This window comes from Oncorhynchus kisutch, linkage group LG6, assembly GCF_002021735.2.
Source record: "Oncorhynchus kisutch isolate 150728-3 linkage group LG6, Okis_V2, whole genome shotgun sequence".
In the NCBI taxonomy this organism is placed as follows: domain Eukaryota; kingdom Metazoa; phylum Chordata; class Actinopteri; order Salmoniformes; family Salmonidae; genus Oncorhynchus; species Oncorhynchus kisutch.
The window spans coordinates 41547315-41619403 of record NC_034179.2 but is presented as its reverse complement, the minus strand read 5'-3'; the positions used below and the strand labels follow the sequence as shown (position 1 = coordinate 41619403).

The following is a 72089-nucleotide window of genomic DNA, read 5'->3' as shown; positions in this document are numbered from 1 at the left end:
TGTTCCATTTATTAACGTGGCCAGTGATTTCAAGACTATTTATATAGGCAGCAGCCTCTACGTGCTAGTGATGGCTATTTAACAGTCTGATGGCCTTGATATAGAAGATGTTTTTCAGTCTCTCTGTCCCAGCTTTGATGTACCTGTTCTGAATGATATCGTGGTGAACAGGCAGTGGCTCGTTTGGTTGTTGTCCTTGATGATATTTTTGGCCTTCCTGTGACATTGGGTGGGGTAGGTGTCGAGGGCAGGTAGTTTACCTCCGGTGATGTGTTGAGCAGACCGCACCACCCTCTGGAGAGCCCTGCATTTGCGGGCGGTGCAGTTGAAGGAACCAAGCGGTGATACAGCCCGACAGGATGCTTTTGATTGTGCATCTGTAAAAGGTTGTGAGGATTTTAGGTGACAAGCCAAATTTCTTCAGCCTGCTGAGGTTGAAGAGGTGCTATTGTGCTTTCTTCACCAAAGTGTCTGTGTGAGTGGACCATTTCAGGTTGTCAGTGATGTGTACGCCGAGGAACTTGAAGCTTTCCACCTTCTCCACTGCAGTCCCGTCGATGTGGATAGGGGGGTTCCCCCTCTGCTGTTTCATGAAGTCCACAATCATCTCCTTTGTTTTGTTGATGTTAAGTGAGAGGTTATTTTCCTTGCACTCCCAGAGCACTCAGTCCCCTCCCTGTAGGCTGTCTTGTAAATGTTGGTAATGAAGCCTACTACTGCTGTGTCATCTGCAAACTTGATGATTGAGTTAGAAGTCTGCTTGGCCACGCAGTCATGGGTGAACGGGAAGTACAAGAGGGGACTGAGCACGCACCCTTGTGGGGCTCTAGTGTTGAGGATCAGCGATGTGGAGGTGTTGTATCCTACGTTCACCACCTGGGGCGGCCCATCAGGAAGTCCAGGACTCAGTTGCACAGGGCGCGGTTCAGTCCCAGGGCCTCGAGTTTAATGATGTGCTTGGATTGTACCATGTTGTTGAATGCTGAGCTATAGTCAATGAAAAGCATTCTTACATGTGTATTCCTCTTGTCTAGATGGGATAGGGCAGTGTGATGGCAATTGCATCGTCTGTGGATCTATTGGGGCGGTTAGCAAATTGAAGTGGGTCTAGGGTGACAGTTAAGGTAGAGGTGATATGATCCTTAACCAAGTGGTAAGCCTACCATTTGTAAAACTCCAAAAAACAACTCGGCACAGAAACAAAAAATAATTTGGCTCGTGCTTACTGGGGTGTAGCCCACCATGTCGGCCCAAATGGAATTTTATGAATGCCCATCCATGTGGTAGGCCCACCGTTTGTAAAACAGGCCATAGCAATTGGCTTGATTAGTCCTGATTCCTGTGACGAATCAATTTGGCTATTTTAAACTCTGAATAACAGCAGCCCAACTTTATCAGCAGTTATCGTGATGTGCAATGTGTTTACACAGCGAGAAATGCAGAAGTTTTTTATTTTTCAGCTTGTCAGAAATTGGATACAAACTTGAAACCACTGATCATGACAATGGGGGGAAACTGCTGGACAATAGTTGATTGTCCATTCCATATTGTCCATTTTCCTTTGACATGTCCTGTTTTTAGGATATGTTGTTTGTTAACATGACAGCTAATTATTGTATTTGATTGAGCGCCGTTTAGGTTAGGCTATTTGATCGGAGAAACCTGCATGATGTAAAAAAGTGTCCGTCTCATTTTCATACATCCAGCCTGTAGGCTACAGAAAAGGCCACATACTCTTTTTACCATATCCTATATCTGCTACATGGGTTATGTTAGACAATATTTTTGATGGAACTTTGGTGGAGCGCTGCAGAGATACGTCTCCCCAACAGCACCCTGGCCATATATATTAATTTGGCCATGTAAAAAAATATTTGAACGTGCATATCAAGATCTGACGTAATGGTAGGCTTTTTGGGGCTTTACATTAGAGATTAAAAAAATGTTCATGTTTCTAGGTTGAATTTCAAGCATTTATGAATGAAGAGCTGCTTGGGAGTCAAAATTGTGATTATTTTACGTGAACGCTGCCAAATTAAGCAATAGTGTGCAATGCAGCATGCAATTTGGGGCGTTCCTGCATGTGGGCATTAATACATCTGCAGGAACGCCCCCCTTCGAGCATCCCATTTGTTCCTGCATGAACGACCCCCCTCGAGTACGACATCTTCATGTTTGTGTGACACTTTTGAATGTGGGTCAAAAGGGGGAAAAAGTATTATCTGAGTATTACGGTGTCGCTCCAGCCTCCCGCCTGCAGTACTAGTGGGGGCGACCGGTAGACAGTGTCCTTTGCTCCCGCCGGCTGATCACCTGCCATCACCATCTTTAACAGAACTGCGGGGAAAGAGTGCCCAACTGGCGGAGGCAAAGGACACTGTCTAACGGTCGCCCCCTCTAGCAATGCAGGCGGGAGAGACACCGTGTGCTAACTAACTAACTCTGAAATCCTCTTTGATTGATTTGACTTAACCAATACTCCTCATCGTTTTAATGCTTCTGGTATTTTTGGAAATGACATAAGTGATCACTGTGCTATTGCCTGTGTGAGAGATGGTAAAATTCCTAAGAAATCTCCTCGTGTTATTACGAAAAGAAACTGGAAGCAGTTTGATATTCAAGGTTTTTTACATGATGTATCTAGCATTGAATGGAATAGAATGGAATTAATCTCTGATGTTGAACTAGCCTTTTCTTACTTCCACAACGCATTCCAGAATGTATGCAATAGGCATGCCCCTTTTAAAAAATGCAGGATTAAGGGCAGAGAGAACCCTTGGTTTACTAAGCGACTTACAAAAATCATAAGGGAACGAAATGCTATGTGGGCTAAAGGAAGAGGGACTGGTGTGGCAGATGATTGGATGGCTTTTAAACGTCTTCGAAATATGGGTGTGGCTATGATCCGTAAATTGAAAGCAGACCACTACCTGAAATTTACTTCACGTAATTTAAATAATCCATCCAAATCTTGGTAAGTAGTGAAAGGTTTGGAGTGCAAAAAAGATACACAGCTTTCCAAACAATTGTTGGTAGACACACAGATTGAGAGAACCATTCTGAAAGCCTTGAATCAGCATTTTTTAGATGCAGGCAGTTTATTTGAAAAGGTCAAAGGGATAATTGAGCCCTCTGTGAATTTACCTGACACCCCTGTGCACTCCTTCACCAGGTGAAAAGGTTCTCCTTTTCATCCTTCTCTGTTTCAGAAGTGTGTAAAGCCCTGAAAGAAATTGATTTTTAAAAATCCCCTGGCCCTGATGAACTAGACCCCCGCCTCCTACACCTAGCTGCAGACATCATTGCTCCCCCCTTAACATGTATTTTTTACCTCATGCTTGATGTTAAGGAAATCCCCAAGTTATGGAAATCTGCTTTTGTACTGCCTCTCCTGAAAGGTGGAGATCCTTCGCTACTTGACAACTATTGACCCATATCAAAATTGTCTGTACTGTCAAAGGTACTGGAGTCCTTAGTTAGTCAGCAGCTAAAGGTCTACTTCCAAGAAAACAACATCTTAAATGGAATGCAATCAGGTTTTAGGTCTGGCCACAGCACTGTTTCAGGAACTTTGAAGGTTTTAAATTACATCTACTGTGCTCTTTATAAGAAGTTACATTGTGTGTCTGTTTTTATTGATTTGTCGAAGGCTTTTGACACCGTGGACCATGCTGTGTTAGTGCAAAGGTTAAAATGTTGTGGAATTACTGGTCATGCTCTAGGTTGGTTTATAAATTACCTATCAAATCGTACACAATGTGTACCTCCACAGAGGTGTGCTCAGGTGTTCCGCAAGGTTCTATTTTGGACCCACTGTTGTTCATTTTGTATATCAACAACATTGGGGATCTTATTGAAACAGAGGAAGTTCATTTTTATGCAGATGATACTGTTCTTTATTCAAGTGGTAGTAGTTTATCTTTAGCTTTTGAAAATGCCCAAAGAGCATTTAACATCATACAACATAATTTGTATGATTTTAAAGCTGGTTCTAAATTCGGCTAAAACAAAATGCATGGTATTTTCAAATGCCAGGCATGTTACAAATCATGTCATTGCTACATTGGCTGGACATACTATAGAGCAAGTGTACAAATATTTGGGTGTGTGGGTTGATAAGCTGAGCTTCACTGTGCATGTAGAGAACTTGATAAGAAAGCTCAAGCTGAAAATATAATTTTATTACCGGCATAAGGCTTGTTTTTCTTTTGAGGCCAGGAAGGAGCTAGTACGGTATACATTACTGTCGGTTTTAGAGATGTTATATATATGCAGGCCTCAGCCACTACCCTGAGAGCACTTGATTCAGTGTATCATGCAGCCCTCAGACATTTCTGATTTGTAATGAACCTAACACATTGTGATCTCTACAGCGCTGTTGGCTGGTCATCATTGATCTTACGTAGGCTTAAACACTGGTATACACTGATTTAAAAGGCCATATTGGGTAAAATGCCATTTTATCTCTGTTCTCTTTTAGTCAGGTCAGTAAATAAATATAAATTATGGTCCCATTCTGATTTGCTTCTAACAGTACTAAAAATTAGAACAGGTCATGGTAGAAATAGTTTGTGACTTAGTTCCGTGGTCCTGGAATTCTCTCCTGAACATTTTAAAATGTGATGATCTAGTTTCGTTGGGAGTTTAAACACTTGATCGATGTATATATCATAGAAGAGTGTAATTGTTTTTAGGCCAGCTGTTTTTAGTCAAGACGTTTGTGTTTTTAATGTCAAATGTTTGTTGTACTGTATGTGTGTTTGTAGTTTTGTTTTAATGTTGTGTTAGTGTATGGAAGATGTTTTGTCTGAAACTTTGTTCCCTCTGCTGCTATTGGACCAGGTCTCTCTTGGAAAAGAGATGTTATTGTCACGATCGTTGGAAGCATACTCGGACCAACGTGCAGTGTGATCTGGGTTCCACATCTTTTTTATTTAAAGTAAGTGAACCACACAACAAAACAATAAAGAATAAACAAAACGTGACGACAATGGAGTGCTAACAAGCAATATCCCACAAACACAGGTGGAAAAAAATGCTACTTAAATATGATCCCCAATTAGAGACAACGATTACCAGCTACTTTTATTTGGGAATCATACAAAATCACCAACATAGAAAAACAACACTAGAACCCCAATTAGAAATAATAAACTAGACTAATGGCGGATTTGGTGGTGGCTCTGGTTCGGGCCGAAGAACCCGCTCATCCCTCGGATCCAGACATGAACACTGTGCCTGGACTGGACCTAGAAAGGCTCCTGCCATGGAGCTGGACTGGACATCGGTGCAGAGGAAGACTCCTGCCATGGAGCTGGACTGGACATCGGTGCAGAGGAAGACTCCTGCCATGGAGCGGGACTGGACGCCGTGTCTGGACTGAGCATCTGCGCAGAGGAGGGCTCCTGTGCCTGGAGCTGGACTGGACGCTGTACTCGGACTGGGCATCAGCGCAGAGGAAGGTTCCTGCCCTGGAGCTGAAGGTTCCAGACCGTGGACTGTCGCTGGAAGCTCTGGACTGGAGAGGTGCACTGGAGGCCTAGTGCGTGGAGCCGGCACAGGACGTAACGGACTGGGGAGGCGCACTGGAGGCCTGATGCGTGGAGCCGGAACAGGTGGTGACATGGACTTCAGGGCGAGTGCGTGGAGCACTCGCGTACCGGACTGGGGAGGCGCACTGGAGGCCTGGTGCGTGGAGCTGGCACAGGACGTACTGGGCTGTGGAGGCGTACTGGAGACTACGTGCGTAGAGCTGGCACAGGACGTACTGGGCTGTGGAGGCGTACTGGAGACTACGTGCGTAGAGCTGGCACAGATGGTGCCGGGCTGAGAAGGCGCTTTTCAACGTGCCTGCACTGCAGTATACTTCTTTCCACAACCTCTCATTAACTTTTTCTATCGACTCCCACACAGGCTCTGGCTCACTCCCCGGTTCCGCTGACCACCCCCCAACAAAAAAAAACTTTGGGGCTTTTTCTGTGGCCGCTAACACCGGCTTTGTCGCTGTCCTCCCTTCTCTCCTTGCGTCTCCCGCCAAGGAAGGCAATCCTGTCCTGCCAGAATTTCCTCCCAAGTCCAGGATCCCTTCCCATCCAGAATCTCCTCCCAAGTCCATGTTACCCTCTGCTCCTGAGCACGCTGCTTGGTCCTGTTGTGGTGGGATATTCTGTCAACTAGACTAACCCCCCTGGTCACGCCCTGACCTACTCCACCATAGAAAATAAGGACTCTCTATGTTCAGGACGTGACGGTTATCTCAATGAGAAAAAACATGTATAAATAAAGGTACAATTAAAAAAATATCTTGCACATGATGTCGCTCCCGCCTGCTGTGTACTCGAGAAAACTGTGCTTGACCGGCAGGGGAACAAGGACACTGTCTACCGGACGACCCGCTAGTACTGCAGGCAGGAGGCTGGAAGCTACACCATGTGTTAACTAGCTAGATTGCACATGTTGCCCCCGCCAGCTGTGTACCGGAGAAAACTGTGCCCCACAGGCAGGGGCAAGAAAACTCTACCCAGTGTGTACTAGCTATAGCAATCTACCATTGTTATCCCCACTTCTTTTGTGGAATTTCATGTCAGTTGGCATCCAACGTTATGGTGCATTACCACCATCTACTGTAGTTGAGCACTTTTTTATCCTTTATTCAACTAGGTAAGTCAGTTAAGAACAAATTCTTATTTACAATGACAGCCCAACGGGGAACATTGGGTTAACTGCCTTGTTCAGGGGAAGAACGACAGATTTTTACCTTGTCAGCTCGGGGATTTAGATCCAGCAATCTTTCGGTTACTGGCCCAACATTCTAACCACTAGGCTACCTGACACCCCTCTTGCCTAGGTACTGGAGTCATAGCTTAAAATGGACCAATATAAGTATAAAGAGGGGTTCCTGCAGATGCAGTATTGCCCACATGCAGGAATGCCCCGAATTGCAGGCTGCGGCTGCATCGTTCTCAAAAGATGTGGCTCACTGAAAACACTCGGAATGCCCATTTACTAGTGCCTTCATTAGTGTAAGCAATTTATTAACAGAAAGCGGTCAAATCAGACTTTTCAAAATGTCCACCTTTGTGCTACACATCCAATAAATGGAGTGATGTGATTGGTCAATGAGTTACAAACACTTGACCAATTAGAATCAATGTTCAACAAATTAATTTGGTCATTATGTTGAGAGATTGCTGGGCAAAGTACATATTTGACATCCTTTAGTCTTTCATTACCTTGATTGTTGTTAGTTGGTCATTTAAATGAGCTTCATAGCTCAGTGGTTATATTTCAGATTTGTAAACAAGCAAATGTTCTAATTTTGGTAATGAATCCATGAGCAAAACATGTATCATGTCATTTTGGTATAAAATACTTCAGTAATATTACCAAAATCCAGGAGTGGAAAGAGTACTAAAATAATATTATTCAAGTAGAAGTACTGTTACTTTAATGACATTTTACTCAAGTACAACTACTGGTGTAAGAACTGCTCAAGTAAAATGTAGCAAATTTAAAAAGTACTCAGTAAAAGAAATTGAGTTTTAAAAGAAAAATATTTACCTTGATATTTAGCCAATTTCGCTAAGGTTACCTGAATGTTGTTACACATGATCTTTACCATGCGTTACATTTAAAAAGGAAGAGAGAAAATGAATGTACAGTAGGAACTAAGTTCATTTATTTTATGAGTTGCAACAAGGCACATTTGTATGTTTTTTATTTATTTTTTATTTTACCTTTATTTAACCAGGTAGGCAAGTTGAGAACAAGTTCTCATTTACAATTGCGACCTGGCCAAGATAAAGCAAAGCAGTTCGACAGATAAAACGACACAGAGTTACACATGGAGTAAAAACAAACATACAGTCAATAATGCAGTATAAACAAGTCTATATACAATGTGAGCAAATGAGGTGAGAAGGGAGGTAAAGGCAAAAAAGGCCATGATGGCAAAGTAAATACAATATAGCAAGTAAAATACTGGAATGGTAGTTTTGCAATGGAAGAATGTGCAAAGTAGAAATAAAAAATAATGGGGTGCAAAGGAGCAAAATAAATAAATTAATAAAAATTAAATACAGTTGGGAAAGAGGTAGTTGTTTGGGCTAAATTATAGGTGGGCTATGTACAGGTGCAGTAATCTGTGAGCTGCTCTGACAGTTGGTGCTTAAAGCTAGTGAGGGAGATAAGTGTTTCCAGTTTCAGAGATTTTTGTAGTTCGTTCCAGTCATTGGCAGCAGAGAACTGGAAGGAGAGGCGGCCAAAGAAAGAATTGGTTTTGGGGGTGACTAGAGAGATATACCTGCTGGAGCGTGTGCTACAGGTGGGAGATGCTATGGTGACCAGCGAGCTGAGATAAGGGGGGACTTTACCTAGCAGGGTCTTGTAGATGACATGGAGCCAGTGGGTTTGGCGACGAGTATGAAGCGAGGGCCAGCCAACGAGAGCGTACAGGTCGCAATGGTGGGTAGTATATGGGGCTTTGGTGATAAAACGGATTGCACTGTGATAGACTGCATCCAATTTGTTGAGTAGGGTATTGGAGGCTATTTTGTAAATGACATCGCCAAAGTCGAGGATTGGTAGGATGGTCAGTTTTACAAGGGTATGTTTGGCGCATGAGTGAAGGATGCTTTGTTGCGAAATAGGAAGCCAATTCTAGATTTAACTTTGGATTGGAGATGTTTGATATGGGTCTGGAAGGAGAGTTTACAGTCTAACCAGACACCTAAGTATTTGTAGTTGTCCACGTATTCTAAGTCAGAGCCGTCCAGAGTAGTGATGTTGGACAGGCGGGTAGGTGCAGGTAGCGATCGGTTGAAGAGCATGCATTTAGTTTTACTTGTATTTAAGAGCAATTGGAGGCCACGGAAGGAGAGTTGTATGGCATTGAAGCTTGCCTGGAGGGTTGTTAACACAGTGTCCAAAGAAGGGCCGGAAGTATACAGAATGGTGTCGTCTGCGTAGAGGTGGATCAGGGACTCACCAGCAGCAAGAGCGACCTCATTGATGTATACAGAGAAGAGAGTCGGTCCAAGAATTGAACCCTGTGGCACCCCCATAGAGACTGCCAGAGGTCCGGACAGCAGACCCTCCGATTTGACACACTGAACTCTATCAGAGAAGTAGTTGGTGAACCAGGCGAGGCAATCATTTGAGAAACCAAGGCTGTCGAGTCTGCCGATGAGGATATGGTGATTGACAGAGTCGAAAGCCTTGGCCAGATCAATGAATACGGCTGCACAGTAATGTTTCTTATCGATGGCGGTTAAGATATCGTAAAAATATGTAAAATAATAAAGGATATGTCCAAAAATATATTGAGGGATATTTTTTTTTTTACAATCAAATCTCATTTATTTATGTAAATGAAACTTTAGGGTAAAGGGTACAGACACCCTTTTTGTGATTTCACATGTTTTTGAGAAATTTACCCCAAACAGCAAATCACCTTCTCATCCTCATTGTGTAGTATGGGAGCCCTGAAAAAACATTAACAAAAGGCTCCAAAAACACCCAAACACGTCCTTTTTAAAATGGCAATGCTCTCAGTATAGTGAAGCAGTTCTTTATATGTTGTACACATGAAATTGTGTCATTCTGAACTTAATCCGCAAAGTTAAATTCCATTTTGTTTCCGACTGGAGAGATCATTTTGGCCATGTAGTGTATGTGGACACCTGCCCATGGAACGTCTCATTCTAAAATCATGTACATTAATATGGAGTTGGTCCCCCATTGCTGCAATAACAGCCTCCACTCTTCTGGGAAGGCTTTCCACTAGCTGTTGGAACATTTGCTGTGGGGACTTGCTTCCATTCAGCCACGAGCATTAGTGAGGTCGGGCACTGATGTTGGACGATTAGGCCTAGCTCGCAGTCGGCGTTCCAATTCATCCCAAAGGTGTTTGATGGGGTTGAGGTCATGGCTCTGTGCAGGCCAGTCAAGTTCTTCCACACCGATCTCGACGAACCATTTCTGTATGGACCTTGCTTGTGCACAGGGGATTTGTCACGCTACATCAGGAAAGGACCTTCCTCAAACTGTTGCCACAAAGTTGGAAGCATAGAATCATCTAGAATGTCATTGTATGTTGTACCATTACGATTTCCCTTCACTGGAACTAAGGGGCATAGCCCAAACCATGAAAAACAACCATCCACCAAACTTTACAGTTGGCACTATGTATTGGGGCAGGTAGCGTTCTCCTGGCATCTGCCAAACCCAGATTGGTCCGTTGGATTGCCAGATGGTGAAGCGTCATTCATCACTCCAGAAAACACGTTTCCACTGTTTCAGAGTCCAATGGCGGCGAGCTTTATACCACTCCAGCCGACACTTGGCATTGTGCATGGTGACCTTAGGCTTGTGTGAGGCTGCTTGGCTACGGAAACCCATTTCATGAAGCTCCCAACGAACAGTTCTTGTGCTGACATTGCTTCCGGAGGCAGTTTGGAACTCTGTTTTGAGTGTTGCAACCGAGGACAGACATTTTTTACACTCTACATGCTAGATGACAGCAGTGTATCTGCAAAGTTTTAGACTGATCCAATGAACCATTGCATTTATGTTCAAAATGTTGTGTCAAGACTGTAGGAATGTGCTTAATTTGTTTTTATTAATAACTTTTCATGCTCAAAATTGTGCACTCTCCTCATTAGCCTATGTTAGCTCAACCGTCCCGTGGAAGGGAAACCAATCCCAAAGAAGTTAAAGAGAAAGGCTTTCTTACAGGGGGAAAAACTGAAATTAATATATAATGAACTAAATTTAAATTTAAAAAACTTGCAACAATTTCAAAGATTTTACTGAGTTACAGTTCATATAAGGAAATCAGTTAATTGAAATAAATAAATGAGGCCCTAATCTATTGATTTCACATGACTGGGCAGTGGCAGGGCCGCGAAAGGCAACCACTCTTCGCATCGCGGCAATAGGGTTAAGTGCAAAGTGGCTCATTAGCAAGGATCGCTACAATATACTTTCCTGCATTGAAGGTTTGCTTGAATATTAGCAGGGTTCATAGTCATGTTTACAGTTAATAACTTATAAGTACAGTTGTTTTAAAGTAACATTCCGTCTCAGGGTATTAAAGTGTCACCTCTTTTTTCCCCACTTCGAAAGGTATGTCCGAAATTGGTAGACAGTTCCTAAAAAAACACATTTACATTACAGAGCAGCGCACAAGTATTAAATCCACATTTTCGATGCTACTTCACCTCCCTAAATCAAAATCAAGCATGGATGCCAATGTGTTCCTCCAGGCAGTGTTAGATTTCTTTCATCTTGGAAGTGCCTTTGGCTATAGGATTGTTTGGTGCTGTTCATTGATTTTCTGCCACTGCTTGATGCTTGGCTGTTTGGTTTGTCACTGTGGTTTTTGCTCTACTGCTATGTACATTTGCCTGTTGGGTCCCCTTGTCTGTCTGTGGAGTTTGTGTTGATTTTAATTCTTGTCTGCAGCAAACCTGTGCTGCAACTTTGCATGGTTTCTTGGAATGGCTACGATCCTAATGCTTAACCCATATTGTCTACCTTAGGTAGGGGCTTGTCATTTCAGGAAAGGGCCAGCCCTTTACTATGGCAGTTGTCTTAGTGTGTTTTGCTCTGACTTGGAACTGCCTTTGGCGTATCTGCCAGTGTGCTGCCTTGTAGCTCTGGAGTGTTGTGTGCTGAGATGTTGTCAATGTCAGAAGCAAGAAATTAAAAGCATTAGTTTGGTTCCGGCAGGTGTACAATTTTGTATTTGCTCCTTTCCCTATTAGTGCCGTGAACAATGTTCATTTTTTTTTTGTCTACTGGTTTTCAGATCCAATTGCCATCGCAGTAAAGGTTTGTTTGTATACAGTAGTTGTCACATCCATCTGAGGGGATGTCAGAGGTAGCCTTTCCGCCATAATCCACCGGAATGCAGAGACTGTCCCTTGGGAGCCACACAGAGCATGTTTCCAGGACATGTCCAGGTAGGCTGTAGCAGGCATGGAATGCCAACTCATGTTGTATGCATTTTAATCATAAAAGGCTGGAGTACACATATTTTGAGTGAGCTTTCATACAAGGTTCCAAAAAAATACATTTTATGTATCCTGTACTATGTATTCTACTCCATAGGCCCATCCCCCATGACCAGCCAAGCGACGAAGCAAGACCCCAGGACCAACCGTGTGACATCCTGAAGCAAGGCCCCAAAGACCAGCAGTGCGACATCCTGAACCCTGAAGGTCACTGGAGCAACCCATTTGAAAGATCATCCAGTCTGTCCTGAAGTTGTCAGGGGCCTCATTTCTTATTGTTGTATACGCATGAAATATGTCCCAAAATGTGAGTGCGCCAGTTCATGCAAAAGTTTGCTTTTATAAAAACTGAACTTGACCTGAGAATGTGCTTCTCCTCCCGCAAACTTTAGACCATGTGTTTGCAGTTTCTAGTGGTTGAAGTATTGCTTGGTAAGAAGGCAAAAGTAGCCTTGTCCTTGTGCAAATTGGGAATCTATGATGATAAAAATGTAATAAACAGGTAGCTAAATATAATAAGATGCAATCATTGGCCATTAGTGAAAATGTTACGGTTTTCTTCTGTCGAAGGAGAGGAGGACCAAAATGCAGCGTGGTTATTTATAAACATCTTTAATAAAGATGAAAATACAAACAATATACAAAAACACAAGAACCGTGAAAAACCGAAACAGCCCTATCTGGTGCAACAAACACAGAAACAGGAACAATCACCCACGAAACACTCAGAATATGGCTGCCTAAATATGGTTCCCAATCAGAGACAACGATAAACACCTGCCTCTGATTGAGAACCCCTCTAGGCAACCATAGACTTACCTGGACTACTATACTAAACCACAATCCCATAACCTACAAAAAAAACCTAGACAAAACACATCACAATAAATACCCATGTCACACCCTGGCCTGACCAAAATAATAAAGAAAAATACTAAGGCCACGGCGTGACAGAAAAGAGTGAAAATCGATGTATTTTATCTGGGCTTAGCTAAAGACACGACAACAGTCAGCTCAGCTATTCCCATTGAGACTGTCTGTGCCTCAATCTAGGTTGGGCAAAACTAAACATGGCGTTGTTCGCAATCTCCTCCATTCCCGTCATTATTGAAATAGATTGTGATATCTCACATCTCAAAATAGGGCTACTTAATGTTAGATCCCTCTCTTCCAAGGGAGTTATAGTCAATGAACTAATCACTGATCATAATATTGATGTGATTGGCCTAACTGGGGTGGTAGGTAGCCTAGTGGTTAGAACATTGGGCCAGTAACCAAAACGTTGCTAGATTGAATCCCCAAGCTGACAAGGAAAAAATATGTCCTTCTGCCCCTGAACAAGGCAGTTAACCCACTGTTCCTAGGCTGTCATTGTAAATAAGAATTTGTTCTTAATTGACTTGCCTAGTTAAATACATTTTTTAAAATTAGGCCTCTCCTGGTTACACTAGTTACCATATCCCCCATGCATCCCGCAAAGGCAGAGATGTTGCTAACCTTTACGATAGCAAATTTAATTTACAAAAACAAATCTGACTTGTTTTTTGTCTTTTGAGCTTCTATTCATGAAATCTATGCAGTCTACTCAATCACTTTTTATAGCTACTGTTTACAGGCCTCCTGGATCGTATACACAGCGTTCCTCACTGAGTTCCCTAATTTCCTATCGGGCCTTGTAGTCATGGCAGATAATATTCAAATTTTTGGTGACTTTAATATTCAGTCCACAAACCCACTCCAAAAGGCTTTCGGAGCCATCATCGACTCAGTGGGTTTTGTCCAACATGTCTCTGGACCTATTCACTGCCACAGTCATACCCTGGACCTAGTTTTGTCCCATGGAATAAATATTGTGGATCTAAATGTTTTTCCTCATAATCCTGAACTATCGAACCACCATCTTATTACGTTTGCAATCGCAACAAATAATCTCCTTAGACCCCAACCAAGGATCATTAAAAGCATTCTATAAATTGGACAACCCAAAGATTCCTAGATGCCCTTCCAGACTCCCTCTACCTACCCAAGGACGTTGGAGTACAAAAATCTGTTGACCACCTAACTGAGGAACTACAGTTAGGTGGTCAATACCCTAGATGCAGTCACACTTAGGGCTGTTACGGTGACCATAGTCATGAAAGAAGTCAAATTCCACATGACCGTTTAGTCATGGTAATTAGGCATCTCCAAGGTGCTAACTGACTGGTACTCAGCACTTTATTGCCCCTCTCATCACTTTGACATCAATGCAAATGTCTTTGAAAATCTAATGAAACACTGAGTGCCCACGAGTTCATGTTGGGCAACATTTCTATAGGCTATGCAATTGTGGGAGAAAACAAGAGTGATGGCTGCTAATAAAAAGAGGAGCTTTCTAAAGGCTAGGCCTACTATATTTATTTCTCAACTTTCTTAATATCAAGCACATTGCTTATATTTACAACAGGAGTATAGCCTACCTGGCTGGCATGAAAATAAACCACGGGGAAAAGCATCCTCCATTCGCTATTTAAGTGCATAGATGATATGTATTTATTTTTTCGCGCTGCCCCTGTTTCGATACAGGTGCATGATAAGGATCCAGGCTAAATCATAACAAATGTCACACATATATTATAAAGTGTATATATAAAGACCAGATTAAATCAAGAATAGTCTGATTGACAATATTAGCCTATCACTTGTGAATTATATATTATCACTTGTGAATGAAGCCCAGCATAAGAAACAATGCCTTTTTTTGCAACTTGTTCGAATCATAGTTGCACACCTTATGTAGCCTAGCCCATAGGCCAATATGTTTTAGGTTTTAGTAACTAAAGTGGCCAAATAACTTCTTAAAATTAAGCACAGTTTTATCTCAATCTCTTCAGTCAAAGACTGACAGTTGTTGGATATATTGTTGTCTCTACCTTCTCGCCCGTCATGCTGTTGTCTGTGCCCAATAATGTTTGTACCATGTTTTGTGCTGCTACTATGTTGTGTTGCTACCATGTTGTTATGTTGTGTTGCTACCATGCTATGCTGTCATGTGTTGCTGCCTTGCTATGTTGTTGTTGTCCTAGGTCTCTCTTTGTGTAGTGTTTTTTTGTCCTATATTTTATTTTAAATGTTTAATCCCAGCCCCCGTCCCCACAGGAGGCCTTTTGCCTTTTGGTAGGCTGTGTCATTGTAAATAAGAATTTGGTCTTAACTGACATGTCTAGTTAAATAAAGGTTAAATAAAATAAGAAAAACATTAGGCTCTACACCCCTTGTAAAGCAGATTATCTGGCATATATAATCAGCACGTGAGTTAAAAATTTGGGGGAACATTTTCACCATAACAATGCACCTTTATAATAAAAGCATTACATGCATAATTGCATTTGGGGGTCACTTTTAATTATGGTGTTTCCAGCTAATGGAACATTCACACTTATAGCCTACTACCATGTGCACATTGCTGCGCTTATAATGTGATGAAATAGCCTAATAGTTTATCAACATTTTAAGCTAAACGTTATGATTTGTTGCGTCAGCCACAGTGCAAAAAATGTTTTTGGATGCTAGCGGTTGTATTAATTTGGGATCTATCGCATCCCACAACTGTCCCAGACTGTTTGGAATATTTTTTGTTGTTGCACAGAATATAATAGGTCAGCTTGTGTACTATGGGGGATAGTAGATTGACATAGGCTAGTGCTTTTGCTGTTCGTTAGGCCTACTCATCTTGTTGACTGACGAAAAGTAAATAGTTCATTCAATATCTTCAATATGCACCTCTGAATTAGATAAGGACGCGCTCAGTTGTGTCCCCAATGTGTCTGTCTTAACTTGTAGCCTGTGAGAAAGACCCGATCATGTGAATGAGATCTTGTGAGATGCTTTATGTTGTGCAGCACACAGCAAAAGCCATGGCTTTTCTTCGGGTGCATTTCGGCCGCAAAGAGGATGCTGCAGTGAAATTCGAGACATTATCAAGTGCTTGTCATTTGTGAATAAGAGACTACTGGAGTGTGTACAGCATGCTCAAAAAAAAAAGCATAGCTCATGCCTTTTCAAGCAACTTTTCTCCAAATCATCATTAGAGTTGCATCATGCAGCCTTACAATGTATTAAAAATCAAAACGTATAGCCTTACGTTTGTAAAACAATTATATGAATACCTCTAAATTAAGCATATAGGAGTACCTATTTCTTCATTAACCGCTCAACACAGAATAGCCGCTGTAACGGTTCTCTTGTGGTGAAGGAGAGTCAGACCAAAATGCAGCGTGTAGATTGCGATCCATGTTTAATGAACAAACGTAAAACACGAATCAATTATAAACACTACAAAACAAAGACCGTAACGAAAACCAAAACAGCCTATACTAGTGTAAACTAACACATGAACAAGGACACTACGGACAATCACCCACGACACACTCAAAGAATATGGCTGCCTAAATATGGTTCCCAATCAGAGACAACGATAAACACCTGCCTCTGATTGAGAACCACTTCAGACAGCCATAGACTTAACTAGAACACCCCACTAAGCTACAATCCCAATACATACACACCACGTACAAAAACCCATGCCACACCCTGGCCTGACCAAATAAATGAAGATAAACACAAAATACTTCGACCAGGGCGTGACAGCCGCATGTTCGCACTGCCTCAAATCATTTGTAGAAAATATTTATATTTTGTTCAATTGTATTCTTCATACTAGCAAATCTCGACTGCTAAATGAACGAGTGTAGCCCACATCCATTTGGCATAGCCACATCGGGACCTAACATAAGGACAACTCAGAGTATGCTATTCTTTTCTTCTAAAATAGACAACATTTTCTTCATTAGACCTGTCTAAAATAAATAATGGATTTATTGTGAAGCTGTAGGCTATATTACATGTATTTATTAGACTTTATAAAATGTAGATGTTCCAAAGGTCTGCATCAGTGGCTTGTAGGCTATGTCTGGAAGACAGGAGATGCTAAATGTGTATATCTTAATTAACAGTCAATTACCTTGAGACCCACAGTTTTTCTTTGACAATCACTGGCTGACGAAATTTCGTGACCTCCACAGCCCTATTCACACCCCTAAAAACAAAAAACATTTGTCACAAGAAACTAGCACCCTGGTATACAGAAAATACCCGAGCTCTTAAGCAAGCTTCCAGAAAATTGGAACGGAAATGGCGTTCCTCTACGGTGTCAGAGGAAGGCCCTAAAAATGGTCAAAGACCCCAGCCACCACAGTCATAGACTCTTCTCTCTACTACCGCATGACAAACTGAACACCACTCTCCATATTTTCAAGCATAGTGGTGGCTGCATCATGTTATGGGTAATCATTGTAATCATTACGGACTGGGGAGTTTTTCAGGATACAAAATAATTGGAATGGAGCTAAGAACAGGCAAAATCCTAGAGGAAGACCTGGCTCAGTCTGCTTTTCACCAGACACTGGGAGTTGAATTCACCTTTCAGTCGGAGAATAACCTAAAACACAAGGCCAAATCTACACTGGAGTTGCTTACCAAGAAGACAGTGAATGTTCCTGAGAGGCAGAGTTACAGTTTTGACTTAAATCTACTTGAAAATATATGGCAAGACCTGAAAATTGTGTTTTAGCAATGATCAACAACCAATTTGACAGAGCATGAAGAATTTTGAAAAGAGTAATGGGCAAATGCTGCACAATCCAGGTGCGGAAAGGTCTTTGAGGCTTAAGTCGTCCGCATGCTTCCCAGCTGAAACAGTTCGGTAGAGTTTGTGCATACTGTACAGTATATTATGATGACGTGATGTGATGTTCTTGATTTTGTGATGTTTTTGATCGTTTTGGACTTCGGTAAGTTTTTATGTCTGTTCAGGCACATGACATTTTTTCTGGAGGCAAGCCGAAGTTCGGAGCCAAAGTCTATGCCCCTTTGTTGATGATTGGTCAACAGTAGGGATTCTTCAATAAGGTTTTTGTTGTCAATCAATGAGGGACGGCTGACTCATTTTCATGCACATTTTTTAATTGAAATATACTGCACCAAACATCTTAGATATAAAATTGCATGACTAAGAGCTCTTCGGAAAAAAAGTAATAATGACAGATTTCTTGAGTTAGCTTAGATTAATTCTGACTATTTTGAGGAAGTGTATACTGGCTATGGTGTCTCAAAATGGAGAAACAGTACTATTGGCACCTTTTTTCTTGTTTTTCAAGCGAAGGTCTTTTAAGGGTGTGTGTGAGCACACTCATTCCATTTGGCTAGCTGAGTTCGGCTAGGCGCCAGCCAAACCGTAGCATGCTGACACCTTTACCCAGAAAGACTCACAGCCTTAATTGCTGCCAATTACGGTTAACACTTCTATAAAAACTTGTTTTCGCTCTGTCGTCATGGGGTATTGTGTGTAGATGGAAGAGAGAAGAAAAAGGAATTGAATCCATTTTGAATTCAGGTTGTAACACAACAAAATGTGGAATAAGTCAAAGGGTATGAATACTCTCTGAAGGCACTGTATCTTATTGCTGTATGAGCAAGTTAGCCAGCATGTTCTAAATGTAATGGTAGCATTAGCTCCCTGCTAATGCACAGTTTCCATGATAGAATCAACAGACATCAACATCATTGAGCTATGCACATCTTATGTGCTGTCCTTTGATCATTGTTGCAGGTACTTGCACATACTGTATGTTGTCATGTTTCTATCAATGTTATTATTGTTATTTTAACCACAGTCAGATATTGACATGTAAGTGAATAAACTGTTACATAAGCTAGCTAGTCAGCTAACAGGCAAAATGTAGCTGACAGTATTTGCTCAGCTAGCATAAAAACAAGTGCATAAAATGCTGTACAATGATGAAAAATATGACAAAAACATTGACAACTTCATCAGGAAACATAAGGAAACAAATACTGTACTCACAGTTCTTGCATTCATGCACAGTGAGGGATAAAATAGTTGAATAATATTAGAAAAAGTGAGATTCTCAGCACAGCCACATGTGGTGAGCTGAATTTAGGAGTTCTTCTTTTATTTATTTATTTATTTATTTTACCTTTATTTAACCAGGTAGGCAAGTTGAGAACAAGTTCTCATTTACAATTGCGACCTGGCCAAGATAAAGCAAAGCAGTTCGACAGATAAAACGACACAGAGTTACACATGGAGTAAAAACAAACATACAGTCAATAATGCAGTATAAACAAGTCTATATACAATGTGAGCAAATGAGGTGAGAAGGGAGGTAAAGGCAAAAAAGGCCATGATGGCAAAGTAAATACAATATAGCAAGTAAAATACTGGAATGGTAGTTTTGCAATGGAAGAATGTGCAAAGTAGAAATAAAAAAATAATGGGGTGCAAAGGAGCAAAATAAATAAATAAATTAAAATTAAATACAGTTGGGAAAGAGGTAGTTGTTTGGGCTAAATTATAGGGCTAAATTTTATGATATCATGGTGGTCCACAAACACATTTTTAAAGTGCAATCCATTAAACGTTATCAATACCATGCTGAAACAACCCACCTTTAGGATTATTCAGCATGTCAACAACCATTTTGACAGTAACATCTGTTGCCACCAATAACTATTTTGCCTTATCCACTATAACCTTCAATCTGGCATTTCTGCTTTCCACAACCCGAGTCGTGTTGATAACATTACCAATGAATGCTATGAAGTTAACCTCATTCACTATCAAACCAACAGATGTGTCCTTTGACACAGCACATTCATGATCGCAAAATTTCTGAACAGGTCTCAAAACCATGCCAGGACCAACAGATGCACCAGCCCTGACAGTAGATCCACTTTGTACAAGAACAGCCATGGTAGCTCCATCAGTCCGCACTCTAGTTCCACCAATCTGTTTTACAGCCTCTGCATATGATACATCATGACTGATTCTATATTTCTGAGCTTCTCTTGTTTCTCTCTGCACCTGGCATCCACCAAATGTTTCCCCCCACAATTACAATAGCTAACCTTCACATTGCTCCCACATTCACCAGAATCATGTTCCCCTCCACACTTGGCACATGTTTTCTTTCCTTTACACTGATCAGCTACATGTCCCATTATTTGACCTTCAAAACATAATGGGGAGGGGACACATTTTTCTGACATTGAAACTAAGGAATCCTATCTGTACTTTTCCAAGCAAAACCTTCTCAAACCTCAGCAGCACTGATAAGCTTTCACTTCTTTGACCCTCTTTTCTACTGATCAACCTTTTGGCCTCAATTACTCTGCCTCCCTTCACATTAAAAAATATATATAATCTATGGATAAAGATATTGGGTCCCCAGTGATAACTCCCCTCAACCTACCATAACCACCAGGGTCATGGCTTTTAATCTTATTCCCATTTAAGCTTTTCCATTTGCAGAATCTTCCCTTGCTGATCCTGTCTACCAGCAATCTACATTTTCCAACGTACCAGGCTTGTTTGACTTCACCTATCTCTTTCTCTACAGCATTGTTTAGTCGGGATAGGGTGTAAATGAGGCCCTGTGGTCTCATCAAACACCATCACCCCTTTCCACTCGGACACATTATTACTCTTTCTTCCTACCTTGGCCCTGTTTATGCTTTCTTTACTAGACTCAACTGCTTTCAGTATCATGATCTCTCTTCTTCCTATGTCTTTCCACTACTAATGAACTTGGGCATTAGGCCGAAGATTATGAATATACCGACAAGATACTTTTCTCTTCGCCCTAACAATGGGAGTCATTGTCCACAAAGCGGCATGGCAGGCTGTCTAGCACCCGCCTATCCTTGCTTTGGATTGGTGGATACATCTCATTATTTTAATACTTTTTTGAATATTCAATTAGGGTTGTTGACATCAATGGCCTGTATTCAATGGAGAGAGACACTATGCTACTCGCCTCATGCCATGAATATGCATAGCCATCTCGAGACAACTCCAATATAGTTTTTTTTCTCAAAGTTGCAGTGATGTCACATGTCCTACTTATATCAGTACACTCGTAGCAACCTAAGCATTACAACACTTTGATTCAATCAAATAAACCTCACCAAATAAACCATTTACTGTTTTGTTGACCAAATTCGACACTCATTGACCTCCATACAAAAACTGCTTGCTTGGTGGGCAGAAAAACGGTAAAAACACGCTACCTGCTGGAGGGAGACAGATTTTCCACTGAGTTGTGCCTCTCTCTACGTCTTCCTCTCTGGTTAGGCTAATAAACACTGCCAGCTCATGCTGGATGTGAAGTCATCAGTCACTCTTAAAGGGAAAGGCTTTCTTACAGGTGAATAAAACATAAATCAATATATACTGAACAAAAATAAAAACGCAACATGCAACTCAGTTACAGTTCGTATAAGGAAATTTGTCAACTGAAATATATTCATTAGGCCCTAATCTATGTATTTCACATGACGGGGCAGGGGCGCAGCCATTGGTGGGCCTGGGCGAGTATATGCCCACCCACTGGGGAGTCAGGCCCAGCCAATCAGAATTAGTTTTTCCCCACAAAAGGGCTTTATTACAGACTCAGTTTCATCAGCTGTCTGGGTGGCTGGTCTCAGACAATCCCGCAGGTGAAGAAGGAGGTCCTGGGCTGGCGTGGTTATACAGATCTGCAGTTGTGAGACCGGTTGCATTTTAGAGTGGTCTTTTATTGTCCCCGGCACAAGGTGCACCTGTGTAACGATCATGCTGTTTAATCAGTTGTTTAAACAGGTGGATGGGTTATCTTGGCAAAGGAGAAATTCTCACTAACAGCGATGTAAACAAATTTGTGCACAAAATTGGAGAGAAATAAGCTTTTTGTGTGTATGAAACATTTCTGGGAATTTTTTTCTAAACAGCTCATGAAACACTTTACATGTTGCATTTATATATATTTTTCAGTATAGAACTGTTGTTGAAAATGTTGTAATTAATGTTGTTGTATTGTGCTGTAACTAATGACAACAAACTATAATTTAATGGGTTCAAGATTGGGGTGACAAAATCCTACAGTACTTATAAAAAATCTATAGGATCCAATCGGATTACTTTTAGGATTCTGAATGTGTTGGATTGCGAGAATCATATAGAGTCCAATATGATAAAATTCTGATACAGGTTACACAAAAGCCTATATTTTTATTTTATTTTGAACCTTTATTTGACTAGGCAAGAATATTTTTTTTACCATTTTATTTATTTGAACCTTTATTTAACTATTCAAGTCAGTTAATTAAGAAGAAATTCTTATTTACAATGACGGCCTACCAGGGAACAATGGGTTAACTGCCTTGTTCAGCGGCAGAACTACATATTTTTACTTTGTCAGCTCGGGGATTCTATCTAGCAACCCTTTAAGGTTACTGGCCCAACGCTCGAACCACTAGGCTACCTGCCGCCCCATCATTTACAATGATGACCTACACCGGCCAAACCCGGTCAATGCTGGGACAATTGTGCGCCGACCTATAGAACTTCGAGAACCCTACAGGATCCAGTATGATTACTTTTTTTTAAAAATCCAATGGGAAAAAACTTATCCTATTGGAAAAAAATCACTAATAATCATATAGGAATTTTGTAGAGGGAATACACCCAAATGTTGCATATTGCGTCTTTCGTAGCTTGTCTCAGAGGGTGAGAGTAATATGTGGACTATTACTTTATGCACACTATTACTTTATGCATACTTTATGCCACGCTATATGAAACAGCTGTTTTGATAGTTTGGCGCCGAAGTTAATTCATTTAGTAATGCCGATGTTTCATAACTGTGTATATAGTCATGTCTCTTTAAATTCACCTCTAAAAATTCGTCGCGCCATGATCACATCAGGCAGTTGTCCAATCAAACGAAAGATGTAGCCCTTTCGTGACAAGGAAGTATCTTTCCATTGGATATGTGTGCAATTACGTAGTTGTTTCTTTAAACAGGGAGTTGCAGATTGGTTACCCGAATACCTATAGTTTGATGACATTGTTCGCCTTATCAAGTGGCTTGGTAAAGTGGACAACTGCGTCAGGTATGTAACGAACATTTACAAATCAGCGATATAGTTGTGCGTTTATATGCGTTGTGGGACATTACATTGGGATATGCCATGGGCGCATATATGCATGATGTAGAATGGGGATTAATGGCAGTTAAGTCATTATTAATTTTTTGGTAGATATAGCTTCAATGTGTGAGCACATATTACACGAATCTCACTTATCTGAAACATGTTCACGTATTATGAGGTGATATGTTTTGAATTGATTGTCTATCTATAAAGTAATGCACACAATGCAATTCGCTTTTTTTTTTGAGGCCAAATATGGTAGTGTGCTAAATGGGTACATGGGGCCTTTATTTGATACACTTGTAAAAGTAGGTAGAGTAATTAATTAACACTAATGCATTCTATTGGATTGAGATGTCAAACCTACTTGGGAATGTATTTGTAATTATTTCGCCACTACGGCCTATTTATTGCCCTACCTCCCTAATCTTACTTCATTTGCACACACTATATATATATTTTTTTCTATTGTGTTATTGACTGTACATTTGTTTATTCCATGTGTTACTCTGTGTTGTTGCTTGTGTTGCAATGCTTTGCTTTATCTTGGCCAGGTCGCAGTTGTAAATGAGAACTTGTTCTCAACTGGCCTACCTGGTTAAATAAAGGTGAAATAAAAAATGACTAGCTTGTACCCAAATAAGAATTCCCATTCCTGGAAAACCTTTGGTAGTGCCGGGACACTGAAAAGATTGCCTAGTGAAACACTACAGTAGTTTACCCCAGGGTATTCTCAAATGTCACTGCTTTAAAAAGCACTATCAGTAGCATTCCCCCAAATACACCTACAGTACTAGGCCCGCCTCCCATTTATCATACTGTTATTTACTGTACGTTATCTGAGTTCTAGTAACACATAGGGCTGGGCGATATGGCCAAAATATCATATCATGTGTGGTATTTTCACATTTTTGACGGTGTGACGTATTTGACGGTATTTTATGTTTTTGATTAATGAAAGTTCCAAATTTTCTTTATGAGTAGTGCGTGACCCTAGGGTGGCAACACATATATTCTAAATGATTCCATTCGGATTGTTTTATACTTGGGGTGGCAGGTAGCCTAGTGGTTAACCCACTGCATTGGGCCTGTAACCGAAAGGTTGCTGGATCGAATCCCCAAACTGACAAGGTAAAAATCTGTCGTTCTGCCCCCTGAACAAGGCAGTTAACCCATTTTTCCCCGGTAGACCGTCACTGTGAATAAGAATTTGTTCTTAACTGACTTGCCTAGTTAAATGAAGGTAAAATAAAATACTGTTCAATTCAGCTTCAATCTGCATTTCCTGCACTCATTTGAGATCATTTCCACACTGCAACGTTATGGGCAAAAATACTAGCCCATATTTTTAACCAAATGTTGCAATTGCAATTTAGATCAAACCACTTGGGTGAACTTTTGGAATCATGGAAATAGAATGTTTATTATAATTTATTAGCATTATTGTTGTTTGACGTGACAACGAATGTAAATTCCATGGATGAGTTATTGTGACAGGGTAGGAACCAAAGTGATGTTCCGTGTAAATCTTTATTCATATAGCCTACATATTCATGCTTCGCCTATTCCTCTGATTTAGAAGATATAGTTGCACAAACAACATGCTGATTTAGGCCTCCACCAGCTAGCTACGTTTGCTCTGACTCCGTACTTTTATTAGCTAGCCAGCTAACTAGCGATTAGTATTAGTGGTTAAGACGATTTAGCTTAACTAGCTAAGCAAATACAAACTAGCTGTTTACAGATGTAATATTGTAATTATAGAACGCTAGTGGATATATATTAAGATCAAATTGGAAACAACATTGTTGTCATCAACATTGTTGCATGTGCTGCATTGACTATGCAGACTGAACGAAAGTGTCTCGTGGTCAAGCAACAACAAATGCGCTCCTTGAGTGACGGGGTGGGACTAGGTCTGTGTGGAAAGCGGCGCGGAGAGGGATGACTCAAGTAGCGGAGTAAACTATAGATATGAACGTTACACATTTATCACATTTAACAAACTAAACATTAAAATACCATTATAGAAGGTAAAGTAAAAACCCAAACCGGTCCGTGCATCAATACCAGTGTATATAGTAAAATACAGTATACCCCCCAGCCCTAGTAAACCACTACTGTATATTTATGATGAAAATATGATTGATATTGCCTATAGATCTAACATTGACTAGTTGACTACCCACCCTGTCCATAAGCCATGTCCAGTTTACATGTGATGTCACTCTCAAGAAGTCAATTCTGCCCACAAATCATTTATGACATTGTCTGCTACAGCTGCGAATTCATCACTTCTCAAAACCTGAGCCTTCTCTGAGTCTGAGCCTTCTCTGAGTCTGAGCCTTCTCTGAGTCTGAGCCTTCTCTGAGTCTGAGCCTTTTCTGTGGTTTTGAGAAGTGAGAAATTATTTGTCACTTGTGATATGTGGGTAGGATAGGCTACTTGAGAGGAGGAGTCTACAAGGCTATGCTCAAAGCCATTACTTTTCAACTTGGCAGATTCAGACATGGATCTTGTGCTGAATGTCGCCGACCACTATGTCCTCACCCCCTACGTGTACCCGTCGTCGTGGCCTGAAGACGGGGCGCTGCGCCAAATCATCAGCCTGTTGGTAGTCACCAACCTGGGAGCGGCAGTCCTCTACCTGGGCCTGGGGTGGCTGAGCTACCACTTCATCTTTGACCACAACCTCATGAAACATCCACAGTTTTTAAAGGTATGTCCTTCTTTATATTACTCAATACTTGTAGCCTGGTCCCAGATCTTGTTAAACGTCACAACACCTGTAGGACTTGGCAAGAGCACACAAAAAGATCTGGGACCAGGCCACAATATAGTTGTATGCAGTTGAACTGCGACAAACTATATACACTGCTCAAAAAAATAAAGGGAACACTTAAACAACACAATGTAACTCCAAGTCAATCACACTTCTGTGAAATCAAACTGTCCACTTAGGAAGCAACACCGATTGACAATACATTTCACATACTGTTGTGCAAATGGAATAGACAACAGGTGGAAATTATAGGCAATTAGCAAGACACCCCCAATAAAGGAGTGGTTCTGCAGGTGGTAACCACAGACCACTTCTCAGTTCCTATGCTTCCTGGCTGATGTTTTGGTCACTTTTGAATGCTGGCGGTGCTTTCACTCTAGTGCTAGCATGAGAAGGAGTCTACAACCCACACAAGTGGCTCAGGTAGTGCAGCTCATCCAGGATGGCACATCAATGCGAGCTGTGGCAAGAAGGTTTGCTGTGTCTGTCAGCGTAGTGTCCAGAGCATGGAGGCGCTACCAGGAGACAGGCCAGTACATCAGGAGACGTGGAGGAGGCCGTAGGAGGGCAACAACCCAGCAGCAGGGCCGCTACCTCCGCCTTTGTGCAAGGAGGAGCAGGAGGAGCACTGCCAGAGCCCTGCAAAATGACCTCCAGCAGGCCAAAAATGTGCATGGTTCTGCTCAAACGGTCAGAAACAGACTCCATGAGGGTGGTATGAGGGCCCGACGTCCACAGGTGGGGGTTGTGCTTACAGCCCAACACCGTGCAGGAGGTTTGGCATTTGCCAGAGAATACCAAGTTTGGAAAATTCGCCACTGGCGCCCTGTGCTCTTCACAGATGAAAGCAGGTTCACACTGAGCAAATATGACGGACGTGACAGAGTCTGGAGACGCCGTGGAGAACGTTCTACTGCCTGCAACATCCTCCAGCATGACCGGTTTGGCGGTGGGTCAGTCATGGTGTGGGGTGGCATTTCTTTGGGGGGGCCGCACAGCCCTCCATGTGCTCGCCAGAGGTAGCCTGACTGCCATTAGGTACCGAGATGAGATCCTCAGACCCCTTGTGAGACCATATGCTGGTGCGGTTGGCTCTGGGTTCCTCCTAATGCAAGACAATGCTAGACCTCATGTGGCTGGAGTGTGTCAGCAGTTCCTGCAAGAGGAAGGCATTGATGCTATGGACTGGCCCGCCCGTTCCCCAGACCTGAATCCAATTGAGCACATCTGGGATATCATGTCTCACTCCATCCACCAACGCCACGTTGCACCACAGACTGTCCAGGAGTTGGCGGATGCTTTAGTCCCGGTCTGGGAGGAGATCCCTCAGGAGACCATCCGCCACCTCATCAGGAGCATGCCCAGTTGTTGTAGGGAGGTCATACAGGCACGTGGAGGCCACACACACTACTGAGCCTCATTTTTACTTGTTTTAAGGACATCAAAGTTGGATTATCCTGTGGTGTAGTTTTCCACTTTAATTTTGAGTGTCACTCCAAATCCTGAACTCCATGGGTTGATACATTTGATTTCCATTGATAATTTCTGCGTGATTTTGTTGTCAGCACATTCAACTATGTAAAAAAAAAAGAGTATTTAATAAGAATATTTCATTCATTCAGATCTAGGATGTGTTATTTTAGTGTTCCCTTAATTTTTTTGAGCAGTATATATATATATATATATATATATTTTATTTTTTAATATTTATTTTTTATATATATATATATATATATATATATATTTTTTTTTTAAATATATATATATATATAATATATATATATTTTTTTAAATATAAATATATATATATATATAAAAATATATTTAAAAAATATATTTAAAAAAAAATATATATATATATGTGTGTGTTTTATTTATTTTTTGGAATTGATCCCTGATCTCAGATCATTGTTGTCCTCAGAACCAGGTGCGGCGGGAGATCAAATACGCCATGACCTCGCTACCCATAATCAGTATACCCACTGTGGCGTTATTTTTCTTTGAGGTCAGAGGATACAGCAAGCTCTATGACCACGTCGAAGAGTCTCCCATGGGTAAGACAATGCTGCGTTCACCGACGCTGGGACTGTAATGTAATGTTTATACTGTTCATTTTGTTATGCAACTTTGTTTAACAGGATTGTCATTATGATGCTAATGGTGGTTTGTTTTTTCAGGCTGGCCCTTTGTGCTTCTCAGCATGATTTCCTTCTTGTTATTCACGGACGGGTGCATTTATTGGATTCATCGGTTTCTTCACCACAAGAGTATTTACAAGGTGAGCATTACAAAGTCTTGTTACCAATGGGGAAGTGTGCTACTGGGTAGGTCCCTTCACTGTCAATTTAATGTGGATTGTTACTCTAGATGTGATCTACAGTTACAGATCAGTCCACAATGACAGACAAATCCTGTATATTAAGTCATATCATTCTGCTCATTTTTCTTAATGAGATTAAGGCAGTTGACATTGTCTTAATGTTGATTAACAAATGTGCAGTTTTTCCCCTCTATTTTTTGGCATACATGTATTTGCTAAGAACTTGTGTATGTAATGTACGGAGCTAGAACAAAGCCAGTGCTATGTCTTCAGTACAAGTGTGTGTTATCGTCTGCTGGTCCTATCCTCAATCGCTGGCACACTTGAAAGTGATCCAACGGGGCCATATGTTTCATATGCTATCTGTTCCTCAGCAAATATGTTCCACGTACAGTTCCTTTTGAATATGGTGGCATGTTCCCTCCCCTCAGCACTTCCACAAGCCACACCATGTGTGGAAGATCCCCACCCCGTTTGCCAGCCACGCCTTCCACCCGCTGGATGGCTTCCTGCAGGGTCTGCCCTACCACATCTACCCCTTCCTCTTCCCTCTGCACAAGGTACTCTACCTGGCCCTCTACATCTTTGTCAATATCTGGACTGTGTCTATCCATGACGGCGACTACCGCGTGCCCGGACCACTACAGGAAGTGGTCAATGGGGCGGCCCACCACACGGACCACCACCTCTTCTTCGACGTCAACTATGGCCAGTACTTCACCCTGTGGGACCGCATTGGCGGGTCTTACCGCAACCCCTCAGTACTCGAAGGGAAGGGCCCCCTCGACTGCATTCGTAGACTGACTGCCGAGGGGAAGATGAGCGCTAATGGGGCTAATGCCAATGGGCACACGAATGGGCATGCTAACGTAAGCGGTACAAAGAGTAAGGAGGAGTAGTTGGTACATGTGGTGTAGTGTCATGATGAATGAGTTCTTGGTTGATAAAGCTAAGCTAGGTGTCATTGATAAGGAATAGCTCACATACTGCTTCACACATTGATTGTTTTCATTCATTATCCCATTATAAATAATCAAGCTACAGTTGCTTATCTTTCTTAAACTGTCCCTTTATTAATTTTCCTCATTGTTTCAATGCTAGGAAAATGGAGGAGGCAATAATGTCTTGACATTTCACTGAAAAGCACTGATATACTGAACATGTGGGTGATATAATTGTTTGGAACTTAATTTCATTTTCTGCATTTGCCACACAAATACTTAATGAGAATTTAGACGAAAGCACCAAGCTATTCTCATAGTCAAAAGCTATAGAAACCTAGCAGGCCATTTCTTGGATTGTCATCATTGACTTGAGAAATAATTGCTTATTTTAATGAAGTTCATTGAGTGCATGCTGATTGATTGTGCCTGTTTGGAGGTGTTATGTGTTGTATGGATTTTTTGGGGTATCTGAGGGGAGGTGACAATGAAATAGGATGTCTAGTGCTGATTAATGCAAGAAAATGAAAATGCATGACGTTGCTACAACCCCTATGTACTATAAGATATTAAGGTTGTAGTGGTTAATGGCAGGAACTGGGATTCTACACACCATGACTCGTCAGATTTGGTCATGCTCATATCCAGTAGTTATCCCTCTGGGACTTTTCTCCAACAAGATAAAAGTAAAACGTCTATGACGAATGGAAGTGTGTTTACCTGAATGTTTTGCATTTTAAAGCAGACATATCTGGGGAATGAAATAAGATTTAAAAAACGTGGCCATTTGGAAGTTGAACAAAGTGATTCCTATTGTATGTGGACACATGTCCATGTACACTAACCTTATCCCATCGGCTACTTACTGTATGTGCTGCAGCCAACTCTTTTTTTTATTTTTTATTGCATTACCATGTATGATAGAAGTTGGCGACAACACTCACAGATGGAATGAGGCAATGTGTACAGTAATGCACATAGTCACATAATCTAGTTGTAAATAATTGATGTCTGTAAATGGAAGGGAAAAGTTTTGATGGATATTTTACAATTTAGTCATTTCGCAGATGCTCATATCCAGAGCAACTCAAGTTGAGTGCCTTGCTCAAGGGGCGCAGACCGATTTTTCACCTAGTCTGCTCAGGGATTGGCCCAATGCTCTTAAGCACTAAGCTACCTGCCACCATGGATACCCGGGAAAATATATTGGTTGTTTTCAATATAACAGTAGTGTGACTTTGTTCTATCCTATTTTCTCAATAAACATGGAAACTAATATGAAAACGTCTCTGTCCTTTTATTTAGAGTCTGCAGGTGGCAGAAAATGAGTAATTCTATCAGTGTCTGACAAAGGCCACCTTTAAACTCGTCTTTTGAATCTCCAGTGACGTAAGCAGAGTTTGAATTTGGAACTTGAAATCTTATCAAAGTGCTGTGGAATCTCCCATTTGAAATTGCTAGAAAGGCCACAATTAAATCACAATATCTGAGAAGCAATATCTGTTAATCCAAACAGTTTGATTTCATAAATTATTCTTTGTGTTGTCTCAAACCTCTTAAGGATCTGACCCTTTTTTTCCCAATTTTCACATAAAATGACATGCCCAAATCTAACTGCCTGTAGCTCAGGCCCTGAAGCAAGGATATGCATATTCTTGGTACCATTTGAAAGGAAAAACTTTGAGGTTTGTGGAAATGTGAAAGAAATGTAGGAGAATATAACACAATAGATCTGGTATTTTTTGCGTGCCATCATCTTTGAAATGTACGAGAAAGGCCATAATGTATTATTCCAGCCCAGGTGCAATTTAGATTTCGGCCACTAGATGGCGGCAGTGTATGTGCAATGTTTTAGATTGATCCAATGAACCATTGCATTTCTGTTCACAATGTTCTATCAAGACTGCCCAAATGTGCCTAATTTGTTAATAACTTTTCAAGTTCAAAATTGTGCACTCAAACAATAGCATGGTATTCTTTCAGTAATAGCGACTGTAAATTGGACAATGCAGTTAGATTAACAAGAATTTAAGCTTTCTGCCAATATCAGATATATCTATGTCCTGGGAAATTATCTTGTTACTTACAACCTCATGCTAATCGCATTAGCCTACGTTAGTTCAACCGTCCCGCAGGGGACCCACCGATACTTAGCAATACGGATGGAATGTTCCCAAGACATGTTTGCTTGCATGACTCAGCACTCTTGAGGTGGTATTTCAGACAAAGTACAGCAGAGGGAGCTATTGCATTACCCAAAGTATGTAGATGACAAGGTTATTTTCAGTGTCTTATCTTTTCAACTTATGAATAAAAACATCAGGTGAACACAGAAAAATAACACTTTGTGTTTTCATTAGGATCCCTTTCTATAAAATCAATTGGTACAACAAAGATTCCTAAATGAATAGCCTGTGTGGACAATAATAATAAGCTCTGTACAGATCGAATATAACTGGAAACCTCTTGAGCTGAGATGCGACAAACACAATTGGCTGTATTTTTTGTATTTTTTTTAACCTTTATTTAACCAGGCAAGTCAGTTAAGAACAAATTCTTATTTTCAATAACAGCCCCAGGGTAGCCTAGTGGTTTTACATGAACATAATTCAATGACTGTATAAATGAATGGACAAAGCCATCGATCACGTGACACCCTTCATTCCTATGTGAAGACTCAAAAGCGCATTTAAGCCAAATGAAGTCGATTAAGATGCCGTCTCATGAAGACGATGGGCGCGTTCCTCTGCCCAGGTGTTGCTGACGCCTGCCAGATATTGTAACTCCTGGATAAGCATTTTAAGTATCAGCTAAAATCTGTCAGTCAATGACACAATCGTTGACGTCGCACGCAACCATTGGTTGATGCATGCAACGTCTGAGCAAGAGGAGCTCAACCATAATCTGCACATCTTGATCTACTCCAGGAAGTGATGTGGCAGGCACCCATTAAAAAAAAAAAGATTGATCAATCTCACCTTCTACTGTGAGAGTCTCTGGCATTAAATCCATTTGAAATTGTAGTGTACTCTCACAGTTCATCAACAGTTTAATTGAGTTATGAACCAAACAAACCAAGTGAGCAATATAAAAGAATAGGAGATGAACATTGCTATCTTGGCTGGAAGAGTGTTTTGGGGAATAAAAATGTCCTCTTTGTGCACATTTTACAAACACTCTTGATCTACCATCAAAATCATGCAGCAAATACACTTAATTATTGTCATGAAATTGTTCATTTTTTATTTAAATAGGCAAGTCAGTTAAGAATACATTCTTAAATACAATGACAGCCTTCCCCAGCCAAACAATAACCCGGATGACACTGGGCCAATTGTGCATCACCCTATGGGACTCCCAATCACAGCTGGTTGTGATACAGCCTGGAATTGAACCAGGGTCTGTAGTGACACCTCTAGCACTGAAATGTAGTGCCTTAGACCACTATGCCACTCAAGTGCCCCTAATAATTTGTCTTGCTTCAATCACTTGGTTGTACTGCTTCTTTGGCTAGGTCGTAAATACTGTAAATGGCTTAATTGTACTATATACAGTTATGTCCATAATTATTAGCACCCTTGATTAAAAAATGGTATATAAAAGTGCTGGTCAGATGGTCAGATGACATGAAAATAGAGCTCTTTGGCCACACACCAGTGGTGGGTTTGGTGTAAAAAAAAAACTACAGAAGCATATGCAGAAAAGTAACTCATACCTACAGTCAAATATGGTGATATTTTAAGCTATGAGGCTATTATGCTTCCATGGTCCCGTGGCCCCTGTTAAGGTCAACGGTATAATGAACTGTACCAAGTACCATTTTAGCAAAAAACCTGGTTGCCTTTGCAAGGAGGTTGACACTTGGCTGCAAGTGGATCTTCCAGCAAGACAATAACCCTAAGCACTTATCAAAATCCACAAAAAAAATGGTAATTGACCACAAAATCAACATTTTGCAATGGCCATCTCAGTCTCCAGACTTGAACCCCATTGAAAATCTGTGGTAAGAGCAGACAAAGGATCTGAAAGATCTGGAAAGATACTGTATGGAGGAATGGTCTAAGATCCCTCCTAACGTGTTCTCCAATCTTATAAAACAATTTAGAAAAAGGATCAGTGTTGTTAACCTTGCAAGGGGAAGGTGCTAAAGTATTGAAAACTGTGGTGGCAATCATTTTCACCCCTACCTTTTTGTGTTTTTTTTGTATTACTTGTCAAACAAAATCTCTTTCTCTGAGCAATCGTATTAGTATAAAATATAATAATGTAAAAAAATGTAGCAGGGGGCCTCCTGAGTGGTGCAGCGGTCTAAGCCACAGCATCACAGTGGTAGAGGTGTCACTTGAGGCACGGTTCGTTCCCAGGCTGTGTAACAACTGGTCATGATCGGGAATCCTATAGGGCAGCGCACAATTGGCACAGCACCGTCCGGGTTAGGGGAGTATTTGGCCTGTGGGTCTTTACTTGGCTCATCGTGCTCTAGTGACTCCTTGTGGTGGGCCAGGTGCCTGCAGGCTGACTATTGTCCATCTGTGAGTGTTTGCTCCAACACATTGGTGCGGCTGGCTTCTGGGATAAGTGGGCGGTTGTTAAGAAGAACGGTTTGACAGGTCATGTTTCGGAGGACATGTGACTTGACCTCCACCTCGCGAGCCCGTTGGGGAGTTTCAGAAATGTAAATGTAGCATACAATATAGCTCAGTATTTGTATTATGTATTTTATACATTATTTTTTGCTCATCTTTATCAAGGGTGCCAATAATTATGGACCTAACTATGTCTTGCTCCTTCTTTATCTTTCTGTAAAAAAACACCTTTGAAAGGATTTAAAAGAGGATGTCTCCATACAGTATTTGCTTTTGACACATGTCCATAGAGGTCTCCTCCTTCACTCTTTCCTTTCATCCTGCGCTCTTCCATTTCATGCCCGGCGCTGGAGATAAAACATCTTTGTTACTCTAGTGCCCTTCGTGTTGAGACGGCAGTCAGTGCTTCAACTTTATTGTCCTCAGTCCTTGATCAGTCTTGCCTTTTGAGCTTGGACAAATGACAGACTGGGAAGATTCTTGAAGATCATACACTGATGGATGGGAGCGATTCGGGTTCAAGTGGAATTTATCTCTCCAGTCCCTAGTTTTGCCAGTGCTGAGCCTTTCAGTTCCAGACCTTTTAGATTTCTAGCATGATCAGTTTCAAAGCCACCTTGTGCAGTGCATTGTACCAAATACTTAAACATTACAGCCTTTTCCCCCAACCCCGATGAAGCCTAGGCCTGGGGCCTCATTTATAAAACAGACTTACGCAGAAAACCACGTATAAGTAGTTATTTATTAAACCTTACTTTGATGTGGAAATTATATTTTCGCTACGCAAAGTCTAGACTCGACATAAGTGATTTACCTGCTGGTTATGTATGGCTATTCTTTTTTTCCCCTTGCAGTTTAAGGTCGGTCCATGTCTTTTTCACATCAGCCAAAGTTCTGTCTTGCTGCCCCACCTCGTTCACTGCAGCGGCGACACACTCCCAAGCTACCTGTTTGGCTTTGTTTGTCAACTCACTATTTAGTCCACCGAATAATACGTGTTGCCTGTCTTCAATCTCCTCTACCATCGCCGTGATCTCAAAAAAAACAAAAAAAAAGTTTGCTTTTCTCTTTTGGTCCATGGCTATTCCTGACTAAACCCTCATTTGTGCAAGCATTCTATAAGGGGAAATCGCTGATTGTAAGGTACGTTCAGGTGGCGTCAATTTTAAGTTAATTTGAGATTTATAGATCACAGGTGCTGTGATCTATAAATCTATAAATCTCAAATTAACTTAAAATTGACGCCACCTGAACGTACCTTACAATCAGCGATTTCCCCTTATAGAATGCTTGCACAAATGAGGGTTTAGTCAGGAATAGCCATGGACCAAAAGTTACAAATGGGTTTCTTAGAACCTGCGTAAGCAAGGTTTTTATGTTCAGTATCTTTTATGAATCGAACGTAAGCACACCATCGGAAATGATCTTACGACTAAGTTCAAGTGTAAATCTAAGAACATTTTAATAAATGAGGCCCCAGGACTAGGATTTATCTGTGTCTGGAAACTGGCTCTACATATTAAGTGCAGTACAGTGCATTTGGAAAGGATACGAACCCCTTGACTTTTTCCACATTTTGTTACTTTACAGGCTTATTCCAAAATGGAATAAATTGTTTTCCCCCCTCATCAATCAACACACAATACGCCATAAAGACAAAGCAAAAACAGGATTTTAGAAATGTTTGCAAATGTAAAATGTTAAATCAACTGAAATATCACATTTACGTAAGTATTCAGACCCTTTACTCAGTACTTTGTTGAAGAACCTTTGGCAGTGATTACAGCCTTGAGTCTTCTTGGGTATGACGCTACAAGCTTGGCACACCTGTATTTGGGGAGTTTCTCTCATTCTTCTCTGCAGATCCTCTCAAGCTCTGTCAGGTTGGATGGGGAGCGTTGCTGCACAGCTATTTCCAGGTCTCTCCAGAGATGTTCGATTGTGTTCCAGGCCGGGCTCTGTCTGGGCCACTTAAGGACATTCAGAGACTCCTCCCGAAGCCACTCCTGCGTTGTCTTGGCTGTGTGCTTAGGGTCGTTGTCCTGTTGGACGGTGAACCTTCGCCCAGTCTGAGGTCCTGAGTGCTCAGGAGCAGGTTTTCATCAAGGAACTCTCTGTAACAGCGCCTCTTCAACCTCAGTCAGCTATAGAAATTTGGCTTGTCAACTAAAACCCTCACAAACTTTTACAGATGCACAATTGAGAGCATCCTGTCGGGCTGTATCACCGCCTGGTAAGGCAACTGCACCACCCAAAACTGCAGGACTCTCCAGAGGGTGGTGCTGTCTGCACAACGCATCACTGGAGGCAAACGACCTGCCCTGCAGGACACCTACAGCACTCGATGTCACAGGAAGGCCAAAAAAATCATCAAGGACAACAACCACCCGAGCCACGGCCTGTTCACCCCTCTACTATCCAGATGGCGTGGTCAGTACAGCGGCATCAAAGCTGGGACCGAGAGACTGAAAAATAGCTTCTATCTCAAGGCCATTACACTGTTAAACAGCCATCACTAACACAAGAGGCTGCTGCCTACATACAGACTTAAAATCATTGGCTACTCTAACAAATGGATCACTAGTCACTTTATTAATGCCACTTTAATAATGATGTTTACATATCCTGCATTACTCATCCATATGTATATACTGTATTTTATACTATCTATTGCATCTTGCCTATGTCGCTCAATCATTGCTCATCCATATATTTACATGTACAGCACATATCCTTATTCCATCCGTTTACTTAGATTTGTGTGTATTAGGTAGTTCTTGTGGAATTGTTAGATTACTTGCGGGTATCGGAACTAGAAGCACAATAATTTCGGTACACTCGTAATAACATCTGCTAACCTTATGTACAGTTGAAGTCGGAAGTTTACATACACCTTAGCCAAATACATTTAAACTCAGTTTTTCACAATTCCTGACATTTAATCCTCGTAAAATACCCTGTCTTAGGTCAGTTAGGATCACCACTTTCTTTTAAGAATGTGAAATGTCAGAATAATAGTAGAGAGAATTATTTATTTCAGCTTTTATTTCTTTCATCACATTCCCAGTGGGTTCAGAAGTGTATATACACTGAATTAGTATTTGGTATCAATGTCTTTAAATTGTTTAACTTGGGTCTAGCATTTTGGGTAGCCTTCCACAAGCCTCCCACAATAAGTTGGGTGAATTTTGGCCCATTCCTCCTGACAGAGCTGGTGTAACTGAGTCAGGTTTGTAGGCCTCCTTGCTCGCACATGTTTTTTCAGTTCTGCCCAAAAATGTTCTATAGGATTGAGGTCAGGGCTTTGTGATGGCCACTCCAATACCTTGACGTTGTTATCCTTAAGCCATTTTGCCACAACTTTGGAAGTATGCTTGGGGTCATTGTCCATTTGGAAGACCCATTTGCGACCAAGCTTTAACTTTAACTTCCTGATTGATGTCTTGAGATGTTGCTTCAATATATCCACATAATTGTCCTGCCTCATGATGTCATCTATTTTGTGATGTGCACCAGTGCCTCCTGCAAAGCACCCCCACAACATGATGCTGCCGCCCCCGTGCTTCACTTTTGGGATGGTGTTCTTCGGCTTGCAAGCCTCCCCATTTTCCCTTCAAACATAACGATGGTCATTATGGCCAAACAGTTCTATTTTTGTTTCATTAGACCAGAGGACATTTTTCCACAAAATACGATCTTTGTCCCCATGTGCAGTTGCAAACCGTAGTCTGGCTTTTTTTATGGTGGTTTTAGAGCAGTGGATTCTTCCTTGCTGAGCAGCCTTTCAGGTTATATAGGACTCATTTTACTGTGGATATCAATACTTTTGTACCCGTTTCCTCCAGCATCTTCACAAGGTCCTTTGCTGTTGTTCTAGGATTAATTTGCACTTTTCGCACCAAAGTACGTTCATCTCTAGGTCTCCTTCCTGAGCGGTATGACAGCTGCGTGGTCCCATGGTGTTTATACTTGCGTACTATTGTTTGTACAGATGAACGTGGTACCTTCAGGCATTTGGAAATTGCTCCCAAGGATGAACCACTCTACATTTGTTTTCTGATGTGTTGGCTGGTTTATTTAGATTTTCCCACGATGTCAAGCAAAGAGGCACTGAGTTTGAAGGTAAGCCTTGGAATACATATACAAGTACACCTCTAATTGACTCAAATGATGTCAATTAGCCTATCAAAGCCTCTAAAGCCATGACATAATTTTCTGGAATTTTCCATGCTGTTTATTAAAGGCACAGTCAACTTAGTGTATGTAAACTTCTGACCCACTGGAATTGTGATACAGTGAAATATAAGTGAAATAATCTGTCTGTAAGTCTGTAAACAATAGTGTCATGCAAGTAGATGTCCTAACCGACTTGCCAAAACTATAGTTTGTCAACAAGAAATTTGTGGAGTGGTTGAAAAACGAGTTTTAATGACTCTAACCTAAGTGTATGTAAACTTCCGACTTCAACTGTATGTGACCAATAGAATTTGATTTGATTTGTACTTTGCTCCGTTCATCTTTCCCTCGATCCTGACAAGTTTCCCAGTCCCTGCCACTGAAAAATATCCCAACAGCATGATGCTGCCACCACCATGCTTCACCATAGGTATGGTGCCAGGTTTTCTCCAGATGTGACACTTAGCATTCAGGCCAAAGACTTCAATCTTGGTTTCATCATACCACCGTATCTTGTTTCTCATGGTCTGAGAGTCCTTTAGGTGATTTTTGGAAATCTCCAAGTGGGCTGTCATGTGCATTTTACAGAGGAGTGGCCTCCTTCTGGCCACTCCACGATAAAGGCCTGATTGGTGGAGTGCTGCAGAGATGGTTGTCCTTCTGGAAGGTTCTCCCATCTCCACAGAGGAACTCTGGAGCTCTGTCAGGAGGACCATCAGGTTCTTGGTCACCTCCCTGAGCAAGGCCCTTCTCCCTCGATTGCTCAGTTTGGCCGGGTGGTCAGCTCAAGGGAGAGTCTTGGTGGTTCCAAACTCTTCCATTTAAGAATGATGGAGGCCACTGTGTTCTTCGAGAACATTTTTTGATACGCTTCCCCAGATCTGTGCCTCGACACAATCCTGTCTCGGAGCTTTACGGACAATTCCTTTGACCTCATGGCTGGGTTTTTGCTCTGACATGCACTGTCAACTGTGGGACCTTATATTGATAGGTGTGTGCCTTTTTCATGTCCAAACAATTAAATTTACCACAGGTTGACTCCAATGAAGTTGTAGAATCTCAAGGATGGTCAATGAAAACAGGATGCACCTGAGCTCAATTTCAAGTTTCATAGCAAAGGGTCTAAATACTTATGTAAATGAGGTATTTCTGTTTATTTTTTATTTTTAATACATTTGCAAAAAAAATATTAAATCCTGTTTTTGCCTCGTTTTTATGCGGTATTGTGTGTAAATTGATGAGAATTTGTTTTAATTTAATCAACTTTAGAATAAGGCTGTAACGTAACAACATTTTGAAAAAGTCAAGAGGTCTGAATTCTTTCCAAATGCACTGTATATACAGTGCCTTCTGAAAGTATTCTTACCCCTTGACTTATTCCACATTGTGTTGTGTTACATCCTGAATTCAAAATGGATGAAATATTTTTTTTACCCTCCCATCTGAACACAATACCCATAATGACAAAGTGAAAATATGTTTTTTGACATTTTTGCACATTAATTGAAAATAAATACAGAAATGTCTCATTTGCATAAGTAGTCACAGCACTGAGTTAGAATCACCTTGATTCTCACATGTTAGAATCACCTTTGACAGTGATTACAGCTGTGAGTCTTTCTGGGTAAGTCTTTAAGAGCTTTGTGCACTTGGTTGTACAATATTTGCACATTATTATTTTAAAAGTTATTCAAGCTCTGTCAAATTGGTTGTTGATTATTGCTAGACAGCCATGTTCAAGTCTTACTATAGATTTTCCAGGTGATTTAAGTCAAACCTGTAACTAGGCCACTCAGGAACATTCAATGTTGTCTTGGTAAGCAACTCCATTGTATATTTTGGCTTGTGCTTTAGGTTATTGTCCTGCTGAAAATTGAATTTGTCTCCCAGTGTCTGTTGGAAAGCAGACTGAACCAAGGTTTTCTCTAGGATTTTGCCTGTGCTTAACTCTATTCCGTTTATTTTTATCCTAAAAAACTCCATATTCCTTGCCGATGACAAGCATACCCATAACATGATGCCACTACCACCGTGCTTGAGTGGTACTTAGTGATGTGTTGTGTTGGATTTGCCCCAAACATAACGTTTTGTATTCAGGATATAAAGTTAATATCTTTGCCACAATTTTTACTGTTTTACTCTCGTGCCTTGTTGCAAACAGGATGCATATTTTGGAATATTTTTATTCTGTACAAGCTTCCTTCTTTTCACTCTTTCATTTAGGTTTGTATTGTGGAGTTACAACAATGTCGGTGAGCCATCCTCAGTGTTCTCCTATCATGGCCAATAAACTGTGTTAAAGTTATCATTGACCTCATAGTGAAATCCCTGAGCGGTTTCCTTCCTCTCAGGCAACTGCGTTAGGAAGGGTGCCTGTATATTTGTAGTGACTGGGTGTGTTGATACACCATCCAAAGTGTAATTATTAACTTCACCATGCTCAAAGGGATGTTTAATGTCTGCTTTTTTACCAATTGGTGCATTCTTTGCCAGACATTAGAAAACCTCCCTGGACTTTATGGTTAAATAGGTGTTTAAAATTCACTGCTCGACTGAGGGACCTTACAGATAGTATGTGTGGGGTACAGAGATGAGGTAGTCATTAAAAAAACACGTTAAACACTATTATTGCACACAGACTCCATGCAACTTATTATGTGACTTAAGCTAATGTGTACTCCTGAACTTATTTAGGCTTGCCATAACAAAGGAGTTGAATACTCATTGACTTAAGGCATTTCAGCTTTTCATTTTTAATTCATTTGTAAACATTTCTAAAAACATCATTCCACTTTGACGTTATGGGATATTGTGTGTAGGCCAATGACACAAAATGTCAATTGAATCCATTTTAAATTCATGTGTGTGTCTGTGTGTTTGTTTGAAACCCAGAGAGAGAGCGAGAGAGAGTGTTCATGAACCCAATCACTGAACTTGAAAATGATATTTTATTTCCTGCTGGGTGAAATGGGTTTATTATACCGTTTATTATACCGCATGAGCGTGTGGGATGCTGTGTGACTCATTTGTATCCTGGCAACTCGTGAAGGTGAAGGAACACATCATTTAAAAGTTCACTTACTGGGTTGGAAATACTCTGGGAGATGCCGTGCAGAGGTGATGGCCACATTGTGGACAGCCATGCTACAGCACTTCCCTCCCCCATTATGATCATCGCCATGAGGACACCTTAAAGAGAACTGATACCGTGGACCAATCTGTCAGCATTTATCTGCCTACCGTAGTGCCATCATAATCCTTGCGTAAAGGGGAACTCTACAGGTCAGACTTTGTGTAGCCTCATTTGTATGTATTTTCTATCATACTCAAGAGAGTACAGACTGCTTATTGGTTATATATCTTCATAGCAGACTGGAGTTTTACCCTCCATACCAAATATTTCCTCTAGAATCTAGATCTCACTTGGCCCAGTGTTTAGATCTGCGTTGATTAATGAAATGGGACGATAGGATGCCAAGTTTGGCACAAGGGGAGATTGACTGTCTGTTTGGGACTATATTTCCTCTTGGAAGACATCCATGCCCTGACCCAGTGTTAGTGATTGAGACAAAATGTCACAGTGTGCCGTCTAAATGATCTCATTATGCATCTAACAGCTGTTTTCCCCCTGCACTGTGGCAGTGGTGGCAAAGAGGCAACGCTTCCCAACAGTGTCTCAAGGTTGTAGACCTGGGTTTAAATACTATGTCAACTCATTTCAAATACTCAAAGCTGGGTTTGATTGAGTTTGACTGGCACAATGGAACAAATTGAATAATCGCAAAATTGCAATCCCTGCCTATCTGGCACTCTAGGCAGGCTAAAGTAAACTAAAAGTATATGAAAGATTTCAAATAGTATTTTAACCAGGTGTTGGAACCAAAATAATTTTCCAATTGTTTAGTTCTGAACAGAACCCGCCCAAAAATTGTTCCGTTCCACTGTTTCTGACCAGCAAAATAAAGTTCTGGACGGTTTGAACCCCCAAAAAATCACTGGTTTATATCGCTCCTTTCTATTCCTTTTTAAACCTTTGAAATATAGGCATACTTTTTTTAACATTAAATTACTTCACCAATCAGTGCGGATAGAGCAGGTTGTTGTGGCTCGTAAGCGATTTAATCTGTATTGGAAAGTCATTAAAAGAACATTGTATTTTGCGGTGACACCATGGTTTAATCACAATGAAAGACAAACACACACACTGTGCTGCCAGTCACAGTGTAGGGATCGAGACGCAATTACATTTTGAGGGTGAATAGAGAGCGAGTGAGGATGGAACAAGCTTGCCTTGAAAAACTGGGGTGGTTTAGCTAACGTGGGTTAGCTAGCTAACAAACTTGTGCGTGCAGAACAGCGCTAGAATAAAAAACATCTCTTAACTTTTTGTTGTTAATTAATCCAATGTGGAACGTGATACATTTAGTATCCTTAACTAGCATTGAAAAAGTAAATCCATTCTCCCTAATTTCTGAATTACGCTTGTAACGTAGTCAGTAGGCTACAGTAACCTATGCTTCAGAAGGGAGGGGCAGGTAGTCTACACACACATGCATACCTACTGGAAAATAGTGATTGCTTTGCATAGGCGCTTTGTTGACATCTTTGTGGGACTGAAGAAAAAAAATGCCCAGAATGTAAAACATTATTCTTTTAACTTAACAATTCTGTTCCGGAACAGTATAGATCACATTAGTTTTCGGTTCAGGTTCTCTTCCTCAAATAATCGTTATTTTCTGGTTTTCAGTTCTGTTCTGTTTTCTGAACCGGTCCCAACCCTTGATTTGAACCCAAGACGGGAAGGTTGGCAGCTGGACTTTTGAATCAGCCACTGATTTGAATCAGGCAAGTCAGGAGAGAGACACGCAGTTTCTACACAATCATTTGCACTCGATAAGTAAATAAAGGGATCACAACAAAATGCACTCAGGCAAGAAATACCAGTCTCCAAACTAAGTGCTTTCGCTGACTGAAAAAGCACTTTGAAGACTGATTTTGCTAACACCGAAATGGCATGAATATGTGTTAGTCCTGTTAGGTTGAGTGTTAGTTTTACTCATGTGGGTTGCCAGCTGTAATTTCTCCTCCAATCTCTCCTCTCCTACTAGAGAAGTGTTACTTATGGCTGTTTTGCCTAAAGATGCTTCTGATGGATTTAGAGTCCCTTTATTTCATCCATTTACGGCTGGCTTAGCAGGCGAGCAAAAACAATTACCTTGCCTGGCGACAGTGGATGAATGTATCCTGTCAATTTATTATGGCTCCCCCAGGAGCGGCAATCTACTGTTTGATCCTATCTATTAGAGCATTCTGGATGGGTCGACATTTATGTAGTATGTTATGACATCCTCAAAGCTTTTAGATAGGCCCACGATACATTATTCCGAATTTTGGTTCATTTTTACCCTAAATCACCTTAACCCAAGGTCAGAATTTGCGAATTATTTCTGAATCTACCGCAAGGGAAGGTTTTAGCAGTCAGTCAATCTCCCTGCATGCCTGTGCTGGCTTTCTGCTCAGCTTCTGCATGGTCAGTACTCGGACTCTGTGTGTGTGTGTGTGTGTGTGTGTGTGTGTGTGTGTGTAGGTGTGTGTGTGTGTGTGTGTGTGTGTGTGTGTGTGTGTGTGTGTGTGTGTGTGTGTGTGTGTGTGTGTGTGTGTGTGTGTGTGTGTGTGTGTGTATGTGTGTGTGTGTGTGTGTGTGTGTGTGTGTGTGTGTGTGTGTGTGTGTGTGTGTGTGTGTGTGTGTGTGTGTGTGTGTGTGTGTGTGTGTGTGTGCTTCACAGGAGATGGGATGCTACTATATAATTTAAATTCATTATTTTACAAATGAATGGGGAAGGGGAGGTATGTGTATAAGAGCAAGGGAGGGATGGGCTTTGCTTTTGTTGAGCATAAAATGCTTGTCCCCAGCCATTCATTGTCGATAATTGATGGATTGCATTCAGACTGCATAATTGGATGCATATGAACCCAGCCTGTGCCATGTGTAGGAGTGAATAATTGTCATAGCGTAACCTCTCCTTGCCATGGGTTACTGGGCTGGACATGCACAATTCACTATTACAAATGTGATATTAGAAACCCCAATGGATTGGCCTTGCTGCATTGAGCCAGTAGTCTATTAAATTATAAACATTCTGACCTTACCTTTGTCTAAATGACAGTGAATGTCCACAGGGATATATGGACGAAATAGGTTATTGATTATGTACAGCTTACGGTATAGATTTCTCATTATTTCAATTGGTAAATTGATAACAAGCTGAGTTTTACAGAGAATACAGACTGTATTTTTTTTTAAAGCAAATCAGCGCCTGTTTTTAATCAGGAAAATGAAGGAGTTTGGGGTCAGCCAGGATGTTCCGGAGAGGGTGTACAGCAGCTTGGTGGAGAGCATCCTGACGTTCAATATGACAGTCTGGTATGGTAATCTGAGCGTGAGGAGCAAAAGTAAACTGTCCAGAATAGTAAAGTAATATGTCGACCACAGGCACATTTGAGCAGTCTGTTCCACAAGGCAACCAAACAGAAGGCACTGGCTGTCGTTGGCGGCCCCTCCCACCCTCTAGAGGCTTCCCTCTAGCCGGCGCCTCAGAATGCCCATGGCCAAGTAGAACGTGATCAAACATTCATTAGTTCCTTGTGCTGTTGAACTACTAAATGCAAAGTAAATTGTATCAGTATACTGTATGTAATTCTCTACGCAGTGCAGTTGGGACAGCGGTCGATTGTGATTGAATGTATACATGTTTTTAGTGTATGCAACATGATGAACTGACTGGTATAAATGTGTATGATGTGAGAATGTATGTATGCGTATGTGATCCTTTTACTGGAAGGTGACGCCAAAGAACAAGGGATGAACAATAAAGTTTTAGTCTATTGAGTTCTATTCTAGATCCTTAACATGGAAATCCAACTGTCTTTGCATTTGTTTTGTCTTATGAGAAGCGATAAAAGACCTTTACTGACGGTTACTTTGGCGATATTGAATCATGTTTTATAGTGGTTATTAGTTTCTCTCAAAAACACCTCGTGTCCTCCTATCTTTATTAACCATTTGAAACTTGTAACAGGCAAATACATAAAGTAGTGTGCATAGTGTGCATTTCCAACGTGTCCCATTTACAGTCTGCCTCGCCACCACAACTTAGGATGCATGAGAAACTGTTTCGCTTGAAAGTATCTAAAATGCAGATTGCTGATGACAGAGAGAGATGGCATCTAGCTTTGATGATCTGTGGAGTAATTAAAAATGCTATTTAATTGAGCAATTCTTTCAGAACAGCTCGTGTAAAGTATAGATGTGAAGCTAATTTATTTATTTTTTGTTGCAGCAAAAGAGAATATGTTATTTTGACAATTTGTACTTTGACATAAAAGAGACAAATTCGTTTTCTGAAGGGAATCTGGAATTCTACCCAGTCAGAAACATGTGATCTGAGAAGAGAACAAGAGACTCTCTGGTCATTACTGCACGTTGGAGAACATGACTTGGAGTGAGGTCACGTTTTTTGTTGTTGTTAAATGTTATACCAATAACTCAATGTTGAGCATCTTCTCTGGTTCATTTACCATACTCAAACTAAGATGCCTGACACTCCAAGATGCTTATATAAAGGAGAATGTAATGAAACGTTCATGTTAGGTGAATTCGGAATGTGTGTGCATTCATAACTCTTAGTGTTGTTGAAAGCTGGCACTGTGTATGAAAAAGAAATACCCTTTTGTAATGTGTTTCAACTTGATCCTTGACTAGATCTCATGCTTCTTCCAGTACCCCAAACTACAACATCAGCAGTTCTAACAACTCAACTTTATTGGCTACCTAGCCACCCAAATGGGTGACAGCTCACTTTGTGGGTCTTTCCCATATGTGATTGATTGCCTCATTAACTCTCCAGACATTTCATTGGTTCATTTAGTAATTGTATGTTCACATGACTTGTATATCTTTCTGTTTGAGGTGCGAAGCACACAGGAAGTGATGCAGTCCAGAGGCATGGTGGAGCCATGTTGCAGAGAGCGTGTGGCAAGCGTTTGATGAGAGCACATGGCTACTAAAGGTTGTGAGATGGACTGTTTTTAAAAAATGGACGCCTGCCTCCTGAGCCCTATACTACGTAGGTGGTTTGAGGAGTTACAGTAGTCAGGTAACTTTGGTCAACTCAGAGTTCAACTCAGGATAACCGGTACCACGAAAGTGGCTTACCTTTCAGCCAGGTAAATATCTATGGCAAAAAATGCTTTAGAACTAACCTGCTCCTGTGCAGGCTAACTCCATGTCCTAAATGAAATGTCTGTGCCGTGAGTTGAGGACCAATTAAATCCAATTCCCTTCCTCTTCTTGCATCATCATCCCCTTTATTTGAGGAAGACTGATTAAAGGCCCAGTGCAGTCAAAGTTGGAATAATACTGTGAAAATGATGATAATGCCCTTTTAGTGTGAAAACTGTTGGAATACACCACCTGAAATTTCAGCTTGTTCTGGTGGAATGGAGTTTTGGCCTGCCTGGTGAAATCGCCAGGTGATACATTAGTTAATAGACCAACAAGAAAGATAGTTCCAAACCTCTCTGCCAATGACAGCTAGTTTTTAGTTCTCCCCTCCCTAATCATACCACTCCCAGACAGTCCTAGCAAAATTATTGCTTGAGAAATGGCTCTTTGCTAAGAACCTATTTGTTTATTTTTTTGTTGACCATTTTAATTGATTGTTCTCGCAGTAAGGTATTATTGCTCTATTGTTTACCCAGGAATTATTTGATATTGAGATAAAACAGCTGCATTGGACCTTTTAAATATTGTTAATCAAATGTTTTGTGTTCATTTTTTGTTGTTGTTAAAATACCTATCACATTACACATTTAGTAATAACAGAATGCATTTTAAACTTCACGCACAGTACAATTTGTGTATGACTTAATACAATTTATTTTATGATAGGAGTGGGGAAAAGGTGCTAGTGCATTGATAAGTACATCAAAGCACACCAAATACGGCATTAACAATAAGCAATAAAATAAGATGGTACTTTAACAAGCCTGAAGAGTTCGGCCTTCTACTAACCACGTACGACATACACATGCAGTTACAAGCCTGCAAGAGTTAGGGGCAGGTGGACAAACAATATCCACCATTGTGGTACGGATGAATACTAGCTGGAATGTGAAGCTAGCTGGAGCTGTCTAACTTTAGAAAACCCAGAGTTTTTCTAGCTTCAATTGTAGAATACCCCTCAGGACTGTGTCCCTTTGTTAATTTTCTTCATTATGGTATGTTTTAGTGTGTTTGTTTTTTATGTTACTTATTTTGTACAATGTAAAATCATTTGAAAATGTGAATGAAGAATGGTCTTGAGTTCAGCTGTGGAAAAACCATGCCTTATATAAATATTTGTAGTCTGCCTGCTCAACCCAGATCCTAAGAACGTGTCACAATTCCACTTCGTGACAGGTCTGGGAAAGTAGCGTCCCTACACAAGATTACGAATCACTGCTACACCAGCACTGTGGCACTATGGCTTGGAATGCCCTGTAATAAGAAAAATGAATGTCTGTACGCTGAATAATGCTTGTACCAGAGAGGCTATTTAAAAAATGAAAAAAGTTTCATGCTGCTAAGTTACATTGCAGCTTGTTCAGTGTTACTTTTTTTTAGCCCCTGCACACATCAACTAGTTTCTTACTATCCCTGTCTGTCTGCAACCCACGGCAGGCAGAGACGCTTGGTCTCAGACACTTTTCCTTTAGGTCTTCCCCAGTCATGGAGTCTTTTTTTAGTTTCAATGGAGTCATAGCTACACTGTCCCCCACCTCGAGTCTAATCCTTTGCAGGGAAAAGGAGGGGGTGTACTAAGCTAACATATGGAATTGTTTTAAGATGGTCAAACTGTACCATGGATCATTTAGCTGTTTGATATACAGTTTTAGGACCTCTGTAGGTATATACAGTGCCTTGCGAAAGTATTCGGCCCCCTTGAACTTTGCGACCTTTTGCCACATTTCAGGCTTCAAACATAAAGATATAAAACTGTATTTTTTTGTGAAGAATCAACAACAAGTGGGACACAATCATGAAGTGGAACGACATTTATTGGATATTTCAAACTTTTTTAACAAATCAAAAACTGAAAAATGGGCGTTCTCCTTGTATGAGCTGAAAGTTTAGAGGGACGGCCAGGTCTTGGTAGATTTGCAGTGGTCTGATACTCCTTCCATTTCAATATTATCGCTTGCACAGTGCTCCTTGGGATGTTTAAAGCTTGGGAAATCTTTTTGTATCCAAATCCGGCTTTAAACTTCTTCACAACAGTATCTCGGACCTGCCTGGTGTGTTCCTTGTTCTTCATGATGCTCTCTGCGCTTTTAACGGACCTCTGAGACTATCACAGTGCAGGTGCATTTATATGGAGACTTGATTACACACAGGTGGATTGTATTTATCATCATTAGTCATTTAGGTCAACATTGGATCATTCAGAGATCCTCACTGAACTTCTGGAGAGAGTTTGCTGCACTGAAAGTAAAGGGGCTGAATAATTTTGCACGCCCAATTTTTCAGTTTTTGATTTGTTAAAAAAGTTTGAAATATCCAATAAATGTCGTTCCACTTCATGATTGTGTCCCACTTGTTGTTGATTCTTCACAAAAAAATACAGTTTTATATCTTTGTTTGAAGCCTGAAATGTGGCAAAAGGTCGCAAAGTTCAAGGGGGCCGAATACTTTCGCAAGGCACTGTATATATATATATATAAATACATTGATTTGATGAACCATTAAATTTGGCCTTACTGCTATTAACCTAAAGCAACACATTGAAAAGAACACATTAATTAAAGTTGTTTTTAACCTTTATTTAACTAGGCAAGTCAGTTAAGAACAAATTCTTATTTTCAATGACGTCCTAGGAACAGTGGGTTCAGGGGCAGAATGGCAGATTTGTACCTTGTCAGGTCGGGGATTTGAACTTGCAACCTTTCGGTTACTAGTCCAACGCTCTAACCACTTGGCTACCCTGCCGCCTCATACGTGGTAAAACAAAAAATGTTTTGAAGTATCTGTCCTATATGTAAGAAAGCATTTTTTTTTTAATGTTTACTGTGGAATGACCAGTACAAATAAAGGTTAAACAAAAAAAACCTTGACATAGAAATGCCTATTCACTTCCATTTATTTTTCATGGTCTGACAAACACCGCTGTAGCTCTAAGTATGGGTAGCTGCAGCCTAATATGGTTGACAGGAGTATGGGCGAGTGGGTGTGTTGAAATGAGTGGGTATATGGAAAGCGAATCAGCTAATTGGGCAGATGCGTTGCCACTCGACCGTTTTGGTTGGCTGATTGGGCTGTTGATAACCTGCGACCAGTACACCGGTGTTGTATCGAAGTGCCTGCTGACCTGAGATGCTTCCTACTAGGCAGCAGGTTAATGGTTGTGTGGCTGGCGGTAGCTAATGTGGCTTAGTTAGATAACAGCCTACACAATAAATAACTCATATTGATAACCATCTAGATGTCACCTTGATACATACACTATGTATACAAAAGTATGTGGACACCCGTTCAAATGAGTGTATCTGGCTATTTCAGCCACACCCCTTGCTGACAGGTGTACACAATCAAGCACACAGCAATGCAATCTCCATAGACAAACATTGGCAGGAGAATGGCCTTACTGAAAAGCTCAATGACTTTCAACGTGGCACCGTCATAGGCTGCCACATTTCCAACATGTCAGTTTGTCAAATTTCTGCCCTGCTAGAGCTGCCCCGGTCAACTGCAAGTGCTATTATTGTGTTAAGTGGAAACCTCTAGGAGCAACAATGTCTCAGACGCGAAGTGGTAGGCCACACAAGATCACAGAACAGGACCGTCGAGTGCTGAAGCGTGTAAAAATCGTCTTTTCTCGGTTGCAACACTCACTCCCGAGTTCCAAACTGCCTTTGAAAGCAACGTCAGCACAATAACTGTTTATTGGGAGCTTCATGAAATATGCCTCCATGCCAGAGCAGCCTAAGATCACCATGCGCAATACCAAGTGTCGGCTGGAGTGGTGTAAAGCTGGCTGCCATTGGACTTTGGAGCAGTAGAAACGCGTTCTCTGGAGTAATGAATCACGCTTCACCATCTGGCCCCTTAGTTCCAGTGAAGGGAAATCTTAATGCTACAGCATACAATGATATTCTAGACTATTCTGTGCTTCCAACTTTCTGGCAATAGTTTAGGGAAGGCCCTTTCCTGTTTCAGCATGGCAATGCCCCCGTGCACAAAGCGAGATCCATACAGAAATAGTTTGTAGAGATCGGTGTAGAAGAACTTGACTGGCCTGCACAGAGCCCTGACTTCAACCCCATCGAATACCTTTGGGATGAATTGGAACACTGACTTCGAGCCAGGCCTAATCGTCCAACATCAGTGCCCAACCTCACTAATGCTCTTGTGGCTGAATGGAAGCAAGTCCCCTCAGCAACGTTCCAACATCTAGTGGAAAGCCTTCCCAGAAGAGTGGAGGCTATTATAGGGGGGACCAACTCCATATTAATGCCCATGATTTTGGAATTAGATTTTCGACGAGCAGGTGTCCACATACTTTTTGTCATGTAGTGTACATACTTTAGAGTGCTATCTCTGGGTGCTATAATTTTATGAATAATAGATAGCCATACAAACCAGTGTATACATATGGCTTGTGAATAGAAACACATGTTTAGTATGTGATGATAGCTAATTGTTAGTTCTCATTGGTTTCTTTCTTACAGGCTGGTAAAATGTCATGTTATTTACAACGAGAAGGAAATGTCAGCTGTGTTTGCACTACGAGAGACGAGTGTCTTCATTATGACCCAATTGCAAACAGATTTGCAGCGACTGCTATTGTTCTTGTGTATGTTCTATAGGTTCACCCAAGATTATTGGGTGATGGTTATGTGTCTATAGCCAAGGATAATGTGCTAATCATTGTGCATGTGGACCTTGCAGTAAAACCACTCTAAACCATTTAAAGCGATTCTTCCAAGAATCATAAAGAGACCGTTCTTTGCCTTGCCCGTGTACCTCTTTTCGGTTCCCTGTAGAACCTTTCACCCACCAGAGAACCCTCTTAGAACCATGTAGAACCATTGTTCCTGTAGAATAACCATTTTAGAACCCTTGTTATAAGCTTCAACAGTGCTTGTTTGGAACAAGGTTAAACTATCTGCCCAATCTCCTCCCTGTAGCCTTAAAAGCCTGAAGCGGGAGATGTAGCTCTCTTGGGGGCCCAGATAAGTCGCTGTTAGGAAACAGACTTGGTTGGTGCGCAGTAGGAAAATGATAAAGGGACATCTGTGTACTGTGGTCACATCAGTAGCTCTTTTGCCCGGAGCCATGTATGTTTTTCGAAAGACTTTGAGAGAAAATGATTGCCATAGCAAAAAGTGTCTTTCCAGCTGGGTTTAATAAATTATTTTAACCAATGTAGCACAGCGGTATGTTAATAGCAAGTGGGGCTAGGTCAATCACTGTGTGAGGCGGCGATGACTCTAAGCAGATCGACTTTAGGGTCAAGGAGAAGTCTTTAAACACACGACCAGTGAGAAAAATAGAAATACATTTACCCCACTGTACAAACCTACTGATAGATGATTGCTTGATCAGTTACTTGCCGCAGGAGCAGTTTGATTCAAAGGAGTGTTGCCTTGGTGACCTGTGTTCTCGTTTTGAACAATTGTCTAATTTAATTGGTGCTTTGCTTGATTGCTCTGCCTAACTCCATTCCCGTCCTTGCACTTCAAACATCAAAAGCCGTCTCCACAGAGCTAGTCATGTATTGTCCTAGCAGAAGAAAAGCTGAATGTCAAGGGACTTTATGACACAATTTCATTATAAAGCTGACTTCTTTCTGAATATATACTGAACAAAAATATAAGCTCAACATGCAACAATTTCAACAATTTTACTGAGTTACAGTTCATATAAGGATATCAGTCAATTGAAATACATTCATTAGGCCCTATCCAAATGAGTTTCTCCCCACAAAAGGGCTTTATTACAGACATAAATACTCCTTTTTCATCAGCTGTCCAGGTGGCTGGTCTCAGATGATCCCGCAGGTGAAGAAGCCAGATGTTGAGGTACTGGGCTGGCGTGGTTACACGTGGTCTGCGGTTGTGAGGCCGGTTGGACGTACCGCCAAATTCTCTAAATGACGCTGAGGTGACTTCTGGTAGAGAAATTAATGTTCAATTCTCTGGAAACAGCACTGATGGACATTCCTGCAGTCAGAATGCCAATTGCATGCTCCCTCAAAATGGAGATATCTGTGGCATTGTGTTGTGTGACAAAACTGCACATTTAAAAGTGGCCTTTTATTGTCCCCAGCACAAGGTACACCTGTGTAATTATCATTTTGTTTAATTAGCTTCTTGATATGCCACACCTGTCAGGTGAATGGATTGTGCATAATTTGAGAAATAAGAGTAGAGAGAATTTCTGGGATCTTTTATTTCAGCTCATGAAACATGGGACCAACATATTACATTTTTGTTCAGTGTATATATAGATTTCTAAGTTCCTTGAGGGTAATATGCATCCTCCACTTTCAAGAAGTGTCACTGCATGAATGGCACATCTTGTCAGGCCCATTTTGATTAAGAAAGATTTTCCTCTCTCAAATATCAGTTACAGCCATTTACTTTATGTTCGTATTCTTATTTATTATTGATATTGCACTGTCGAGAACGAACCGGCAAGTAAGTATTTCGTTAGATGTGTATTCCGTAAATACGACTAATACACTTGAAACTGAAACATTTGCAAAGAGAAAGACTTTACTAAGATTATGAAAATGGAAATATGTGTTTAGGTTACAAACATAAATGTCTTAAGGACTGAATAGTGGTATTAACATCCACGGTCAACCTGGTGTCTATAGAGTGCAGTGAAACAGGATGTGATTCCACTCCCCCTCTAGCTCATGTAAATGCCTGTCATTCATCATCAGTAAGGTACTGTAGCTATTGTTTTTCTCTCCTTTTAAAGCTATAGGTCACCGCTTTATCTGTGCTGCTTACCGGTTAACTTGAAAATAATGAGTAATTGGATGAGGAGACAAGGTATCCGTTTACTTCAGTGGTCTTTCAAACCGATGACATTAGCATTGGGCGCCTTTGTCCGTCTCCTGACGATGTCCTGACGTGCTTCTCAAAACACGACAATCACCTTACAAAATGTCTCATAATGATATCCTTCTTCAAAGTATTGTATACTATAGTATTGTATAACACATGTAATGTACTGTAGATATAGCGATCAGAGTGAACTTCACCGCACGGGCAAGGAGAATGATCAATTTAAACAGGAAAACGTTCAGATAAAGTCAGTGGAGGCATCTGGTGGGTATGCTAGAACAGGTGTTCCCAAACATTTTCACTTGGGGGCCCCCCTTCCAGCATTGGGGAACATCCCATGGTGGAGAGAATTTTGCAGGTTTAAAGCTTATTTTCTGCAATTCTACAGTGTTAAGTGTTAAAGCCAATTATTTTGCAATTCTATACATTTTTCCATTTGTAATGTATATTCATGTGACATTTGAGTGACTAAAAAAGTACAACAATATCTATGGGCTAAAAAGCCTAAATAAAAAAACATTAGCTGACATGGGCTATAAATAGCTCTGACTAACATGACAAGAGGAACTGACGATGCACTAACCAATTTGAACCTTGTACATTCTACTATTACAACTTTCAAGAATAAGTTTAAAGCCGGACTGAGTTCCCCTTGCCTACCCATCGACCACTGTGCTAGAACATAATGCTGTAGCCAGTACATGTTAAACTACATTATGGTAATTGTTCAATTAAACCGGTGCAACTTTCACTGGGGATGGACATGTGTCCCCCCCACATTCTGAAATTGCATTTTTGTAATTTCAAGGCAAAGGTGTGCTTTAGGACCATGCGGAGGCCTCCAAGCTGTTGGGTAGACTGTTTGGAGTATTTAACCGACTGGATTTAGGACCACGTGGACACCAGAGTGGTCTGACAGGCTGTGTGAAGGCAACGATTCTGGAAGGCTGGCTGGACCAGCAAGGGAGAGTTGAGCATAGTTCAGTGTACATGTTGCGCTCTTTCACCGAATTGCAAAAGGAACAGAAACTGGCTACTCTTTAGTTGTGTGATGTAGCTGGCAAGGTAACTGCTGTTTAACTTAAGTTTAGAAACTATAGATCGTTTTAGGTAAAACGAAGGGTGTGTGTGAACAAATGTGAATAAAGAAACTGAATGAATGGAAATAAAATGCATGAATGAGAATTCTCTGTGGTGAAAGGAAGAAGAACAGGTTGTGTGTGTGTCGTGCCAGAGGAGGTCCAGAGGAGGGACGGCGGAGTCTGTCTGTGACAGACAGGGTAATAAGGTTAAAGGAAGGCACTCTTAAATATCGCTAGACAAAGGGACTGAAATCGATAAACATTGGGTAAAAATAAGGATAAAACATTGATGTGATAATGTGTTAAACGACCATTGTAAAAATACAATAGGTGTTAAAAAGAGGTATTAAACAGAGCGCAGATAGTATAAAACGGATGTAAAGTAGGAAGAAAAATATACGGATAAGCAAAAACTACACTATAAATCTAGGCGGTCTAGAATAAATAGTAACAAAAATTTCTGAAAAACACCACAATAGAAGTCTAGAACACATATTAAAATTAAAGGGGATTTTAATTGTAAGGGGATTTTAATTGTGTTAGACATTCAATACCATTATTCTCTGAAACCGCTTATAGAATAAAATCAATATATAAGTAATACTATTGGCTTGCTGATTAAAAGGTAACATTGTGAATGTTAACGAAATGTACATTTCTTTTCCAGAAAAAAGGGGTTTCATTTTCTCTGGTCAAAATGTCATTGGAGACTGCAGTACTGAGGAAAGCAGTTACAGATGTCCGGCCACTTTAAAAGTTTAGTATCTGGATAAGGCAAAAAATTTAGTTCTGGATAAGTGAGGCCAGTTCCTGTGTGTTCTTGGCCTATGGTTCACTAGTTAGCATACACCTTATACCGTGAATGAATATGCGATAGTGGATTTATTTTGGAAGGGGTTTTTTCAATTCAGTTTCAAATTGGGTATGCAGAAGGATGGAAATGTTTTTGAAAATGTATTTAAGTTGATTCTAAAGAAAAGGGAGTGGAAACATTTTAATGGTGTCAAATGCCCTGAATCCTAAGAATTTCCCGTGAAAACTGATCAACTTCACTAGAAATTGTTGGAACAGGTGGGATTTAATTATAAAATTATTAAGAAACACCAGTCTCTATTCAAAGTGTACAATCACTTTGAAATTCTATTATTTCCTCGGGAAAATGATGAAGAGTTAATCTTAAATTGATGAAGAGTCAATCTTAAATTGACTAGTTACTCAAATAGGTTTATTTTTTGATTTAACATGGGTTCATAGGAGAAATGATCAGTTATGGTCTTTGGGTAAATACACAAATGTGCTTTGTTCATTCTGCATATAAAAGGGAAATATATGTTAACAAGGGATGACAGTTATTCCAAATGGTTTATTGGAGTGTGGGTCTCTGCGAGGGTTATATTGATAACTACATAATTTGTAACTCTACTGAGAGATCGGCAGTAGAATAAGGGAGTTATCATGGAAGGTGACGTCAGAATGCCTTAATGCATGGGAGAGATTATCACCACAACAAGTGTGTGTGATGCTCAAACCCACCCTACTGGCTGAAAAGTGAAGGACAACTGTGTCTGATGACATGTGAACTGTATCTAAAACAGACATGCGGGAATGATATGTGCTGAGAGAAGAAAGACTAAAGGGGAATGAGTTACTGACCTTTTATTACCAGGCCACTCATGACAGAAAAACAGAGACAAAAGGGTGTATTGGAAAATAGATATTACTGGTACTAAAAGTTTTTAGTATAAATGTTAATTAGTAAAGGGATGATGTGTATTGAATAGATAAGGTCAAATTTGAGTTAAAGTAAGCACTAAGGACTGTTATCCTGAATATTGGGTTGGACAATTTATAAACAACGTTTAGTTATGATTTGGATATAGGACTGCTTAAATTTACTAGGCCTAGGGAAGCTCTGGAAACTAATCCTGAGACAGGGTGATTGACAGAATTGACAGAATATTAGATTAAAGGTTTTTGTTTATTTTGTTTTATAATGTCATTGTAATTGTAATGATAAATTGGAATGATATAAGTAATTGAATAAAAGGTATAGTCTGTTGTGCGATAACACCCAAGGATGAAGAAGAAAGAGACCAACATAACATGGGCATAGAACGAAACGGATGGACGTTTTCCTCAGGTTTAATTACATTACAAATAGTGGTAATTTATTGCAAATATGCAGTTATTATAATTTACTTTTCTATTTTTTCTTGTTTGGTCAATTTATTTTTGTTTTGAGGAAAATAAGTGTGTATATTGTTCCTGAGGAGGGACTGATATAAATTGACTCAAATTGATTTGAGAATGTTTAAGTATGTATCAAACTATGGAAGGAAATTAGGAGTAGTGACTCATGTGTTATGGGTTAGAAAAACTAACTACATTGGGGATATGAGGGGGATCATAAATGAAGGTTATGGTATTGAAGGGGCGTTATTTCTAACAACTATGAATATTATTAGAGAAGATAACTCACAGAAAAGGAAGGACAGTTGGCCATGTAAAAATATAGGAATATAAAATATAGGGACAATTCTAAAGTAAATAGAACATTACACATACCTAGATTATGGTAAAATAAATAAGTGGTGGCATTTTGAACACTAGAGCAAAACTTTAAGAAACTTATGACTTAGTTTTGTTAGGATTGGATATTCTGATTACATGTTATTCTTACAGCAGTTGCTGTAGGACCATAATTTGGCTATCATTATGAATATTTATGTGGCAGGAGACCAGGTATTTGAGACAGAATGTTTACATAGGGCTGTTTAAAAAAAATTAAGATTTAGTGATCTTGCTATAAGAAGAAAGTCTGTTATCAGGAAATAACCCATGTGTTAGTGTGTATGGCCTCAGAAAAAAACAGCACATAAGAGGCCAGATGGAAGGGCATGGGCTGAATTCTGGAGACTGAGTGTACATCAAGATACACCAGGCTGGGGGTATACTTCTTACAGCACCTGCAGTGGTAAAGATTGTCATGTCTCTCTTTGGTGGGTGCATAAGTCTCACAAGAGACTGAATAATGGGTGAGCTTGAAAACACCATGACAGAGGACGTGGAACCAAAGAGAGAGAGAGAGAGATAAAGACTAGATTCCACTGTAGACATACTGAAGCTTCCATCTGGAAGGGTATCAATTTCAGGGAAGAGATGTTCCCATTCTGCAGGTGGTACTTCGGGGTCCCACTGTGGAGGGCTTCTGTCAAATAGGTCTGCCACAACAGGTATGCCATCAAGAGTAGCAGGCATGTTACTCCCTCCCATCCCTGGACTCTCTGGCCCCACAGGAGAGAATTCTGGTTGTTCGCAGGTTCTCTCTCCAGTGTTGTCTCTCCTTCGTCTTCTTCTGGGTGCATTAGGCGATGCACCGGACGTATTTTGGCTTTCACTTGGTCTGCTGTTCTCTTGGCTCCTCCCTGGCGTCTCGATTGCTTTCGCTGTTTCTGCTCCTTCCGGGCTCCTGCCTGATGGATCAGCATCCTCTGTGTACTCATCTCTATATGGTTGTGTCCTTCTTTCTGTTGGGACTCGGGTGCAGTGATTCAGATGGTACCACGTCTTGCTTCCTTTCACTTGGACGGCCGTGTTTGTTGCTGCGGCCACCTCGTAGGTTCCTTCTCTCCTCGGTTGATCCCACTTCCTCCGGAACACTCAAACGTAGACTAGATCTCCTGGTATCACTGGGAGAGGTCCTTCTGGTCCCCTTGGATCATCAGACGTGGAACCTCTCGTCCTGTTTCAGGTTTCTGCCTTCTTTCTGTGAGGCATTCAGACTTTGGCCTCTGTTCTATGATTACACCATACATCCTCTTACTTCCATCACTCATCACACAACAAACTGACATTCCAGCTGAAGCTGGAGACCACGTGGCTTCATTAACTCAATGATTAAAAAAAAATGTCATGCCAAAATAACATGCAAAACAGGCAACTCCAAAATGATGGGTCGCCACTGATTAATTGAATAGTAAAAAAAAATGTAATCTCATGCAGCCAAAACTCAACAGAGCACACCACTAGGCAGAATGTGGTTGGATTGAAACAGAATACAGGAACGCTATAGTTTAACACTATGTCAGGTGTTAGTTGTGCAGAGGTGAGAACGGAGTCACTGAGAACTGAGTAAAATAAAGAACTTTACTCTGGAAAATAATCAGGAAAAATAAATCCACGCAGGGATCACAAACCCTAACACAGAACACAAACCAGGAACAATTACGCACAAAACATAATGGGAACCAGAGGGTTAAATATGGAAATAATAATAACTTAATGGGTACCAGGTGTGTACACCCAAGACAAAATAAATGGAAAACAGAAACATGGATCTGTGGAAGCTAGAAAGCCTGTGACGACGAGAGCCGAACAAACAACCCAGTAGTGCCAGAAGAAGTGTGTAAAAAGGGTCTCCGCAGTCTGTAGGGCCGTAGGGAGAATCGTGGTGTTTTCTTGTGACGGAGGAAGATCCGTCACAAAATCCACCAATAGGTGTGACCACAGCCATTGTGGAATGGGTAGGGGTTGTAATTTCCCTCTGGGCAGGTGTCTAGGTGCATTGCACTTGGTGCACACCGAGCAGGAGGAAATGTACAACCTCACACTTAGCTAAAGTGGGCCACCAGTACTTCCTACTAAGACAGCGCACTGTCCACCCGATGCCAGGATGACCAGAGGAAGGTGACGTATGAGCCCAACAGATCAATCGATCACGAACATCAGACGGAAAGTACTTACTTCCAACTGGACACTGGATGGGAGTGGGCTCCACACGTAACTCCCGCTCGATGGCCACGTCAACCTCCCATACCACCGGTGCCACCGGGCAAGAAGCCGGAAGTATGGGAGTGGGATCCGTGGACCACTCCTCTGTGTCATACTTCCGAGACATTGCGTCTGCCTTAGCGTTCTGCGAACCTAGTCTGTAGGATAGAGTAAACACAAAACGGGTGAAAAACATGGCCCACCTTGCCTGGCGTGGATTCATTCTCCTCACCGCCCAGATGTACTCCAGATTGCGGTGGTCAGTCCAAAAGAGAAAAGGGTGTTTAGCCCCCCCAAGCCAATGCCTCCACACTTTCAGAGCCCCGACAACAGCCAACAGCTCCCGGTCCCCCATATCATAGTTACGCTCCACCGGGCTGAGCTTCTTTGAAAAGAACGCACAGGGGCTGAGTTTTTGTGGCATACCAGAGCGCTGAGACAGCACAGCTCCTATCCCAGCCTCGGAAGCGTCCAACGCTACTATAAACGCTAGGGAGGGATCAGGATGAGCCAACACAGGAGCCGAGGTAAACATAGCCTTCAGGTGAGCAAAAGCCCTGTCCGCCCCAGCTGACCACTGCATTCGCACCGGTCCCCCCTTCAGCAAACAGGTAATGGGAGCTGCTACCTGACCAAAGCCCTGGATAAACCTCCGGGAATAGTTGGCAAACCCTAAGAACTGCTGCACCTCCTTTACCGTGGTTGGAGTCGGCCAATTACGCAGGGCTGAAATGCGGTCATTCTCCATCTCCATCCCTGACTCGGACAGGCGGTAGCCTAGGAAGGAGACGGACTGTTGGAAGAACAGACATTTCTCAGCCTTAACGTACAGATCATGCTCTAACAGTTGACCAAGTACCTTGCGCACCAGAGACACATGCTCGGCTCGTGTAGCGGAGTATATTAGAATGTCATCTAAATACACCACCACACCCTGCCCGTGCAGGTCCCTGAAACTCTTGTCTGCAAATGATTGGAAGACCCATGGAGCATTCATCAACCCGTACGGCATGACGAGGTACTCAGTGCCCAGAGGTGGTACTAAATGTCGTGTTCCACTCATCCCTCTCCCAGATACGCACCAGGTTGTAAGCACTCCTGAGATCCAATTTGGTGAAGAAGCACGCCCCATGCAATCTCGGTCACACTGGTCACACTGGCTATGAGAGGCAGAGGGTAACTATACTTCACCCTGATCTGATTTAAACCTCTATAGTCAATGCACGGGCGTAAATCTCCATCCTTCTTTTTCACAAAAAAGAAACTCGAGGAGGCAGGTGAAGTGGAAGGCCGAATGTATCCCTGTCCCAGAGATTTGGTGACATATGTTTCCATAGCCGTCGTCGCCTACTGTGACAGAGGATACACTTGTCCCCTGGGAAGTGCTGCATCTACCAGGAGATTTATCGCACAATCCCCCTGTCGATGGGGTGGTAGTAGATTCGCCTTCTTTTTACAGAAGGCGAGAGCCAAATCGGCATATTCAGGGGGATGTGCATGGTGGAGACCTGGTTTGGACTCTTCACCATAGTTGCCCCTATGGAAACACCTATACACCTTCCTGAACACTGACGTGACCATCCCTTGAGAGCTTTCTGTTGCCACAAGTGCCAATAGTGGGGTCATGATAAGCCAACCAGGGAAGCCCCAACACCACAGGAAACGCAGGAGAATCCATCAGGAAGAGACTAATTCTCTCCTTATGACCCTCCTGCATTATCATACAAATGGAGATGTGACCTCCCTAATTAGGCCCGACCCTAAAGGATGACTATCTAAGGAATGTACAGTGAAGGAAACAGGGACAATAGGGATCCCTAAACTAAGAGCAAACGAACGGTCAATAAAATTCCCAGGTGTGCCTGAATCTACAAGCGCCTTATGCTGGGAATGCAGGGAAAACTCAGGAAATTCTATAGATATACACATGTGCGCAACAGAAAGCTCTGGGTGAGTTGGGTGCATACTCACCTGGGATGATCCACCAGTGCCCTGCCTGCTGCCTCGACTTCCTGGGGGACCTCTCCAGCACCGACCAGCAGTGTGTCCTCTGCTGCCACAGGTAGTGCAAGAAACAGTCCCCCCTCCTGTCACCCTTAGTGCACCTTCGAGCTCCATAGGTGTATGTAGGTCCATAGGTGTATGTAGGTGCTGGGAGATGGAATGGACGGACCACGATCCGGACGTCCACGGGTGGCAAACAGGTTATCCAGCCGGATGGATAAATCCACCAGCTGGTCGAGGGTAAGGGTGGTGTCCCTGCAGGCCAGTTCCCAATGAACGTCCTCACGTAGACTACAACGGTAATGGTCGATCAGGGAACAAGTGTTCCCCCACTGCTCTCCCTTCAGGTGGATGATCGAAGACTGCCCGAAAGCGACGGGTGAAATCCTCATAGCGGACCAACGCTGCGTATATACCTCCCCATTCAGTGTTGGCCACTCAAGCGCTTTCCCCGACAGACAGGAGATGAGGGCGAATACACTCTCGTATCCCGAGGGAGTCGGGTGGATGGTTGCTAGGTAGAGCTCCAACTGGAGCAAGAACCCCTGGCACCCAGCAGCCGTCCTATCATATGCGCTCGGGAGCGAGAGCCGAATCCCACTGGGTCCAGGTGAAGGAGGGGAGGACAGCGGTGTGGGTTGTGGTGTTGGTTGGAGTGAAGTTGATGAGGTTGTGGGAAAAAAAAACTTTTCCCATCGCTCCATGGTGAGCAGCACGCGATCCATGGCTGTGCCAAGATGTTGGAGCATCATCGCGTGCTGCTGGACACGTTCCTCTACTGGTACCGGAGGACTGGGTGCACCTGCTGACTCCGTTAAAATGGTGCGTGATTCTGTCAGGTGTTAGTTGTGCAGAGGTGAGAACGGAGTCAGGTGCAGGACACTGAACTGAGTAAAATAACAAACTTTACTCGGGAAATAATCAGGAAAAATAAATCCACGCAGGGATCACAAACCCTAACACAAAAGACTAACACAAACCAGGAACAATCACGCACAAAACATAATGGGAACCAGAGGGTTAAATAGGGAAATAATAATAACTTAATGGGAACCAGGTGTGTACACTCAAGACATAACAAATGGAAAACAGAAACATGGATTGGTGGAAGCTAGAAAGCCGTGGACGACGAGCACCGCCCGAATAAGGAGAGGCACCAACTTCGGCGGAAGTCGTGACACACTATCTGCTAACAAAACAGTAATTCAAAAAGATCTAAATGCATATTCCCATGAAACTGATTGAGATCAAATGATTGGCTTGCAGATACAGTTTGACCTGTCACAGGTAAAACGTGAAGAATCATCATTAACGATTTACATTAATGATGGCTTATTTTGAAATGAGGTATGCCTAACTTAGTGTGTTTGAGGGTATTTAAAAATAGAAAATGGTAGTGAGATTCAATAGGCTACATCTGCTGCCAACGAATGTTTTCATATAGGATACATTGGTCCGCGTATGTCCAACAGCAAAAGTACCTTAATGTCCCACATTTGGGTATTTTAAATGTTTTCACGCTACTGGAAGGCGAGGAGACATATGCCTATCAGCTGATTTTCCAGAGAATACCTATCCACTGAACGCTTTTCTAAATAATTGTAAGTATTTTCAAATTGGCTTTGATTTTACTCGGCCAGACATGACGTACAGTTGAAGTCGGAGGTTTACATGCACCATAGCCAAATACATTTAAACTCAGTTTTTCACAATTCCTGACATTTAATCCTAGTAAAAATTCCCTGTCTTAGGTCAGTTTGGATCACCACTTTATTTTAAGAATGTGAAATGTCAGAATAATAGTAGAGAGAATTATTTATTTCAGCTTTTATTTCTTTCATCACATTCCCAGTGGGTCAGAAGTTTACATACACTCAATTAATATTTGGTATCATTGTCTTAACTTGGGTCAAACGTTTTGGGTAGCCTTCCACAAGCTACCCACAATAAGTTGGGTGAATTTTGGCCCATTCCTCCTGACAGTGCTGGTGTAACTGAGTCAGGTTTGTAGGCCTCCTTTTTGGCACATCACAGAAATGCCCTTATCCAGATGGTGTGACAAAGGCATTTGCTAACATACCTGATAACTTTCTATGTTGTTACTTTAAGGTTGGAACTAACATGCAGTACCTCCAGCAGGAAGAGAGGCAAGAACCATTCGTCCACCAGCTCAGGGACAAGATAAACTATTTAAAGCCCTGTGTTAGGTTTAATGTAATTGCATTGCTGGACTTTTTGAAACTTCATGCATTTGTATTGTTTTAAAAATGTAGAAATAAAAGGAAATGTATGGTTTAATCGGGATCGGTGTCCCTTCCACGGGACGGTTGAGCTAACGTAGGCTAATGCGATTAGCAGGAGGTTGTAAGTAACAAGAAAATGTCCCAGGACAAAGACATATCTGATATTGGTAGAAAGCTTAAATGATTGTTAATCTAACTGCACTGTCCAATTTACAGCAGATATTACAGTGAAAGAATGCCATGCTATTTGGAAGAAGAAAAGTTATTAATAAACAAATTAGGCACATTTGGGCAGTCTTGATACAATATTTTGAACAGAAATGCAATGGTTCATTGGATCAGTCTATAACTGCACATACACTGATGCCATCTAGTGGCCAAAATCTAAATTGCACCTGTGCTTGAATAATATTATGGCCTTTCTCTTGCATTTCAAAGCTGATGGTACAAAATAAATACGAAAGAACGGTTGTTTTTTCTTTGTATTATCTTTTACCAGATCTATTGTGTTGTATTCAACTACATTCCTTTCACATTTCCATAAACTTCAAAGTGTTTCCTTTCAAATGGTACCAAGAATATGCATATCCTTGTTTCAGGGCCTGAGCTACAGGCAGATATATTTGGGTGTGTCATTTTAGGCGAAAATTGAAAACAGGACAATAAGAGGATTAAACAATGTTCTCTCATGATCCACAGTTTACTGTAGGGTGTGTGAGGTATTTAAATTGGTCGATGGACCTGCAAAGCTTGCGTTTGTGTGTGTGTGTCAGAACCAAGATGATTTGGAGCAGTCCAACCTGAGACTACCGCACCAGGTATTCCTCTTCTGTTCCCATGCTGCAGGCCAGGGCTTGATTATAAACTTCTACAATGGGGCTAACCATTTTGTGGCAGATTTTTCAGCAAGAGAGTGGATGAGTGTGTCAAAGACCACACAGTATGGCTTGTTTTTGTTATGTGCATGTTTGTGTACTGAGGATCATGTAACTTGGTTCGAGAAGAAAGACACTTTACATTTCTTTAGGTTGGCGCTTTCTTCTTGGTGTAACGTCGTCCCTAGGCTATTGCACACATCCCAGGCTTGTATGTGCTATCAACCATTCCAAAGTTGGCCTTAGTGGGAGTGACAATACAATTCTATAGGGAAAGTATTGGTCATCATCACTATTTAACACAGTCAAAAATGCATAATTATTGCTAAACCTTGCCCATTACCACAATTTAACTTCATAAAACTTTATTTTAAACCTAACCCTTACTAATGAAGGCTAAGTTTGATGCATTGATCCACCAGACCTTCCTTGCATTTGGGCAGAAGTGGGAACAAGATGAGGTGTAAAGTGACTAACATGACATCACTTTAGAGCTTATGTCAGCATTCAGCACTACATGTCTATCTTCATAAAGCACATGTTTACATCATACTTGACATAGTGGGTTATGTCACATTTGACCTTGGTGATTATGTCACACAGTTATGCCACATTTATGAACCCTTTATAAAGCAGGAAATAAGGTTATAGATGCTTTGTAACACATGTATGTAGTTCTTATGAAGGCATTATGAAGGCTTTATGAAGCCTTTATGAGCCGAATGTCATTTAAAGCGAAACCCTTAATCCAATGTGCCATACATAAAGATCAGTGGTGCACTACTCTCGTCCTTGAGGGCAGAAATGGTGGCTGCTTTTGCTTTTCTGTAACACTTTATTGATCATTTAGCCATTGATTGGCCTGACCATAAAATCATTGACTCTCACAGCTCAAAACTTATGGCAAAAAAGGGAAAACTAGTAGAAATTGCTGCCTTTGAGGGCTTGTGTTTAGTATCATGGTGGCAGTCGTGAGTAGCTGAAGCTATCAGTATAACTGATTCTCTGTTGCTTCAATGAATGATTGATTGCATTAAAAAAGCCAACAGATGAACCTGTTCCTTTGACAGTGAAACATGGTCACAGATTGCGGTTTTGCAACATTCAATATACTTGAGTGAACCAATTAAATTGTTCATCATTAAATGTTCTGTGTTAGATTGGACAAATTAATATACTGTGGTAAATGTATAATTCAGATTTCTTCAATAATGAGTTTTTCACTGACAGCTACTTAACAATACATGACAAGAGTATTTGGCGTTTTTATTCAGGAAGAAAGAAGGAAGCGATATAACTAATCACTGATGCTTTCTGAAGACCTATGCATTGTTAAGTGGAATAATTGTTTTGGCAGTTTAATCTATTATACTTACAATATGTATAGTTACCTTAGAAACTAATGTAGTCACACATCCACTCTGAGAAATGTGGGTGACATTGTCCATTGGCCCTGAGGCCATTGTGCTTGCTAGGCCCCTGAGCTGGCCTATGGTACCACTAGGAGCCATGTCATGCTTTCACCAGTGTCTTCCTCCCATCAAAGCCCCTTTTGCTCGATGGCCAAGATGATTTCAGTAAATGTGTTGCCTGGAATCCTCTTCTCCCCGCAGATGATGAGGTTTGCCAAGAGTTGGCAGGCCATCACACACACACACACACACTGGAATCAGAATATGTTGGCCACAATTCCTCTGATGCCTCATTTGATATTTTTCTATCTGGCTCCTTCAAGCATATCCATCCTCCCTGGAACCTCTCAGCCAGACTTCTCCCTCTTTTCCATGCAACAGATTTTACGCCTGCTCTCCATCCTCCTACACAGGCTAGTTTTGGTTTAGATGCCCTGTTGCACCAGGCTCCAAACCATCACCTGCTGCCTATAAAACCTTTGACTCACTGCTGTTATATTCACTATAATGATAACCAGAATGTCTTGTTTTGGTATTGCATTAAGTTGTGATCAAGAGTAGAAGTCTGCCTTTGTTAGCACAAGTGTACCCAGGCTTGCTCTGTAGTGCTGCTGTCACCTATGGGAGCGTGTCAGTGATACACAGTGAGGGAGTGGAAGGGAGAGAGAGAGAGAAAGAGAGACAAAATAGGATACATACAGTATCTCACCGAGCATGTTGTGCCTACTAAGATTCACCTAGAATCTACTGCACTAGACTGCTCTCTTTCTACACCACCCCCTCTCTCCCACACGGTTTCTTTCCTTTTGTGATTTTTGTTTCTTTCTCAATTCCACTTTGTCTGCACCCATCTCTCCATTCCCTTGTTTCTTTCTCTGTTGTTTGTGTGAGTGAACGCTACAGAACATGTCTCCTTTGGCTTGTTTATCGCCCTCAAGCCTTGCTATGAGCCGTGCACTAATGAAGCCCAGAATTTATACACGCACAGTATTCAGGATAATAGCTCATATTCCGGTTAAGGTCTTACTCAGGATAAACTGTTTACATGCAACTTTGATATCCCACTCACGAGTATCCAAGTATCCCATGAATAAACAGAATATTCCTAGCTTAACCAGGGACGGTGGAATATTTTTTGGGGCAGGGACTTGCGAAAATAAAAAGTTAAGCCTCATTTAAATATTATTCTGCTTATAATTTCTGACATTAGGTAGGCTATTTGTTAAGCATCTTGTCTATAATTAGATACATGCAGCTTCTCTTCTGTCATTATTTAATGCTTTAGACTACAAAGTAAAGCCTTACTCACCAGAATGTAATAAATCGATAGAATGAATGCATAATCAACAATAATTGACATCTGTAAAGTTCTCTATCATTTCTGCTTCCCATCTGAACTTCAAATGTGATACTATGTGGCTGACGTTTTACGTGTTCCTATCCAATTGTGTTTTTTTGTTTGTTTCTTTGCATTGTTTGTAACGTATTTTTCAAACTTATTTTGTACATACTGTTGCTGCTACTGTCTCTTATGAACAAAAACAACTTCTGGGCATCAGACCTGCGATTACTCACCACGTTCTGGCAGAATCTTATTTTTCCTTTCACGAGTCTGATGTAAATGACATACTGCTTTCTCGGGAACAGGCCCAGATCCCCGTCATTTTGTGACGAGAAGGCGGAGAAATAGGGGCCGGAGGGCAATCGAATAAACACCCACTGCCTTCCATTCTGCTAGCAAACGTGAAATCTTTGGAAAATAAAATTGATGACCAATGCAGAAGATTAAAATACCAAAAGGACATTCAAAACTGTAATATCGTATGCTTCACGGAATCGTGGCTGAACGACGCCATTATCAACATACAGCTGGCTGGTATCGGCAGGATAAAACAGCGGCGTCTGGTAAGACAAGGTGTGGTGGACTATATATTTTTGCAAATAACAGCTGGTGCACGATATCTAAGGAAGTCTCGAGGTTTTGCTCAACTGAGGTAGAGTCTCATGATAAGCTGTAGACCACACTATCTACCTAGAGAGTTTTCAGCTGTATTTTTCCGTAGCTGTCTACATACCACCACAGACTGAGGCTAGCACCAAGACCAAACTCAATGAGCTGTATTCCGCCATAAGCAAACAGGAAAACGCTCAACCAGAGGCGGCGCTCCTTGTGGCCGGGGACTTTAATGCAGGGAAACTTAAATCAGTCTCACCAAATTTTTATCAGCATGTTAAATGTGCAACCAGAGGGGAAAACATTCTAGACCACCTTTTACTCCACACACAGAGACGCATACAAAGCTCTCCCTCGCCCTCCATTTGGCAAATCTGACCATAATTATATGCTCCTGATTCCTGCTTACAAGCAAAAATTAAAGCAGGAAGCACCAGTGACTCGATCAATAAAAAAGTGGTCAGATGCAGATGAGAATCAGATGCTAAGCTACAGGACTGTTTTGCCAGCACAGACTGGAATATATTCCAGGATTCCTCCGATGGCATTGAAGAGTACACCACATTGGTCTTTGGCTTCCTCAATAAGTATATCGATGACGTCGCCCCCACAGTGACCGTATGGACATACCCCAATCAGAAGCCATGGGTTACAGATCAAATCCACACTGACCTAAAAAGGCTAGAGCTGCCGCTTTCAAGGAGCAGGACTCTAACCCGGAAGCTTATAAGAAATCAGGGCTTGCAAACCATTACAGACTACAAAAGGAAGCACAGCCGACAGCTGCCCAGTGACACGAGCCTACCAGATGAGCTAAACTACTTCTATGCTCTCTTAGAGGCAAATAACACTGACGCATATGCATGAGCACAAAAGCTGTTCCGGAAGACTGTGTCATCACGTTCTCCACAGCAGATGTGAGTAAGACCTTTAAACACGTCAACATTCACAAGGCCGCACGGATTACCAGGACGTGTACCGCGAGCATGTGCTGACCAACTGGCAAGTGTCTTCACTGACATATTTACACTCTCCATGTATGAATCTGTAATACCAACATGTTTCAAGCCAACCACCATAGTGATCTTGGGCACAGGGACTAAGGTAACATGCCTAAATGACTACTGACCCATAACACTCATGCCTGTAGCCATGAATTGCTTTGAAAGTCTGGTCATGGCTCACATCAACCCCATTATCTCAGAAACCCTAGACCCACTCCAATTTGCATACCACCCAAACAGATCCACAGATGATGCAATATCTATTGCACTCCACACTGCCCTCTCCCACCTGGACAAAAGGAACACTTACGTGAGAATGCTATTCATTGACTACAGCTCATTGTTCAACACCATAGTGCCCTCAAAGCTCATCACTAAGCTAAGGACCCTGGGACTAAACACCTCCCTCTGCAACTGGATCCTGGACTTCCTGACGGGCCGACCCCAGGTGGTAAGGGTAGGTAACAACACATCCGCCACGTATGATCCTCAACACATGGGCCCCTCAGGGGTGCGTGCTCAGTCCCCTCCTGTAATCCCTGTTCACTCATGACTGCACGGCAAGGCGCGGTTCCAACACCGTCATCAAATTTGTCGATGACATAACTGTGGTAGGCCTGATCACCGACAACGACAAGACAGCCTATAGGGAGGAAGTCAGAGACCTGGCCATTTGGTGCCAGGACAACAACCTCTCCCTAAACGTGATCAAGACAAAGGAGATGATTGTTTCACCACAGCCCCATTCTCATCGACGGGGCTGTGGTGGAGCAGATTGAGCACCTCAAGTTCCTTGGTGTCCACATCACCAACAAACTAACATGGTCCAAGCACACCAAGACAGTCGTGAAGAGGGCAGGACATACCTAAACCTATTCCCCCTCTGCTTGGCCTCCGAGCGCTTGGCACTACAGAGGGTAGAGCGTACGGCCCAGTACATCACTGGGGCAAAGCTTCCTGCCATCCAGAACCTCTATACCAGGCGGAGGAAGGCCGTAAAAATTGTGTAAGACTCCAGCCACCCTAGTCATAGACTGTTCTCTCTGCTACCGCATGGCAAGTGGTACCGGAGCGCCAAGTTGAGGTTCAAAGGCTCCTTAAACCTGTTGACGGGTTAGGGTTCCCTTTTGGGAACGACCCCTCCCACGTTCAGCTGGAACGGTGGCGCACGGAATGCAAAAATATTCTTAGAAATATTTAACCTCCACACATTAACAAGTCCAATAGCTCAAATGAAAGATAAACACCTTGTTCATCTAGCCAGCAAGTCAGATTTCTAAAATGTTTTACGGTGAAAACATAGCACATATTTATGTCAAACCACCACCAAAGCCACAGCTAATTTGCATAGCCAAAAAATGCAATCAACAAAAGAAAAATTATTCACTAACCTTTTGAAAATCTTCATCAGATGACAGTAATAGGACATGTTACACAGTACATTTATGTTTTTTTCAATAATATGCTATTTATATCCATAAATCTCTGTTTACAATGACGGCATGTTCACAAAATGCTACTCAAATGTCCGGAGAAATGATGATATCTGCCGGAGCTAACGTCAGATAACAAGCAATACACATCATAAACTTTGACTAAATATACATGTTCTACATATAGATAGAAAGATACACTTCTTCTTAATGCAACCGCTGTGTTACATTTATTTTTAACGTTACAGAATTCGTTCACTGGGCTATAATATGAGACGGCGCTCAGAAATGAGCATTATGTCTCCTCTATCTCGGAGTCCACAGAAACCCATAATTAACACATAAATATTCCCTTACCTTTGATGTTCTTCGATCAGAAGATGTGGAAGGAGTTATACTTAAGTCTGTGTCTTTAGGTTACCAAACTCGACAAATTCCGGTTGAAATGCAGCCAAAATTCTAGTCGATGCGCATCTAAACTTCAAAATTACATATTATATGTCGACTAAACTGGTCAAACTAAGTGCAGAATCAAGCTTAAGCATGTTCTAAACATGCAAAACAAACCTTAGCCCGAACAGACAAACCGAAATCGTTTGGTCAATCCTGGAAGAAAGAGAGCTCCGGACCAGACGCACGCATGAAAGTACATGTATTTTCGCGTGACCCGGAGGTTTCAGCCCGCCAAAACTCGAGGGAGTGCGATTCTCACAAAGAGAGGCCCCACTGAAAGAGGACACCGCGCTGAAGAGATAGGAACTGTTCCCAGGTCTGTAGTTGGTTGGGAAGGGTGGGGGCGATGACGTCAAAGTTGGTCCAACTTTCATGAAGGCAAGAGAGAGTTTGGGAGAATGGCTGCCCTGAGAGTTCTGCTTTACATACAGACATAATTTGTACGGTTTTAGAAGCTTTAGAGTGTTTTCTATTCAATAATAATTATTATATGCATATATTAGCAATTTTTAACAGATTTGTTTTCTGTTTACTATGGGCACGCAATTCCTCCAAAGGGGGCAGTAGTCGGCCCTATCTTTAACAGGTTTAGCTTCTACTCCAAAGCCATAAGACTCCTGAACATCTAATCAAATGGCTACCCAGACTATTTACATTACACCCCTGCCACACCGCTGCCACTCTCTGTTGTTATCATCTATGCATAGTCACTTTAATAACTCTACTTACATGTACATATTACCTCAATTACCTCGACTAGCCGGTGCCGCCGCACATTGACTCTTTACTGGTACCCCCCCCTGTATTTAGTCTCGCTATTGTTATTTTACTGCTGCTCTTTAATTACTTGTTACTTTTATTTCTTATTCGTATTTTTATCTATTTTTTGTTGTTGTTAAACTGCATTGTTGGTTAGGGGCTTGTAGGTAAGCATTTCACTGTAAGGTCTACACCTGTCGTATTCGAGCACATGTGACTAATAACATTTGATTTGATGTGAAACTGAGCCTGTGCAGACCGCGAACAACAATAGTAAATGGGATAAGGATGGTTTATCTTTGTGTGCAGACTGTACAGTGGATGATTTATTGATTACCACCTAAGACTTAATAAACAACATGACTATGGCATGCGAACTTAGAAAGTAGGTCTACAAGGCAGGATGTTCCCGATGACATGCAAGCACCACTCGCCGCACAACTGAATACATCAAGCTATTGAAATCCCATTCTTGTAGTCATTCCACAAGTATAGGAGTCACAATTTACTCTGTACAATAACTACTTATATAGCTGGCTACTGACTGGGGTACTGCAGTACAATGATAGTGATCAGCTGAAAATTATGGTAGATGATGACTCATAGGGCATATCCCTGTTGGCACCAAAAACTTCACCATGAATAACCTCTAGATCTATCTACTGTACTACCCCCCTAATCGATATCAGTGATTTATTGCTACTTGTCAAAACAACAGCGTTTTGGTGCTTGTGCAGTTTATAAGGTGCTTGTTGAAAAAAAGTAATATGATTATTGTGGTAGATGTTTGTGTCTATATCATTTTATGTTTTAGGTTTTCAATTTATCCCAAACTGTTTCTACATATTGTTTTAAAATAGATTACATAACTGTACTTTGGAAGAAACAGCAAATACCCAATATGTTATCTTTTTGTGAATAGACTGAATACAATTTACTACCATACAATTGTTTTGATGATGGCATTTGTACGTATGAGTTTATATTCCCATTCAACAAGCTTTAAAATATAAAGCTTGAATATGTTGAATTCTGTTTTGTGTTTAAGTTTTCCTGTCGCCTTCTTAGCAGATTTATATAATGAGATGACCAAATGACTGGCTGTGCCAGGTAGTACAGTAGATAGATCTAGAGGT

At 41.4% G+C, this 72089-nt stretch overlaps 1 protein-coding gene, 1 long non-coding RNA gene and 1 other non-coding gene across 3 annotated transcripts in view; all 3 read left to right on the top strand.

Annotated features, from left to right (window-relative positions):
- Positions 1-12510, top strand: part of LOC109892860 (uncharacterized) — a 17070-nt gene extending 4560 nt beyond the window's left edge. The window contains exons 2-3 of the long non-coding RNA XR_002255699.2: positions 11810-11963; positions 12112-12510. This is a non-coding gene — a long non-coding RNA (uncharacterized LOC109892860). The remainder of the gene's footprint in view (positions 1-11809; positions 11964-12111) is intronic.
- Positions 12511-22885: 10375 nt separating this feature from the next.
- sc5d (sterol-C5-desaturase) lies at positions 22886-30372 on the top strand. The gene is made up of 5 exons (XM_020485693.2): positions 22886-23006; positions 25547-25764; positions 27749-27881; positions 28005-28105; positions 28579-30372. The coding sequence occupies exons 1-5, from the start codon at positions 22955-22957 to the stop codon at positions 29044-29046; spliced, it is 972 nt and encodes a 323-aa protein (XP_020341282.1). The 5' UTR covers positions 22886-22954; the 3' UTR covers positions 29047-30372.
- On the top strand, positions 28335-28472 carry LOC116374516 (small nucleolar RNA SNORA57). The gene has a single exon (XR_004210484.1). It is a non-coding gene; the product is annotated as a small nucleolar RNA SNORA57 (small nucleolar RNA).
- Positions 30373-72089: the final 41717 nt, after the last annotated feature.

Excerpts from the sequence above, each read along its gene's own strand:
- sc5d (XM_020485693.2), top strand. The coding sequence starts at position 22,955 with ATGACATTGTTCGCCTTATCAAGTGGCTTGGTAAAGTGGACAACTGCG. Across the intron at positions 23,007-25,546 it reads AAAGTGGACAACTGCGTCAG|ATTCAGACATGGATCTTGTG; the intron begins GTATGTAACGAA and ends TCAACTTGGCAG. Across the intron at positions 25,765-27,748 it reads AACATCCACAGTTTTTAAAG|AACCAGGTGCGGCGGGAGAT; the intron begins GTATGTCCTTCT and ends TGTTGTCCTCAG.